We start from the raw sequence: 72,089 nt of genomic DNA on the forward strand, positions 1-72,089 counted from the left end.
TAGCTAGTGGGAAGCAGCTGCATGGCACAGAGAGATCAGCTCGGTGCTTTGTGACCACCTGGATGGGTGGGATAGGGAGGGAAATGCAAGAGGGAGGAGATATGGGAACATATGTATATGTATAACTGATTCACTTTGTTATAAAGCAGAAACTAGCACACCATTGTAAAGCAATTATACTCCAATAAAGATGTTAAGAAAAAAGAAATTAAATGTAAAGTTGTGAGAGGAAAAAAAAACAAAAATAATAAAAATAAAGTGACAGGGTAAACAAAACAAAACCAAAAAAAAAAAAAAGAATGGCAGAGAATGACCTGGCACCCAGTCACGGCCAAGTCATTGAACTAACCCAGGATCTGCAGGCTGACTTCCAGGATTCTCAGGTTATGCAAGATAATTCAATGACTGTACTGTTTAAGGAATCACACTTGGGGATTTTGGTACTGACCATCAAAGACTTACTGACCACCACTTTCCTCTACATTATCTTATTTGCTCATCAGTACACAGGTAGTTGCGACCATCGTATTAGGGAAGAGGAAGCAGGAGCTCAGGAAGTTGAAGAGGTTAGATGCCAGGACTAGTAAATAGTGGAACTGAAACCCCATTTATCATCTACCCCTCTCTGCCTGCTGGTGTAAATTCATTCAGCTTTCAGATCCCCGAACTTCAGGAGCGATGTTGCAAATCTTCAAAGCTAATGTGTAAAAGCCCAATTCAACAATTCCAAAATATATCTGTGAAAGGCATGTCCCAACAGTTGGCTCATTCGAAACATGCTGCTATTATTATAAAGCTCTCCTAAACTTCTGCAAAATAAAACAAGAAAAAAAAAAGTGGAGAGATAAAGTGAGCATGCCAGGAAGTAACTATAAACTTCTTTGGTTTGCAAGCCAGGAAATGTCAAGGAAACAAATGTAGCTATGATTTATACTCCATCTCCAGTTGTGCCATGGGATTCAAAAATTGGCATTTTTATTAAAGCATACACCTTAGAGCAGTCCTGATAAGTGAAAAGCTGCCACAGAGGCCAAAAAAAGCTACATTTGATTCTGGGTTTTATGGTAACTTAACCAATATATATAGTTGATGGTAGGGAAGGAAAGGGCTTGAATTTTACCCTGAGTCTCTGGGTTTTTCTTGTTTTCAAACTGATTGGTCTGGAGAATGGAAGACCAACAGCCAACAATAAATCACTCGTAAGCTGAAAATAGTTTCCTCTGAATACAACTAAATATTTCTTTAATTCTTGCATTAAAATTTTTGCTGTAGTATAGCAGCTATTTTATTTACTCTAAAATTTAAGCTTTTGTAATACTGTAACTATAGGTATAACTAATGGGGGGTTTGATTACTGAGGCAAGCTCTTTAAAGCACTTTAAAAGCATAATATCATATGCTTGTTTTGCATGTATATTTTGGGGTCATACTGAAGACACTATTGTTAATGACTCTTGCTCAAAAATCTTGCTTTTATTTTCTGAAAACCATTTCTTTATTTTGTACCATGGGAAGGGTCTTTAATAATGATGAGTTATCATGAATATCCCTTTTTTGTAGCTTCTATATCTACATTATCAGGCACATCAGGCAGTCCCAAAGAAGTTATTTCACAGTTCTGTTCCCAAGGGAACAAAGACAGTGGGTCCCATATTAACAGTGGCTTCTGTTGGCTTATTGTTTCCTTATTTTTTCTGACATTAAAGTTGTGTATGGTTGGTAAGGATTTCTATTCTCTGAAAACAAGCTTGTTGGTAAAAGGACAAGCTGCAGGCATCCTCACATACACAACTACTTCAGCACAGGCTGAAAGGATGCTTCACTGAGAACAAATTAGAACTGAAAAACATGTTCAAGTACAAAGGTTCTTTCTTTAAGAGATTTTCAGTTCATTATTTATTTGTCCTTCATACCGAAGAGTTTTCCTAAATTATCTTCACATCTACTTAAACCCAATTACCGACTCCCACTATGCACCTCCCATGAGTCCCCTCATCTCAGCCAGGGACTCTCAGGATCACTGGCCAGGCCATGCACATTTCCCATTCAGTGACATTTGTAAGAAGAATGGCTAGGAGCAGGAACAGACTGGTGCCCTGGGAAAGAGATGCCTTTTCAGAGGGACACTCAAACAGCCAGAAGCTGAACCCCAACTGCATTCATAGTGTGGCATCTCAGATGCTCCAAGTAGAGACTCCTCAACACCAAATTTGGTTAGCTAGTAGCACGAAGTGTTAAGATGTATCCTATGCTAATGGTATAGCCTGCAGAATGGTATAGCGAATTTCAAGTGGAAATCCCAGGATTTCAAATTTTCCCTTCCCCTTACTAATGAAGAGGAAAGAAGTGCGGGGTGGGGGGCGGGGGAGAGGGGTATGGAGAGAGAGAGAGAGAGAGAGAGAAACAGAGAGGGAGAGAGAGGGGGAACACTCTGCCCAGTAACTCATTGGAAGCAGGATGAAGCCTCCTATGATCTGCATAGTTCAGGACTTGAAAATCTCAGCAGTGGCTGCTTTTCCAGGACTCCCCTCCTTATTAATGGACACAATTTGCAAGTTCCTTCTAAAAGGTTTTACTGGGATTTCTGATTTACTCAATCAAAGCTCGCAGTTTATTTTTTATTAAGTAAAAGTGGCCCCCCATTTGAAAGAACAGCCACAGTTATAGCACTAACAGGTAGAAAATTTACTGGCCCTCCATAAATCAATTCAACATCCTTGTCTCTAAGGATTTGCCAAAAGGTAATGGGCTGCAATTATGAAAACATCACCAGGAGTTGCCAGCAGGGCTGCAGAGAGATTTCTAAAGTCTGCAGGCACTTTCAAGAGGAACATAGGAAATCATTTCATGAAGCAGCAATTTTGCCCCAAACCAAATTAGAAGAGATGTGATACTGGCTTAAATTAAAGTGACTAAGAAATAGGTATGGTGAACACAAAGGCATGGTACAGTCTTCTCCCATTCACCTTAAAGAATCTAAATTAACTCAAAAATGGATACACAGCTACAGTAATAAAGATCACAGCTGGGCACAGCTCAGGGGAAATGGTAGTAACAGCCCTGCCCATCCTCTCCTCTACCTTGAAACACTGTGGTGCTATTCATACTACAGTTGAGGATGCCCCTTTGGGGAGTATGCTTGCGACCTTGGGGTAGCTGCCTTTCCTAGGAAGAAGAGGATGGCTCATGCAAGGGAGGCCAGCACAAACAGGGGCACTCTGGCCAGTCTACCACCACTGTTCTATGGGGAGGTGCCCTGCTGGAGGTTTTGATCAGCATGATGGGTGAGAGAATTGAAGTCCCAAATGTGGCTCCTGCTTTGAAGACACATAGCAGCAAGCTTAACAGAAGTGTCAGAGAGTCTCATATGATGCTTCCAGCAAGGAAACTCAGCATCTGCTGGGTCCACAATGCCCAGGTGGCATCGCCTAGGTGGCGACGACCGAATCCAGAGTCTGTATTTTCTGGCCCAGACTGTTTTTTATTCCCCTCACCCTGCCAAGCTGATGTTGGCACCCCCTCAGGTCTGGGTTGCCCTGGGTGAGCGCTGAGCCCAAGCAACCCCAAGCACAGCACAACATCTCCAAGATGGAGCTGTTCTGAAACACTTTCCTGAGGGGCCGTAGGGTGGACAGGGCAGGTTGGATTGACCATGTCCCTTCAAGGGCCCCATCCAGGTTCTGACTGAGGTTTCCTGCCACCAGGAAACCGCCGGTCTGCTGGGGGCCCCACACATCTGCAGGTATATCAGCGTTGGGAACAGTAGCTGCTACCAGTGACAGAAGTCACCACACACTTCCCGCAAGAGCTTCTTCATTATCCCGGCACAGGTAGGAAGGCAGGCCCTTAATGCAGGCGGGAAGCCACCGGTCCGAGCGCACACACCCGTGGAGACTCGCCCCCAGATCTGTTATTTCAAAGCCCGCAGTCTTTCCTCTTCCTCCCCCTGCTCGTCCCCGAAACAGCCCTTCTAGGTTGTTTTTCACGTAGGCCGACCCTGAGGCTGGAGCAGGAACAGCAGGACCCCTCGGCCGCCAGCACCCGAGCCTCCCTCCCCACCCCACCCCACCCCCGACCCCGCGCAGGCTGCTCGGACGGACTCAGCCGCTCACGGGTGGCCGGCGGCCGCTCCGCACCGCGACGGCTCCCGGTGCACGGACAATCCCAGACCCATGCTCAGCGACTTACCTCGCGCAGCAGGTGCTCAAGTTGCGGCTCGGCCCAGGCGACCAGGGTGTCCAGCGACCCCGCGCGCCACAGCAGCTCCCGCTCTTCCTCGAGCGCCGCCACCCGGCCCTGCAGCGCGGCGGCCTGGACGCCCAGCAGCAGGCAGGCGACCGCTGAGCCGGCGGAGAGCGGCAAGCACAGCGCGCTCACCGCCCAGGCTGTGGCTGCTGTCGCGGGGAGCTGCGCACCGCCGCCGCCCGTCTGGCAGCCCTTCCGCGCGTCACCGCTAGCGCCCTGGCCTGGACTCAAGGTGAACTCATCGCGGGTGGACTCTCAGAGAGGACGGTGCACAGAGCCGGGGTCGCTGGCTGAGCGTGCTGGAGAGCCCGAGGAACGAGTTCGGCCCAGCGCGGGGCTTGGTCTCCAGGCAACAGCGGCCTGTGGCGCACGCCCCCTTCCCTGCCGCCAGCTCCTCCACAGCGGCCACTTTGGGCAGTTTCCTCTATGCAAATAGACCCTGCCAGAAGAGGGGCCGGGACCCACCCAGGGGAGGAGCGGCCAGGCCAGAACTGCGTGGCGAGGGGGCGGGGACGGAAACGGAGCTGGCTCCTCGGAGCCCCACAGCGCGTACCTGGCTGACCCCACGCGCAGCACGCACCTCCGCCCTCACCTGGACGCCGGGCTGCACCCACTCCCGCGCATGCACCTCTGCAACTCCGCAGCCCGAGTTCCAGCTGCGATTCCAAGTGGTCTGTGGTGCACCCAGAGACTCAGAGCGCCTTCTGCAGCCTACCCCTGGCTGCGGCATCATTCATTTGTTGGGAAAATTCCCCTCGACTTGTGAATTAACCTGACACTTTGAAGTGTCAGAAGTTTTGAGGTACGAAACTTCAAACCCTGTGGAAAACTTAGTGAATCCTTTCTAGATGGTGCCCTAGTGCCGCTTGGTGGTGGAAAGCGACCTCTTGTGCATTCATACTTACAGACGCAGTCAGGGTCGGGATTGAGCCTAGTGGAAGGATGCCTCTTAGAATATTTAATACTCTCACCATTTATTATGTGCCAGACATGCGGTGCTGGAAACAAATGGTAAGACCTTGTTCCTGACCTACAGAAGTCTTTCATTTGAGAAAATTTAGGCTTTAACAAATGCAAAAGATAGGGGAAAAGAACTCCAACTTTTGATGAGCTGATGGCTTAATTCTGTAGTGGAAACACCACTTGGCCAAAAATAATCATCTAGTATGCACCACATTTAACCTATACTGCGATTCTGATGCAAATGTACACCCCAGGGGTAAAGTAGGAAAGCCTGAATGAGAATCAAATGGCCGGAACTGTCTTTTTCAAGAAAGGGGGGCAAGGCTGGAAGCCAAGCACATTCTCTGCTGGCTCAGATTCCTACCAGGCATATTGTATCCTAAAATGGGTCCCACATAACTCTCCCACTAACTCCAGTAATAATCAAATAAAAACAACAGACTTGCTTGGACCTTTGTAATTTGGGCAAATCCACAGCCGTTTTTGAAAACAAGACCTGTTATATCTTCCCACTCTCTGGGTATCTTTGGATTTATTAGCGTCTTTGGATAGATTACTTATCTCTTAACGTGGTTGAGGACCTTCAGCTGACATATTCCTCCTTAACTCCTGAATTTGGAGGGGAAAGTTACCTCCAAGATTGGAATAAAACAAATGGTTGGCATCTCACCTCTGCAACTTTGTAGCTGTGACCTTAGGTAACTTGGGGTCACAGTTAAGTGGTTATACAGTGATAGGTCTTGCTAAGATCAAGCATATGCCCAATAAATTGTCTGAAAAGTACTTGCTCAGCAAACTGGATTGTCTTCTTTGAAAAGAGGCCAACAGCATGTTACAAGTGGGCACATCATTCTTGCTACAAACACATAGTTAAATTGCCCAACACCTGTAAAGTATTGTTCACCATATTCCAGAAGCTTCTGTGTATTAAACAAGCCAAGCTCCTTGGTCTCTTTGGCCTCTGCCCTTGCCTACAGCCTCACTATCTGGAATATCCTGCTCTCCGATCTTTGAGCAAGATCCTCCTTCAGGTCAAGGTCCTCAGGTCCTTAAACCTCACTATCTCCAAAAGACCTACCCAGACTGTCCAATCTAAGGAGGCTTCACTCGCAGTCCTCAGAAGGATTACTCAGGAAGATCATTTATCATTGTTTGAAGTTACCTTTTTATTAACAAGACAAAGTTATCCATTTGTCTTGTTCACCCCTGTTTTCTCAAAGAGCAGTACAGGATCTGGCAAATATTTGTCAAGTGAATTAAGGAAAGGCGAAAATAGGTTTACTGTCTACAGCTTAATTTAAAAGACAAGGCAGAAAATACTCTATTTTGTAAGCTGGGGTCCTGGAAGGAACAGATGGCATCCTCAGACTGAAGACAGTCTGATTGTAGAGACTGTCTACATGGTGGGGCAGATAAAGGGAAGTCAACAGGGGATGTTGAAGAAGCACTCTGGAGTATAAACAGTGGGAGGCCACTATCATCTCTAGCTACAGGGGGGAGAAGAACGAACTGTGTGGGAACCCTGTGAATGCTCGGAGCTCAACAAAGGTCAGCTCAACAGGAGCTGTGGCCTTTGGTCAAGGGATACCACCTCTGCAAAACCATGGCTTGGAAGGTAAGGAGCTGGGGTATAATCTCTCTCTCCTCTTACTCTCTGAACTGCTGGGCCTCCCACTGACCAAACCTACAGGGCAAGGGAGCCCAGATGATGCAATGCAAAGAGGTCAGCCTCATAAGGGCAGAGAGCTGAGTCAGAGTGGTGGAGAGCAGATCTGGGAGGTGGGCAGGAATCCACTGCATTCCCTAACATGCATACAGATTACCAAGGTCAATCTAGCTACTGCTGCCTCTGAAATGGCTAACCTGTCAGCGATAGGCACTAGTCCTCAGGGAGACCAACTGGCTACTTGGTGGCAAATCAACTACTTTGGACTCCCTCCATCCCAGAAGGGCCAGCACTTTGTCCCTCACAGGGGTGGATAGCTATACTAGGTATGGGCTTGTCTTCCCTGTTTGCAGAGCCTCAGGCAGCACCACTATCCATACAGATTCCCCATTCCACAGGTGTGGAGTCCTATATAACAGAGCATCTGACCAGCGAACCCACTTTACAGCAGAGGAAGAGGGGGAGTGAGCCCATGACCATGGAATCCACTGGTTGTATTACATCCTGCACCAGCCAGAAGCAGCCAGCCTCACAGAACACTGGAACTGCCTTTTGAAGGCACAGGTGAAGCACCAACTCAGAGTATTCAGAGACAATATGATAAAAGACTGCAGTGCCATCTTTCAGGATGTGGAATACGCATTAAATGAGGGACCTCGGGCTTCCCTCCTGGTGCAGTGGTTGAGAGTCTGCCTGCCGATGCAGGGGACATGGGTTCGTGCCCCGCTCTGGGAAGATCCCACATGCCGCAGAGTGGCTGGGCCCCTGAGCAACGGCTGCTGAGCCTGCACGTCCGGAGCCTGTGCTCCGCAATGGGAGAGGCCAAAGCAGTGAGAGGCCCACGTACCACAAAAAAAAGAAAAGAAAAAAAGAGGGACCTCTACATGACCCTTTTTTTCCAATAATGCATGGGTCCAGGAACCAACGGGTAGAAGCAAGAGTAGCTCCACTCACCATCACGTCCCGTGACTCACTGGGGGATTTTGTGCTTGCTGTCCTCACAAAGCTGGGCCCTGCAGGATTGGAGGTCCTACTTCTCAAGAGTGTTACACTTGCAAGGGCACACAGCAGGGATCCATTCAACTACAAGCTATGGCTGCCCCCCAGGGCACTTTGAACTCTGTGTCCAGGGACCTGAAGTCTAAGAGTCACCATTTTGACAGGAGTACCTGACCCTCAACAGTAGGGAGAGGAGGCTGCTTTTATACAGTGGGGACAGGGAGGAATATGCCAGGCACCTTCTGGCCCTCCTTTGCCCATCCTAACTGTAAATAGCAAGTGCAGAAACCCAGCCTGATGTTTCTCAAGGGCTCAGACTCTTCAGAATAAAAGGGCATTATAAAATATTTTATTCAAAAAGCATTACTTGGGTCAGATAGGGTTGATAACCACTGTATAAGATTATAAATAATGTTGATAATGAAGAGGTTCAGACATATTCAAAATGCTCTGTTTAAGAAGGCAGGAGTACTTAAAAATTTTTTTTAATTTCCAACAAAAATGGTTCAAATTAAGCTTTAAGTCTTAAAAGGATAAGTTTCAATTACATGAGGAAATTGTTACTTAGAAAAGGCAGTATGATATTGTGGAAAAAGCGTCAGGTATTGATGTATATTGCCTAGATTCCAGTTCTGGTTCCACTAATAGCTCACAGCTACTTACTATTTCAGACCCCCAGTTTTCTAGTTTGCAAAATGGATATACCAACAGGGACTAGACTTACTCTATCTGAAACTAGAAAACTAAACAAACTATATGAAACGGCAGTTTTCAAGATACTGGACATCAGGCAATGAGGGACAGTGACCCTTGGGAGATGGGGGAAAAATGAAGTGAGCCCAAGGATTGTCCCACCTTACTCTATGGAGAGATGTTTTCAGGCCACAGTGCAGGGAGGGGGACCCAGGCAGAGCCACCCTAAGGTGAAGGAGCTGCAAGTCCAAAGAAGCTGAGGCAGTTAGAATTTGCAGGGTAGAGGACTGGAGAGCAGAGCTGCACAGAGAAAGAGAAGTCTCCGCCTGAGGTCATCACATTTGTGAGGAAACTACTTGGGCCAGGACAGAACCACTCAAAAGGATGAGACTCTAATTAGAGAGGAAGCAATCCCCACAGCCCACAGGCCAGGGAGAGCTCTTCTTCCCACCAGCCAGCATGGAAGACCTTATAATTCAGAGGGCATTGGGTAGAGTACTCAAAAGATTTTGCATCAGTAGTGGGCATAAACTAGCCCTAGACTAAATGCTGCTCTCGTCCTGCCTAATAAAGCTTAAACCCCAAACCTGAAAAGATCAAAATGATTCAAGTAATTTAATCATGTTCCATAATAAAGCTCAAGTGAATATAAAAATACCCAATAACCTTAACAAGGTAAAACAAAAAGCCAAAATTACCAGGCACACAAAACAGCAAAAAATATGACCCATGATAGGAGAGACAGCAATCAATCAAAACCACCTCAGAAATGAAAGAGATGATAGCATTAGCAGATAAGGATATTAAAGGTTATACCTGTATTCTATATGTTCAAGGAACTAAGAGGAGAGACTGAACATGTTAAGTAGAGACACAAGATTTTTGTTAAAAGTCTAATCTAGAGGCTAAAATGACAAGGTTGAGATGAAAATTAAACTCTATGGGATTAAAGGTAGGTTAGACACGGTAGGAGGTTAACAAAGTTGCAGTAGATGGGACTTCCCTGGTGGCTCAGTGACTAAGAATCCACCTGCCAATGCAGGGGACACAGGTTCAAGCCCTAGTCCGGGAAGATCCCACATGCCATGGAGCAACTAAACCCGTGCATCACAACTCCTGAGCCTGTGCTCTAGAGCCCATGAGCCACAACTACTGAAGCCCGTGCACCTAGAGCCCATGCTCTGCAACAAGAGAAGCCACCGCAATGAGAAGCCCGCACACTGCAACGAAGAGTAACCCCCGCTCATGGCAAATGCAGAAAGCCCGTGCACAGCAATGGAGATCCAACACTGCCAAATAAATAAATATATATTTTTTAAAAAAGGAAAATATAGCAGTAGAAACTATCTAAAATGAAACCGAAGGAAAAAGCTTGAAAAAAAAAGAAACAAAAAGGACATGTATTATCTCTTTAAAAGATAATAGATGGTTTAAGGCAAAAATAACAATGTATTGCAGGGTTTTAACATATGGCTAAGTAAAATGTATGGCAAAATGGTATAAAGCCCAGGAGGGGAAAATGGTAGTTTACTGTTAAAAGATTCTTTTACTGTATGTGACATAGTATAATGTCAATTACAAGCATACTGTGATAAGGATGTATACTACAAACTCTAAAGCACATGCTAAACACACACACACGCACACACAAACACATACACACGGTTTAGCTAATAAACCAGCTAATAAAGTAGAATTATGAAAAATACTCAGTTCAAAATAAAGCAGAAGAAGGAAAATGGGAAGAAATGGGAAAAATAGAAAAATAGGAAGATGGTAATCTAAACCCCAAAATATCAAAAATCCCATTAAATATAAATGGTCTAAACACAACTAACAGGCAAAGATTGTGGCACATATATATAATGGAATATTACTTAGCCATAAAAAGAAATGAAATTGAGTTATTTGTAGTGAGGTGGACGGACCTACAGTCTGTCATACAGAGTGAAGTAAGTCAGAAGGAGAAAACAAATACCATATGCTAACACATATATATGGAATCTAAAAAAAAATAAAAAATGGTCATGAAGAACCTATGGGCAAGATGGGAATAAAGATGCAGACCTACTAGAGAATGGACTTGAGGATATGGGGAGGGGGAAGGGTAAGCTGGGACAGAGTGAGAGAGTGGCATGGACATATATACACTACAAAATGTAAAATAGATAGCTAGTGGGAAGCAGCCACATAGCACAGGGAGATCAGATCAGTGCTTTGTGAACACCTAGAGGGGTGGGATAAGGAGGATGGGAGGGAGGGAGACGCAAGAGGGAAGAGATATGGGGATGTATGTACATGTATAACTGATTCACTTTGTTATACAGCAGAAACTAACACACCATTGTAAAGCAATTATACTCCAATAAAGATGTTTTTAAAAAAAGATCGTCAGATTAGATAAAAATGCAAGACCCAAATATATACTTCCTACATAAAACACTTCATAGATAAATAAATAAATAAATGGATGGAAAATAGATGTACCATGGTAACATACAAATGGAAATAGTATCTATTTGTGCTCATTTCATATGGTTCCTACAGGACTAAAACCAAAAGGATAGGAAAATCATTTATAGACTATAGAATACTGTATAAATCAAGAATATAGGGTATAAATCAAGAAATGGTGAAAATAACAGCTACTTTATATAAATTACCTTATTTAATCCTCACAACCACTCTTGGGAAGTTAGGTATTAGTATTTCAACTCATAGATGAGACTACAGAGAATACCTAATTTGTCTACCTATACAGGGAATCCCAGGGTCTAAATTCAATCTGACTCTGCAGGCAAGCATTGTCACACAAGTCATATTGTTCTCACATGTGCAATTATTGTGAGGACACACAACATAACTTAAATGTTCCTAAAAATAATGGGAAAAAATATTAAAAAAATAATAGCAAGATCTTTAAAAATTAAACTCCTCTATTAATGACATGCTCTAATCATTTAGGCTGGTTATTATCAATCATTCTCAAAACTGTACCTACCCATGTTGCCTTTAGTTAAGAGTAAATCCAGCAGCGTTGAAAAGCACTGGGTTTTTTTTTAAAAAGGTATCTAAATTGGAAGGGAAGAGGGAAAACTGTCATTATATGCAGATGACAATGATACTCTATATAGAAAACCATAAAGACTCCACACAAATGCTATTAGAACTGATAAATGAATTCAGCAAGGTAGCAGGATATAAGATTAACATACAGAAACCTGTTGCACTTCTTTACAGTAATAATGACATATCAGAAAGAGTAAGTAAAAAAACAATTCATTTTATAATCACATCAAAAACAAAAAAACAAAAAACCTAGGAATAAACCTGACCAAGGAGGTGAAAAACGTATTTGCTGAGAACTGTGAAACATTGATAAAAGAAACTGAAGATGACTCAAAGAAATGGAAAGATATCCCATGTTCTCAAAGTGGAAGAATTAACATTGTTCAAATGTCCATACTACCCAAACCAATCTACAGATTTAATGTGAGCCCTATCAAATTACCCATGACAGTTTTCACAGAATTAGAATAAATAATCCTACAATTTATACAGAACCACAAAAGACCCAGATTTGCCAAAGCAATCCTGAGGGAAAAGAACAAAGCTGGAGGCATAACCCTCCCAGAATTCAGACAATACTACAAAAGCTACAGTAATCCAAACAGTGTGGTATGGGCACAAAAAACGACATGGATCGATGGAACAGAATACAGAGCCCAGAAATAAACGCACCCTCTTATGGTCAATTAATCTTCGACAAAGGAGGCAAGAATATACAATGGAGAAAAGGCAGTCTCTTCATCAAGTGGTGTTGGGAAAGCTGGACAGTCAGCTGCATGTAAATCAATGAAGTTAGAACACTCCCTCACACTATACAAAAAAATAAACTCAAAATAGCTTAAAGACTTAAATATAAGACATGACACCATAAAACTCCTACAAGAGAACATAGGCAAAACATTCTCTGACATAAATCATAGCAATGTTTTCTTAGGACAGCCTCCCAAGGCAAAAGAAATAAAAGCAAAAATAAACAAATGGGACCTAATCAAACTTATAAGCTTTTGCACAGCAAAGGAAACCATAAACAAAACAAAACTACAACCTATGGACTAGGAGAAAATATTTGCAAATGATGTGACCAACAAGGGCTTAATTTTCAAAATATACAAACAGCTCGTACAACTCAATAACAAAAAACCCAACTACCCAATCAAAAAATGGACCTACATAGACATTTCTCCAAAGAAGACATCCAGATGGCCAACAGACACACACAAAGATGCTCAGCATTGCTAATTATTAGAGAAACGCAAATCAAAACTACTGAGGTATCACCTCCACCAGTCAGAATTGCCATCATCAAAAAGTTTACAAAAAATAAATGCTGGAGAGGGTGTGGAGAAAAGGGAACCCTCCTACACTGTTGGTGGGAACATAATTTGGTGCAACCACAATGGAAATCAGCATGGAGGTTTCTCAAAAAACTAAACTAGAACTACCATATGATCCAGCAATCCCACTCCTGGGCATATACCCAGAAAAGATGAAAATGAATTCTAATTTGAAAGGATACATGCACCCCAATGTTCATAGCATCACTATTTACAATAGCCAAGACATGGAAGCAACCAAAGTGTCCATCGACAGATGAGTGGATACACACAGACACACACACACACACACACACACACACACACACACACACACACACACTAGAATATTACTCAGCCATGAAAAAGGAATGAAAAATGGCATTTGCAGCAACATGGATGGACCTAGAGGTTATCATACTCAGTGAATAAGTCAAAGAAAAATATCTTGATATCACTTATATGTGGAATCTAAAAAGATGATACAAATGAACTTATGTACAAAACAGAAATAGACTCACAGACATAGAAAATAAATGGTTACCAAAGGGGAAGTGGGGTAGGGATAAATTAGGAGTTTGGGATTCACAGATACACACTACTATATATAAAATAAATGACAAAGACCTACTGTATAGCACTGCGAACTATATTCAATATCTTGTAGTAACCTATAATGGAAAAGAATCTGAAAAGGAATATATATATATATATATACACACATATATATGTATATATATTACTGAATCACTTTGCTGTATACTTGAAACTAATACTTCAATAAAAATAAAATTCAAAGCTCATGATAAAAAAAAGGAGCACTGTTTTTTTTAAGTTAAAAAAACCTTAATTTTCATTTATATTTGTAATGGGAAACACTTTAAGTCACTGGGAGGAGGGGGTGCATGGGAACTCCTCCAAATCTACAATTAATCTTTAATCTCATTACATGTAACTGCTGTTGATAGTATCTAAAGAACTAGACCTATGAGGTGTCTGCTCCTTTGCGATATTTAGGATTTAGGATTAAATATCCCAAAGGGACAACAAATTGTCCCTTTACAATTAAATCTATGCTAAAGTCTTTTAATTATATATAACTTCTCCCCAGAATTGCAACGTTTAAAAACAAACTACAACCAGGAAAGGAGTGAATATAAGAAAATATATCTGAATAGTTGACCATTCTTGATTGGTTAAAAAAAGAAAAATTCTTTGAAAATTCTTTGAAAATTCTATTCCCCCTTCCAGTTTCAGTGAAATGTCACAATAAAAACTGCTATGATAGGGAGTCAAAACTAGAATTCTTGGGCTTCCCTGGTGGTGCAGTAATTGAGAGTCTGCCTGTCGATGCAGGGGACGCGGGTTTGTGCCCCAGTCCGGGAAGATGCCACATGCCGTGGAGCAGCTAGTCCCGTGAGCCATGGCCACTGAGCCTGTTCGTCTGGAGCCTGTGCTCTGCAACGGGAGAGGCCACAACAGTGAGAGGCCCGCATACCACAAAAAAAAAAAGAAAAAAAAAGTAGAATTCTTGATAGTTTTGTAATTCCTGGTGCCCTAAAGAGGAACAACCAACATTACTGGGAAAATTTAAAAAACATGAAGTCACATGGGTTAAAGCATTTATAGAAAGCAAAGTAACTGCTATTTACTAGGGGTTAAAGCATTTATAGAAAACAAAGTACATAACTGCTATTTACTAGTGGGTCTACTAAAAGCCAGTTAATCTGCTAGATTAAAAAAAAATAAATTTTTGGCTGTGTTGGGTCTTTGTTGCTGAGTGTGGGCTTTCTCTAGTTGTGGTGCACGGGCTTCTCACTGTTGTGGCTTCTCTTGTTGCAGAGCACGAGCTCTAGGTGCATGGGCTTCAGTATTTGCAGTGTGTGGGCTTAGTAGTTGTGGCGCACGGGCTTAGTTGCTCCGTGGCATGTGGGATTTTCCCAGACCAGGGATTGAAACTGTGTCCCCTGCATTGGCTATTAGATGACAGATATTATCCCTCAGTAATTCCAAGTAAGGAAGTACAGTTTTTAAGGTAACTTACTCCTCCAAACACAGAGAAGGCCTAGGACTAAAGTTGAAACCATGCTAGTAAGAAGTCTGAGCTCTTTTAATTCATTGAACTGCTACCCCAAAGAATTAACAGACAGGTAAGAAATGAACAAAAAGGGATGGGATGCTTATTTATATTTCAATTTCAATCTACAGGCTTGACTAGATCCAAATTCAATGTTTTTGTTTTAAAGGCAGTGATACCCCACAGGTGTTGTGTATTTCCTATTGCATCACCTCAGACGCATATCAACACATCTATCTGGTTGCCAACCTGAGGTTCAGCCTGATCCCTTCATTTTAAAGGTCTCCATCAGTTTTCCCCTCATGGTTTTAGCATCCACTGATGATTGGTGCCCAAATATAATATTTCATAAAGAGTAGCAACACAGTGTATTTCTAACATCCCTTCTGTATTTATCAGAAGGAATACTATTAAAAAAACTTCACTAACTACCAGTTTACCGGATAAGTGGGGACTAGAGGAAAGGACACCACTGCAATGAAATATTGAATATGGGAAATTCTCTAAAGACAAATGACCAAGTTTCAATTAGCAAAGAAATAAAAAGAGGAGAAAAAGGCACATAGTGATTAAGAGATCTGAGACAAATTAGCTATGTGTGGACCCTGACTCGGTACTGATTCAAACTAACTTAAAATAACTCTTTAGACAATCATGAAACTTTATAGACCCTACCAGATATGGAATTATTTTGTTAGGTGTGATACACGCATTAGAAACTCATGGTAAAAGATATACAGTACAGAAATATGGATGAAATGGTATCTGACATTTGTACTTAAATGCAACAGGAAAATAAGTTGGGGAACTGATGAAACAAAATTTGAAAAATGCTTTTGATTTTTTAAGCTGGGCTATATATATTTAGAGGTTCATTATTCAACTTTTGCATGTTATTTTAAAAAATCACTAACATAAAACTGTTCGCAAAGTCTAGACTGGCCAAGGAGTTGTAAAGCCAACCTGACTTAAAACTTTACCTTCCCTCTATGAAATATGGAAAAAAATAAAACCAATTAACCAACTAATTGGATCAACTCTTTTAAGAATTAAATTTGTTTCTACCTATTTATTTGCAAACGTGCAATCTACTAAGCCAACAATTACTGACGCTATTAATACTGTTAATGACTCATGAATTCTTCTGTTCTATTTGAAAAGGTTGCCTTTTTTTGTTGTTGGCTGCTTGGCATGTGGGATCTTAGTTTCCTGACCAGTGATTGAACCAGTGCCCCCTGTAGTGGAAGCAGAGCCCTAACCACTGGACCACTAGGGAATTCCCTGAAAATGCAGCTTGTTAAACGAAGTACTAGATGTTCAACTTTACAAATTTTTTAAAACTTATTTATTTTTGGCTGTGTTGGGTCTTCATTGCTGTGTGTGCTCTTTCTCTAGTTGCGGTGAGTGGGGGCTACTCTTCGTTGCGGTGCGCAGGCTTCTCATTGCGGTGGCTTCTCTTGAGGAGCACAGGTTCTAGGCATGCGGTCTTCAGTACTTGCAGCACATAGGCTCAGTAGTTGTGGCTCTCGGGCTCTAGAGCTCAGGCTCAGCAGTTGTGGCACTCCAACTTAGGTGCTTCGGCCATGTGGGATCTTCGCGGACTGGGGCTCAAACCTGCGCCATCTGCATTGGCAGGTGGATTCTTAACCACTGCACCACCCTGGAAGTCCCTGGATGTTTAAATTTAAAATACCTTACTTGCACCAAATTTTGTGGGAATCAGAAATTTCAAACTGGAAATGAGTTAAAAAGCCAGGCCACTAACTGACAAAGTGTTTCTTCATTCCAGGATGTCAAGGTAAGTTTAAATATAGGTTATCTGCCTATCTACTTAAAACAGAGTATATTTTCAAATTATCATACCATTTTAACCATTTTGATGGTTGAAGCTATGTATCAACTACTAAAGAAAAACGTGAGAAAAATGGAATCCAAGTAATTAAACTATTAGCCATTACATTCATTTCATCCCATTTCACAGAACCATGAACAAGAATCAAACTGAAGTTTTTAACTCAGTAAGGTGTATTATCACAAGAAGGCACAATGCTAGAATCTAGGATACATGAGTTTAAGTCACAATTCAGCCGCAATTATCAGGAGTCGTGGCTGAGTCATTTCTAATTTCTCTAGCATCAAGCCCTTCAAGATTATTCAGAGGAATAGTTTTCAGTTGTACAAACTACAAAACTCCACTGGGTATTTTTCTACTGTCAACTGCGTAAGTCAATTTTATTCGTCTACTCCAAAAATTTTGATGAATGCATGAATGAGAACACCTGAGCAAATAAGCAGTAGCAGAAAACACTGGAAATAACCTATTTAGCTGCACTTTTAAAACTAGGTTTGACGTCAATGGAATTTCTAGAAATAGTAAACTATGAGACATCAAATCATGAGGGAAAATACCCAGTTACAAATGATCCATATTTATACACTGGCCATTCTAAACCTTTCCTGTTAGTGCTGTAGCTCCCAACACTGTCAAATAAAAACCTGGTGCTTTCAGAAATTGAGTCCAGAAGTACAAGGAAAAAGGCAAATAAGAGTAGGAACCTGAGAGTTCACAAAAGATGGGAAGGAAGGTTAGCAGGAGACACTCATATGATACCAGAGGTACCATCCTCACCACTAAACTTTTCTTCTATCCTACCTAATTCACTGAAGTTTCACTTTAATTCCTAAACTTCCATGAATTGGGCCTGGGAACTAGCAAATGCCCTTAGTGAAGAATGTAAATACTTTTCAGCAGGGAAAGGGGTTAGCAATCATTAACTTCTTAGTAAGAAAGAGTGTGGATAGTTTTCTTTCCTCCTATATCCTGAGATCAGCTACTCCAAAGGAATGAGTTTCTGATGGGGGAGAAAGTAAACATTAATTTGGGAACCTGGAGCACTTGTAGGGAAAGGTCAGGAGGCTTCGGTAGTACAGTGGCACTAGCAGTATGGAAATGGAGAGGAAAATAAAGGATGGCTGACTTCTTAATCTCTATAACGAGATTGCTGTGTTAAGGAAAAACCTTTTCTTTACATCAAATGCTCCTTTAAAAAAAACCTTATAACATATAACATAGTTGAACTATATGTGGACTGCATCAGGGCCTAAGAATAATTTAGGCAGTGATTCTATGGCAAAACTTATTTCAGCTTTCTTAAATTCCTAGTCAACGTCAGGAACATAGCTTTACTATATGTAAAAATGCTACCAGCGGATCATGTAGAGAAACCCACTTGGTATCACCATTTGTCATACCAAAAAATTACATGCATCTTATGTTCAGAATGCAGATGAAACTCAAATTTTTGGTAATGCACTTCAGAAATGGGAATACTTTTAACAAAAAACTTTATCTGGATAAGCAATCATGAATTCTACAACAAAAAATATTTTTACCTGGCAGACTGCTCAATAGTTTTGGGTTTTTTTTTTTTACTAAATTAACATTTACCATGTAGCTTTGTTTGTTTGTTTGTTTTTTGTTTTTTGTGGTACACGGGCCTCTCACTGTTGTGGCCTCTCCCGTTGCGGAGCACAGGCTTCAGACGCGCAGGCTCAGAGGTCATGGCTCACAGGCCTAGCCGCTCCGCGGCATATGGGATCTTCCTGGACCGGCGCACGAACCCGTGTCCCCTGCATCGGCAGGCGGACTCTCAACCACTGTGCCACTAGGGAAGCCCCTACCACTTAGTTTTTCATGTGTAAATAGGTAAGCAGAAAAAAATACCTACAGACAAACAAAAAGTTCATTATGTTAACCAATCAGGGTCTGGAAACTTCTGCAGTTTTCTTCCCAAGTGTTCTCCGATCAAATCATCGTTTTTTTTGTTTTCCAGTAAACAGTAACATAAATACAAATTGTTTAATAATAACCATAAAGTCTCAAAGGCTGAGGTTTAAGTATTTATACTTCATATGGTAAGGAGACAGACACTGGACAATTTCTAGACTCCTGAAGATTTGGCATTAAAAACAAAAACCTCAGTCATCAGAATTCCTATTTCTACGTTTGTGACTAACTACATAAATAACCACTGGAAAACAGGACTTTCCAAGCTAACTTTCCAGTTAGACTTTAATCTTAAACGAAGTGTGTATGTGGTTTTATTAATCTATTACGATGCACAAGTTGGATGTCTTTCCATGAATGCTACTTACCACCACTGACATCAACCAATGAAACAGAACACAATACTTACAATTTATTGAAATTCCAACAGCAAACAGTTCCTATGGGTTTTGGTTTCTAATACCTGCCTACCTAAAGTTAATAATACTTATTACCTGTTCAACAATTACAGAAAAATCTTTTAAAGTTAAGGAAAGTTTGAGGTAAATAAAGAATATTCATTTAAGAATGAAGTAGTCAAGATTTCCTTTTACTCAAAAAAAACAAAAAACAAAACACAAAAATCACTTCCAAGAGTCAACCTCCATGTACAAAAAAGCAAGATCAATCACTAGACGCAAAGGATATTCCAAAGGTCTTTAAAAATGGTAATTAATCTCAAAAAAGGAAAATTAATTTTAGCTTTTATATTTCATTCATTATCAAGACCATATTTGCTTAACAAGATAATTATGCAATTGATACAAAACATACAGCATTTACACTTAACTGTACAAAATAATTTAAGGTTTATAAAAATATTAGAATGTTTAGAGTTGACTGACACAGTCTTAAATAATCTCTTCTAGAGAAGTATAGTAAAACCACTGATTTCCATTTTATTTCTTTTTTAATAAGTCAAAGAAAGGATGCTGCAATGCTTCATCCAAGGTAATTCTTTTCACTGGATCATATTCTAACATTCTTTGAATCAGGTCAAACAGTTTCTCATGTTCTTCATCATGACAGAGCATAAATTCCTGAGGGGAGAAATGACTTTGTTTAAGAAAGACAATAAAAAATAGTTAAAACAGGTTTTTTGGGGTTTTTTTGTTTTACCTTTAATGGTTTGCAGTGTCTCGTAACATATCTACCAGCAGAACTATGTTCCTCCCAATCTAGCTGATTATGATGAAAATACTTCTGTTTCCTATAGGAAAGAGAAGTCTGGATTAAATTTTAAGAAAAAAAGAAACCCCAAACCCACATTCTTACCCTGCCCCAAACAGGGGATTGGGGGAAAATATGGAACCATAGACATCTCTCTATATATACATAAACATACAATTTCTAAAAATCTCAGCAATAATTATATTGGATACCTTATATGGTATTTTTCCTAATCTTATACCCTCTGAAGTTTTAGTATCCCACCTAAGTTGTACCATATGTGAAACAATGCCAGCTTCAAAAACAGAGGTTTCTAGATCCATTCCTGTAAATTCTGATTTCACTAGATCTGGAATGGGGCTAGAAATCGTTAACAATTCCCTGGATGACTTCTGCGGTGAAGCTATGTTTTGAAACCACTTATAGTATTCTTGTCCAAAGACGTACATGTGGTTTGCAACAGTCTGGAATTCAAATTTAGATAGGACTCCAAAATCAAGCTCGTTTTACTACTCTATGTATTATTTTTAAATCAACCTAGGAAAACATTTATGCAAAGGTTAACCTGAGTATAAAAACACGACTTTATTTACTGGATCACAAAGTAAATATTGCATTACTTTTCAAAAACTTGACTTCATGAAAAATAATCCAAAATCTACAGTCTTTGGAATAAGCAATAACAACAAAGATGGGTTTTCTATAGTTTGAATATAGGCCACTGCATGTACACAATAAGGACTTTAATCTCAAAAAGCATACCTTGTTTTCTGAATCATGTGTGTTGGTATGGGTCCTAATATACGTTCCATCATTGCCAGGTGTTCTTTATCATCATTAGTCTAAAAAAATAGGAAAAAGAAACTTAGCACTTTCCATTTCCCTACATGCACATAAAAGGATAACACAAGAAAACAGTGTGTCCGGGACTTCCCTGGTGGTCCAGTGGTAGAGAATACACCTTCCAATGCGGGGGACGTGGGTTCGCTCCCTGGTCGGGGAACTAAGATCCCACACGCTGCGGGGCAACTAAGCCTGCCCACCACAAGAGAGCCCACGAGCCACAAACTACAGAGCCCACACACTCTGGAACCCACACACCACAAGTGGAGAGAGAAAACCCACGTACCGCAACAAGAGAGAAGCCCACGTGCTGGAATGAAGACCCAATGTAAACCCCCCAAAAAAGTAAATAAATAAATGATAAGAAAAAAAAAGAAAATAGTGTTTCCATAAAAGGACTAGATTAGACATCTATACAATTTATATTACACTCTACTTCAAAGATGGAATAAAACTGAATGAGCTACACTGATTGTCTGATTTCTGAAATGAATTGGTAAGGTTTGTATAGCTGATTGAGGAACAACTTTTTAAGTATATTTTACTTAAGTACAGTTGATTTACAATGTTCGAATAATTTGTTTAATGTAAAACAGAACAGTTTTTCCTTATTTGTATTACTTGCACTGTTTAACTGAGGGATGACTGGGAAGATTACCAAAAACCTGGCTACTCATTTTATCGGTTGCTTAACTAACCTCCATTACCCAATGGATAGCAACTTTGTAACACTAATCCTAGACAATAAAAATACAGTCCCAATAATTCTTACAACAACCTTGAGCTAGGAATGTGGGAACATAACTTTCAAAGAGGTTAAGATACTAGCTCAAGCTCATATAGCTCATCAATGAGTAAACCTGAGCTGTGAACCCAACTCAAAACTCATATTCTTAAATTACACAGTAACAGAGCTTTGGCTAAAGTAGAATAAATTGTTAAACTAAATGGTAGACTCCTAAGCGGAGGCTGGAAAGCTTCTTCTATAAAGGACCAGATAGTAAATATTTTAGGCTTGGATGGTCACAGATGGTCTCCACCACATATTCTTTTTCATTTTTTAAAGCAGGCATGAGATAGGATATAGTTTGCCAATCCTTGCTCTGAAGAGCAGAGTCTATGTGCAATGCTTTTTAAATCCATTAACTACTGTGCCTAGCACACTGCTTTCAAAATGTTCTTAAGTCATGACAGGAATAAATAATACAAGCTCCATTATCTTCAAAAAGTTCCTTAGTTGAAGACTATTTTGGAGGGTGGAATTAAAATATAAACCACATCTCACACCAAAGTTAATAATCGACGCTTAAGATCTCAGAATGATTTACAATCATAAAACCATCTGAAGGATTTTATATGTGTCAGAATGAAGAAAGCATGCACTGTGCTCAACTTTTTCCTTGACCCTATAGCTTACTACCACAAAACCAGACACCACCCCCGAGAAATGTCTGACAGCTATGTTCTAGATATCAAACTTGTCTACAAACTCAGAGTACTTTTAACAGATCTCTACGGAGTAGACAGAAGTTTGGTGAGGTGCCCCATAGCAGTGAACACATATATTCTGCAACAGCCACCTAAGTGACTTATAATTCATCACAGCTTCCTCCCTCCTCATCCTGCATTGCCATAACCTCAAAGCAACCTTGACAGTATTAGCCAGGAACTTCCTAACCACCCTCACCCCATCCAACAGCACACCTTGATCAAATCACAACCCTCTTAAAGTTCTCCAATGGTTACACCACTTGAAGCTTTCAAGACTTTTAGTTTTCCGACATAAGCAAAATTATGAGGAAAACAAGTAGAGACCTAAATAACATTTTCTCCTTTTTGTTCTGCCAAGTAAGCCAATAACTATTATCATTTCATAGAAAGAACATTTTAATACCAAAAAAAAAGAGGAGAGATAATTTCTAAATGAAAGCCAGAACGGCAACCCTACAAAATCATTTTCATTTTAGACCGGTCTACATTTGGAAACCACTGACTCCTAGGATAAAACAAATACCTTTCTATGGCAAACAAGTCCACTATGAATCAGTACTTGCCTACTGACACCATTTTCCTATTTATCCAAGACACTCCGGCAGCACTATTCATCCTTCCTCAACTAGAGTAGCTTCCTTTATGCCTCTTGCATTTATGAATACCATTTCTTCCTGATATGGCCATCACACACTCTAGTTTTCTGACAAACTCTTACTCTTCCTTATAGCTTGGATTAAACTCCCTATTCCTCAGTGATGCCTTCTCGAAGGAAACTTAACCGTTCACCTTTTCTGGGTTCCCTTCTACATTGTTCCATTATAGCAAGTATCACATTGTACTGTACGTTTTCCCATGTCTATCCTGTGTATGTCTTCCTTGAGGAGAGAGATGCTGTCTTTTCATTTTTATACACACAGTGCTTAGAAATGTGCCTAGGGTGTCATACATGCTTAATACAACTTACTGTTTCTGAATTCTTTTAATAAAAGTGCAACATAACCAGAGCTGAATTAAAACTGACCATAGTAACACTAATGTAAATTTATGAAGGAGCATCACAATAAAATGGATCATATGAAGTCAATATGAACCACGTGTTTAAAAGCTCCACATGCAGAATGAATTATGACCATTCACTGAGAGTATTTCATTCGACTATGGTTTTAGAGAAGGATGACTATTTTGCACATGGAAGTTTACATCTTAAGAATAATGACACTAGGGCAACTTTCCAATATGGAAACATAAACTTTAACATGCCTTTAACATTAAAGCTCATTATGAATCAGTAAGTAACATTTACTAAATACATACCTGAAAGACTGTGAAACCAAGGTAATATTCAATAAGAATGCAACCTATGCTCCAAACATCACATGGCTGAGACCAACCTAAAGCTATTTAAAAACAAAACCAAACATTTTATTATGCAACCATTTTTAATTGCCAATACACAATATCTTTTCCTATGTGGGTGCTCTCTTTATATAGCCCATTTAGGAGAATATGATAGTAAATTCAGGGTTTACATTTTTAGTTTTATACCAAACATTATTCAGTATGCTTTCAGAGTCCTCCATATCCTTGTATCAACTTACAGTATTTTAACCTGGGGGAGGAGGCATTTTATGGAAAGTAAGAGGGGTTAGCAAATATTCCATAGTCTCTGAATTGCTTGTGCAATGAGGAGCACTGTTATACCCACTTAACGGTTGTTCTATGAAATTTTACATTTTATTAGTGCAAACATAGGTCAATAATTATCCTCAGAGTGTAATTACTAACCCCTTATCAATTACCATCAGCTTGATATCTGAGTTTATTTCTTCCATTAAAAGAAATAGTAGTGTCACATAAATTATGTAAGAATTATAATGGATATTATAAGCAGTGTCACCCATAAGCAGAATTATACAGATATTTAAAGTTCACATAGAGAGGTATCTATATATGTACTTTCAGGTTGTCTATACATGATCATATATTTTCTCCTTCAGAATTCTCAATAGTAACATTATTCAGAAAAGAAAAAAACACCTAGCCTTAAGTCTCTATCTATTTAGAAAGGAAAAGAGTAAACCTAAACCATACAGATGTTTTAACCTTTTATAGATTAAGTTTTTAATAAAAAAATAATGTACAAATAAAACCTACTTTAAAAGACATTTCACTTACTTTCAGTAACATTACTGAATTTAAAGACAAAGGAAGAAACAATATATTCAAGGAACTTGACTATGATTTAGCCATTTTTGTTAACCCTCATGGTACTTATCACTTGAACAAAAGGATAATGGAGCATGGTTTCTACTTACAGTAACACATACAAAATCTGCAAATGATAGAGCTTGGATCTAAGATGAAAGTTTTCTTTTCCAGCCACTCCTGTCTCCCAGTCCAGCTTTCTCCCAAGTGACTGTAAACTACCTCATTCTCTTATGGCTCAGCTCTCATACTCTTTGGAATTTCACATCATTCACTTTTACCAACTTCTGTTTACTACCAACACCCAAGACATGAGACCAACTGCCCTCCTCAGTGGTGGCACCTGACAACATCTTCCTCTTCAACCTAATTCTGCCTTCATCCTCAGGAGTAACACTTCACAAACACACAAAGAACCCTTCTAATCTTCCCATCTGTTCATTTCTTTTCCTAAACACCAATAACCCCAATTTCAGATTTATATCAACTATCCCCAGCCTGGCCACACATGGGACTGTATTATTACTAGGAATCACTGTATCTTACACAATCTAGGAGGAGGCCATTAACTAACTGTAAGATACACCACTGTTTTATGAACCAATAACCAAGAAAAAATGCCGTTTTGTCTTATGTTTCCTCACATGTTAAAATGTGGAGAAAAATCTTCTTCTTAAAATTGATAAAACACAGCAAGTTATCTCTTTTTAAGCTCTGAAAATACCTATCTGTCCACAATCTCCTCCCACACTCTTTTCTTTTACCTTCATTGCAGGCTTCAGTCCTCAACCATGAATACACTTTCTAAACTACTGCAACACAGCAGCTTCTTTCAGACCATACTAAGCAGAAATCCTAGTAACATCAATCTCAAAGATGAGCTCCAAACCTGTGCTATCCTATGTGGTAGCCACTAGCCACATGTGGTTATTTAAATCGAAAAGTTTAATTAATTTAAAATTCAGTTCCTCAGTCACACTGGCTATACTGAAAGTACACAGTAGTCTACGTGTGGCTACTAATGGCTACCATGTTGGATAGTGCAGATATACAACATTTCTATCATCATGGAAAGTTCTACTAGCCAGCACTACAAACTATTCTTAATTTCCTGTCCCTTTTACTAATTCTTTACTCTAGGTAAACATCATTAGTTTGCTCTCACACTCATATTCTCAACTACCAAGTCCTCTTAGACAAAAGGTAAAAAGTGGAAAAGACTGATTCCACAAAGATGTTTTACTATCAACCTCGGTTGAAACTTACTTTTGGCAAAGTAATATGCTTATACCATTTAACTATCTCCCAATATCACCTGATCTGAATTTTTCCCACTGTCTCCAAGCCCCCAAATCCATCCCTGACTTCCTTGCTCTATCAACATGACTCGGTCTCGAACTTTTAAATTTTGAGGCATAAGATGTGCTCTCCCTCACTGAGTTCCCTTTTATTAATATTGAAAAACCCTGCACCTTAACTAATTTTCCTTTCCATGCTTTCCCATGTCAAAGATGATCAAAGAAGCTCTCCTCTTAGACTAGCCCCTCTTTCTTCTCCTCTTAACCTCCATCCACCCTACATCTAGACGTCTGCCAGCCAAATCTTTAGCATTTTCCCCAGCACCATGCTTTGTGATGAGACGAAAAGAGGTGCCCACATCGCTTCAAAATCACACTGCTGTCATGGACTTAGCCAATACAGCTTGTTCTCTTATGATCTTGTAAGACTGACTTGTTCAAAAAGAACCACCACCTGGAATATCTTTACAGATGATATCACATTTTTCCCACTCAGGAAAAATATTTATAGCAATGTCCAGACAGCTTTTATGAAAACAGAAAACATTTTCTGTACACTGCTAAGAAAATTACAGCTATCTCCCAACTACCTGCCCCCCAATAAAAGCTATAGAGAACAAAATATCTCTTTTTCAATTAAAATATCAGGAAGTCTGGTATCTACTAACCCAAAATGACCTCTGGAGCTCTGTAATGCCGTGTAGATACCAAAGTGCTATGATGTTCATCATCGTACGTTGCACTTCCTAAGTCAATAATTTTGATATCTGTGTTTTGCAGTGTGCGTTCATCACGTTTCTAGAGATACAGTTAAGTAAACACAAAGATCAATAAAGATATGAAATATTTTATAGCACTATCCAAAAGGCTTGCACATGAATTCTCTATTTGATTTTCAAAATAACCCCATGAGAAAGGCAAAGGATTACCCTTTTTGGGTTAAACGTCAGGATATAATAAGCCTCAAAGGTAAAATTCCTCATCCAAGGATCACCAAGTTAAATTAATTTTAAAGACAACTACCAAAATTAAAACAAGTGTAACTTACCATTTTTGAATTATACTTGACTACATAGTCAGACTCCACAAATAAAATATTTTCAGGCTTCAGATCTGTATGGGTTAATTTATTATGATGCAAAACTACAAAAGAACAAAAAGACATTATTAGTTTCACTTACAAATTTAATCTGTACCGGGGGAAAGGAGAATTAGTAGTAGAGGTAGGGATCAAAAGTGGTTTCATCTTTACTTGCAACGTGCATTTTTAGTGACAATGGTTTGATATGTTGCTTGTCCAATAAAACCTTTAATTTACTGGTATTTAAAAATTTAACAAGTATACTTACAATTTATTGACTGACAGATCTGATATGCCATTTGCCTGATATGGTCAATTTGAAATGGCAGAAAGCTATTTTCTTTAATGAAATCATAGGTACTAAGTCCCAGGAGTTCGAACACAATACAAATATGACCATGATGATCAAACCATTCTAGCATCTGGACACATCGGCTGAAACAGATCAGAATACAAATAATTCAGTTCACAGAATTCTGATTATTTCATGTAACATAATGGATCACAGTTCCAAGTTTATTACTTACAAGACATTATTGGGATCAGTACTATTTAAATGTTCCAATACTTCGATTTCTGAATGAGCTGCTTCACGATATTGTCCCACATTTTTTATGATTTTCATTGCTACATGTATGCCACCCCTTAAAAACAAAATGAAAATGGTAAATGTACAGAAGCGCGTTGAAGACATGTATCCTCTAGAGCAGCTGTCACCAACCTTTTTGGCACCAGGGACCGGTTACATGGAAGACAATTTTTCCATGGTTGAGGGGAGGGTGTGATGGTCCAGGTGGCAATGCAAGCTATGGTGAGCAGCAGATGAAGTTTCACTCACTCGCCCACTGCTCACCTCCTGCTGTTAGGCCCAGTTCCTACCAGTCCACGGCCCAGGGGTTGGGGACACCTGCTCTAAAGCATCACCTTGTTAAGTACCAATCACTCTATGCTATTTTCCTAAAATAATCTTTCAGGGTATATTATAGCAGATCTATAAACATTTTTTTCAAAACATTTTGACAAAATATACATTATACAGAGTGATGATTTCTCTTAATACTTATGAACGTTAATGTTTGTTTCCAAAAGTTAAAATTTACCTAGATTTTATAAGTAGTTTTTTTTAAAAAAAAGGATAAAAATATAAACCTTGAACATACTACTGCTGAAAACATTCACTCATTCGCCAGGCTAGACCGAATGTGCCAGATGTTGCATTGGAATCACTGTTAAAAAGAGCTTGTTCCATGTACCTCACAGACTAATGGAAAAGACAGACACTTGAACAACTTACCATAAGGTTAGAAGTGCCTGGTATAAGGAATAGAGAGAAGAAAGATCCTAACCATCAGAGTTAGGGGAGCTCAGACTTCTTCAGAGAAGAAAGACAACTATCAGTTTGTTAGATAATTCTGGCAAAGGAGACACCAGCAATAAGTCATCAAGCCAAAAAAATGTTTAGTGCATTCACGGATGCGAATAGGTATAAATAGCAACAATGTAGGGTAGCGTGTTTTAGACCGGGGCATCTGTAGTACTTCCTAAAAAGTACAGAGGGAATTCCCTGGTGGTCTAGTGGCTTAAGACATGAGCTTTCACTGCCGTGGGCCCAGGTTCAATCCCTGGTCGAGGAGCTGAGATCCCGCAAGCCATGTGGCGCGGCCAAAAAAAAAAAGCCGTAAATGATTTTGAGGAAAAGGATTTCCAAATCTTCAGCTTCCTTCGGTCCTCTTTTCTAAACCTGATCTTCTTGAATACAAGCCAGCAGTCAACCCTGCATTTTTCACTATGGCCTTCCCACTTTACAAAAGAGAACCCCATGCACGTGAAATTAATATGGCAAGGTTTGTGCACCAGGCTGTTTATAAAAAAGAAAGAAAAAATTCTTTGAGGCAAAAATTTTTCTAGTGGCTGGATAGCAAACCTATTCCAAACTCATTTCTTTTGACAAGGTCCCAATGAAGTTGTGGGCTGATATATAATCATCAAAATAAATTTTTAATGATTTATCTATCTCCCTATGATGTATAGCATATATCTCAAGACTTAAAAGAATTACTATAAAACTGCTGTGACAAAACTTCTTCTAGTCTCATCTATTTCATCATATGGACAAGTTTTCTAACTGCTAATAAGCTATAAAAATGAACAGTGCTAATAGCTATAAAAATGAAAAATGGATAATGGTGTTAGCTAATGCTACTATAGTAATCATATTGCAGTATATAAATGTTCAAACCAACATTATACACCTTAAACTTATAAGCTTTCATATTACTTGTCAATTAAAAAAAAGAAAAATGGAAACTTAATGTTAAAACAGTAAGATTTATCTATGGACACAGGAACTCATTTTTCAAAGGCCCCAACCATCTCAATAAAAGATATATTTTCAATTACATTGTATATTTTAGGTCTAATAAGTATCAAAATTTGTAACAGATATTTACTTGATCAATTGAATACTATTCATTGGAATATCTCAAATACTCAAGTCTTGGAACTTCAAGAAATTTTTAAAAGACCTAAATGGGACAACTAGTGAAATGTGAACCAGGTTGTAGATAAGCTGGCAAAACTTGAAAATACATATAACATGTAAATATAGAGAATGATTAAACACTGTAAAATGTTAACATTTGTGGAATCTGGGTGAAGAAGAGATGGGAATTCTTAGCAACTTTCCTAAGTCAAAGTACTTCAAAATATCTTAAAATTTTACTTTATGTTCACATTTTTGTCATAGAGAGGAAAGGGTGATAATAAAAGACACTTAGGATAATATTCTTTATGAAAAGAGAAGTAAAATTTAAGTTCAAGATAAAGCATTTCTAAGTATTCAAGAAAAGTTTGTTCATGGATGACAGGAGGTATCAAGCTACTGTATTTAGAGTCCCCCAAACATATTTAGAAAGAGAGATATGTTTTTTTTAAAAAAAATCTCCATTTACAATAAGCTGGAAATTACACCCTCAACTATTTTATGATGAAAAGTTGAGATGTCAATTTAGAAATGTGCAGTTTCCACTAAACTGTTGTAAGACGTTCACTTACAAAAAAATTTGCAACCGCAGAATAGAGATCCTAGAGGAAAACATGAAAATGAAGCAGAGAGGGTCAAATAACAAAAAGTTTAGTATAACTCGTTAAAGAATCTGGACTTTATTCTGTAGGCTTCAAGTAATATAATTTATTTATAGTTTGAGAAGCCAACCCTAACGTGCAAATATTATCCTTTGGAAATAAAAGTTTTTGAACCAAGAAGATTAGACATGCTAATTTATTGTCTCTGCAATTCAAAAGTAGGGTAAAGCACTCCAAATCTCTTATAGAAAGCTAAGGACCTAAGTTCTGGGAAAGTCTTCACTTGAACACAGACATTAATTTCAATGAACTCCATCTGATAAAAATTTTCAACATTCTTGGTCAAAATCCATACTTATGGTAAATAAATCATACACAGTCCAAGAACTTTTGAATACTTATACCTCCCAGGAAAACACATAGCTACCACTTAAATTCCATTTCATCTAAATTATGGATCCTTCTCCACCAAAAATATCAGAATGTTCAAAAAAGAAAAACAACAAACTTACATGCCATGATCAATGCACTCTACAACTCTGCCAAAGGTCCCTTCTCCCAAAGTGTTCACGATTTCATCTAAAGTGAGGGGGGAGAAAGAAGTGTAAGTACATGAGTACAAATTATCAGTTATTCAAATAATGAATGCTTAAGTGTGGAATTTTTTCAAATGCTCTCTATTAAAGCATAATTAAGGTTCCAGCACTCAAATTATTTTATTTTCAGCTGCTACAAAAATAATTTAGATAGAGCTATCTTTCTTGCTCTAATCTCAAATTCCACTGATTATTTTGGAACTTTAGAGTAGAAATATTTAAACTCTATAGAAAAGAAGAAATACAAAAGAACAACAAACAAACCCACAAAAAAAAACAAAAAAACAATGAAGAGTTCTTTAGCCCCCCGCTGACAAACTATTCTTAAAAAGATTATTCTGTCTGCAAAGTTTAAAAAGTGTTGAAAAATATTCTATACATCTTGCTTTTAGAACGTCTCCACTTTGACAGATAAGGTAACCCTCTTCATCATCTTCTATACTCCTGGATCTTTTCCTTTGGTGGCTCTTCTGGAACGGCAAGTGGGCAGCACCAAGATCGTCCTGCCAATCAATATAGCAGAGTGAATTCAGGGCAGAATACGCAATTCATTCAGCGGGGAGATATTCAGGCCTTCAGATAAGAACCAGGCCACGAACAGTTGGCAGGAGCAATTTCAAATTCAGTCCCCAGAAATTCACAGGACACAGTTTATGTTACAGAAGAAAAACATGGCAAGATTTTCAGATAAGTTACTTAAAGTGGCAATAGAAAAAACAACACAATTGTCTCTAAAATACTGACTTAATTGAAGTCTGAAATTTAAAGAATGCAATGTCATGATCTATTAATCTCGTTATAAAATAGCCTATGCTGTGAGTTGAAATGTCTAGTTTGGCAGGAAAATGTTTTAAAATGTCAAGATTAGTACAAATTGATACTTAGCAATATTTTTAAACATACTTATTTAAATAAAAGGGGAAAATAAAGGCTAATGTCAATGTTTGATCTAATCAATGATAGTTCTAGTGAAGAAAACTTGGGGAGGAAAATAATAATTCATAGTTTACTGCAAACAAGTGAAGATTCATGAGTGTAAAAAAAAAGGGCAGGCTTTCTGGACAATAATTTCCCCTTCAGCACCCACTTTCAGAACTCCAATGGAACTAATTGCAGATTGTGCTATACACAGGGTAAGTATCCACCAGTGCAACTTTCGACATTTGTCTCCAAGTACTGGAAAAGGGGTTTCTTTTAAAGTAAAAAATGTTTAAGATGAAAGAAAAGATGGGTGCTTCATCTTTTCATATGATTATGTTATAAAAGATAAAAATATTTTTAACATTAAAATCAAGAACCTCATGATCTGGTCTGCAGAAAATGAGTAAATGTGGGCAAATGAGGACTTACTAATAAATGCAGATAAGTTGTAAGAATTTGGAAGTTTCCTTTAAGGATTCAAGTAATATAAACACAATTATATTCATATAGTATTATAAACTTTTTCAAACTTATTGGCTCAGTAAGAGCTTTTACACACAAATAAGTATCCACCCAAAATAAAAACAAAATCAATCATACCGAAAGTGACTGATTACTTGAACAGTGTCCATTACACTTCCTTTTAGGACTGCTTCTCCAGCTTCGGACTGAAGATTTACTGCAGTGAATTCGATAACTGCTTTCAACATCTGTGTGATAACGTCTAGGAACATATCCTTTGCAGTAGTCATTTCTGTATTCATCAATGTTAGGAACATATCCTTTGCAGTAGTCATTTCTGTATTCATCAATGTTAGGAACGTATCCTTTGCAGTAGTCATTTCTGTATTCATCAATGTTAGGAACGTATCTTTTGCAGCAGTCATTTCTGTATTCATCAATGTTAGGAACGTATCTTTTGCAGCAGTCACTTCTGTATTCATCAATGTTAGGAACGTATCTTTTGCAGCAGTCACTTCTGTATTCATCAATGTTAGGAACGTATCTTTTGCAGCAGTCACTTCTGTATTCATCAATGTTAGGAACGTATCTTTCGCAGCAGTCACTTCTGTATTCATCAATGTTAGGAACGTATCTTTCGCAGCAGTCACTTCTGTATTCATCAATGTTAGGAACGTATCTTTCGCAGCAGTCACTTCTGTATTCATCAATGTTAGGAACGTATCTTTCGCAGCAGTCACTTCTGTATTCATCAATGTTAGGAACGTATCTTTCCCAGCAGTCACTTCTGTATTCATCAATGTTAGGAACGTATCTTTCCCAGCAGTCACTTCTGTATTCATCAATGTTAGGAACGTATCTTTCCCAGCAGTCACTTCTGTATTCATCAATGTTAGGAACGTATCTTTCGCAGCAGTCACTTCTGTATTCATCAATGTTAGGAACGTATCTTTCGCAGCAGTCACTTCTGTATTCATCAATGTTAGGAACGTATCTTTCACAGCAGTCACTTCTGTATTCATCAATGTTAGGAACGTATCTTTTACAGCAGTCACTTCTGTATTCATCAATGTTAGGAACGTATCTTTTGCAGCAGTCACTTCTGTATTCATCAATGTTAGGAACGTATCTTTTGCAGCAGTCACTTCTGTATTCATCAATGTTAGGAACGTATCTTTTGCAGCAGTCACTTCTGTATTCATCAATGTTAGGAACGTATCTTTTGCAGCAGTCACTTCTGTATTCATCAATGTTAGGAACGTATCTTTTGCAGCAGTCACTTCTGTATTCATCAATGTTAGGAACGTATCTTTTGCAGCAGTCACTTCTGTATTCATCAATGTTAGGAACGTATCTTTTGCAGCAGTCACTTCTGTATTCATCAATGTTAGGAACGTATCTTTTGCAGCAGTCACTTCTGTATTCATCAATGTTAGGAACGTATCTTTTGCAGCAGTCACTTCTGTATTCATCAATGTTAGGAACGTATCTTTTGCAGCAGTCACTTCTGTATTCATCAATGTTAGGAACGTATCTTTTGCAGCAGTCACTTCTGTATTCATCAATGTTAGGAACGTATCTTTTGCAGCAGTCACTTCTGTATTCATCAATGTTAGGAACGTATCTTTTGCAGCAGTCACTTCTGTATTCATCAATGTTAGGAACGTATCTTTTGCAGCAGTCACTTCTGTATTCATCAATGTTAGGAACGTATCTTTTGCAGCAGTCATTTCTGTATTCATCAATGTTAGGAACGTATCTTTTGCAGCAGTCATTTCTGTATTCATCAATGTTAGGAACGTATCTTTTGCAGCAGTCATTTCTGTATTCATCAATGTTAGGAACGTATCTTTTGCAGCAGTCATTTCTGTATTCATCAATGTTAGGAACGTATCTTTTGCAGCAGTCATTTCTGTATTCATCAATGTTTGGAACGTATCTTTTGCAGCAGTCATTTCTGTATTCATCAATGTTAGGAACGTATCTTTTGCAGCAGTCATTTCTGTATTCATCAATGTTTGGAACGTATCTTTTGCAGCAGTCATTTCTGTATTCATCAATGTTAGGAACGTATCTTTTGCAGCAGTCATTTCTGTATTCATCAATGTTAGGAACGTATCTTTTGCAGCAGTCATTTCTGTATTCATCAATGTTAGGAACGTATCTTTTGCAGCAGTCATTTCTGTATTCATCAATGTTAGGAACGTATCTTTTGCAGCAGTCATTTCTGTATTCATCAATGTTAGGAACGTATCTTTTGCAGCAGTCATTTCTGTATTCATCAATGTTAGGAACGTATCTTTTGCAGCAGTCATTTCTGTATTCATCAATGTTAGGAACGTATCGTTTGCAGTAGTCATTTCTGTATTCATCAATGTTAGGAACGTATCTTTTGCAGCAGTCATTTCTGTATTCATCAATGTTAGGAACGTATCTTTTGCAGCAGTCATTTCTGTATTCATCAATGTTAGGAACGTATCGTTTGCAGCAGTCATTTCTGTATTCATCAATCTTAGGAACGTATCTTTTGCAGCAGTCATTTCTGTATTCATCAATGTTAGGAACGTATCTTTTGTAGCAGTCATTTCTGTATTCATCAATGTTAGGAACGTATCTTTTGCAGCAGTCATTTCTGTATTCATCAATGTTAGGAACGTATCTTTTGCAGCAGTCATTTCTGTATTCAACAATGTTAGGAACGTATCTTTTGCAGTAGTCATTTCTGTATTCATCAATGTTAGGAACGTATCTTTTGCAGTAGTCATTTCTGTATTCATCAATGTTAGGAACATATCTTTTGCAGTAGTCATTTCTGTATTCATCACTGTATCTCTGGTCCAGATAATATCTCTCAATCAAGAACTTTGCTTCTAAATAATGACTGCAAACACATTAAAGGATTTAAAATTACTCTCTTCATTCTAGAATGCTTTAACGTTTAACCACATTTTAACGTGGTTAAAATAAAACATTCTCTCAAGAATTCCTGGTTTCAACAGCTAACTCAATAAAAGAAAAAAATACAAATTGATGAATTAGAATTTATACTTAACTCACAAAACTTAAATAATTTTACTTTAACCAACAAGCAAATGGGTACATATATCTCTATTAATATATACTGCTATGAAGGAACAAACCTTGGGTCAAATCATTCAACATATTCAGTGTTTACTTGATTAAGTGTCCCTTTACCTTCTGGTGAAAGTTAAGACCAAAAATTCACAAAACTGCTCTTCTGAAATTCATCAATCTTATGATATATGCATCTGTAACTAAGCTCTCTTCCTTTTTGCAGAGCCACACACAACATGAGGCAGGCAAAACAGGATTCCTTTCCTTCTTAATGTAAGTTAGGTATCTCTGGCACACAGAGTTCTTTCACAAAAGGTGTATTAGAGCTAAAAGGAATCTTAAATATATTTCAGGCCTTTCATTTTACAGATGACTACACTGAGATCCCTAGAAGGAAAACGATTTGCCATGGTTTTAGAGCACATTCTAAATCCTATTGTATGTGCCAATATTATCATACACACCACCTATTCCATCTCCTTTCCTCTATTTCGAGCTTCCTGTATCTTTCTGAGAAATAGGCAACACAGTTTTTGAAGGCTGCTTCATGTGCCAAAAATATCCAAAATATATGCCCCTCAAATGAGAAAAGGTTCTTGTCATTGCTTGCTTAGGATTTCCCAACCCCCTACTTCCCTTTGCATTTTGAATTTCCTGTCACTCCTGCTTGTGAAATAAACAAGAATTCAGGGAAAACAGCATCATCTGGTGCCATAGTGCTTACCTTCTTTTTTTATTTTTTTTATTTTTTTTGCGGTACGCAGGCCTCTCACAGTTGTGGCCTCTCCCGTTGTGGAGCACAGGCTCTGGATGCGCAGGCCCAGCATCCATGGCTCATGGGCCTAGCCGCTCCGTGGCATGTGGGATCCTCCCGGACCGGGACACGAACCTGTGTCCCCTGCATCAGCAGGCGGACTGTCAACCACTGCACCACCAGGTAAGCCCCATAGTGCTCAACTGCTGAATCTACAGATCCCTTTGAAAATCTAATTGAGAGGTATGGACCCTCTCCCCTAAGAAATGCACAAATGCGTAAACAATACTTGGCAAGGTATTTCAGAGATCATGGACCTCAGGAAGTCAATGGATTCCAGTTAAGCAGCCTTGATTTGATGGAAAGAAAAAGACAGAGTCAACTGACCCAGTTTCCTGTACCCCTCTCTACCTGGGATGAGTATCCTTTCCAACAGTGTGAAGCTTCAAGAGGGATGCACGTGGAGCACTGAGGGAGAGAGGGGACACCTGCCCAGTCAGACACATCAGCTAAAATAATCCTGACAAGTAATGGAGTGACAGATGTTAACTAGACTGCCCTCACTAACCTCGTTCTTTTTCCCAGAATATGTTGTCATTCTTTTTTCTCAGGAGGCTGGTTTATGCAAAAATAAAGGAGAAGCATCTCTAAAACTGCTACTCAACAGGGCTGGCATCAAATCCAGGCTGGGGAGATGCAGAAACCCCCTTTCCCCAGTGTCAGCCTTAAGTTCTAGCCATTGGAGAAACAACTCAGGATATTAGGGTCTAAATCTGGGTCTAAGTCAGGGATCTGATCAGTTGCTTGGAACCGTTAAGGGAGAGATCTACAATACGTCAAACTAGAAATTACCATACTCTAAAGGGCATCTGTTTAATTCTGTAAGGCATCCTTCCCATAAAAGTCTAAAATGTATCGGAAAACTCTAACACTAATAATCCTTAGCTGGACTAGTGCATGAAATTAGAGCTGCTGATAATCCATAAATAATCTATAGAATAACAAACATGGAGTGAAGTAATACTATGAGGATAAACTAAAAAGATGAGGACCTCTTCAGCCTACAACAACCGAGCCTTAGAGATTATATAAACAAAGTCTACAGAATTATAAAGGCTATATGGACAGAGTGAATAGGATGAACAGACTGATTGAATTTCTAAAAATAGTCACTGAATGTCCAGTGAATATTTCACTGTAGTTCTTTAAAACAGCCAAGACTAATGAGGCTATGGGCATTCGTTTCTATTTCCACACAGGTCCTGTGGAAGATAAAAAATATATGAGGCAAAATCCCTGCCAACAAATAACTGTTCAATTTGAGATTACTCACACAAAAATAAAACAAAACTCAACCATGCAGGAAATGCCGAAAGCCTGGATATGAGTGCTTAGGAGAAAAAACTCATAATGCTTAAAATGGTCAGGGAAGATTTCGTGAAAAAGAAGGGAAGAGTTGCATCTTATAGGGACATCAGGATTTGGATAAAGTAGGAAGTAGAAGTGGTGCCAGGAAAGAAAAATGGCATATGACCATCTTACATTTATAGAGTACTTTTAGCCAGAATGGTTTAGAGATGAGTTTGTCTACATGTTACTTAGGAAATAGTAAGTAGACAATTTCAGCAAGAGCAATTTTCACATAGGGGAACATAGGCAAATAAATAAGCTGGGAACAGATCATCCAAAATCTTGCATGCCAGGCTAAAGGGCTTAAAACAGTGTTTCTCAAAGGGTGGTCTGTTTATTAACAATATCGAAATACTGAATTTTTAAAAATGAAGATCCCTGGACCCCAGGTCAGACTCACTGAATAATCTGGTAATATGCATTTTAAACATACCTCCAAAGTGATTCTATTCACACTAAAGTTTGAGAATCACTGGTTTAAGGCTTGATACTCTATGTTACAACAAGACATTTAAGGATATAAAATGTGTTCACAGTGTTCACAGCCACATCAGTCTTCCTGTGTAGAATTAATTGATTAAGCTTGTAGGAAGGGAGCAATTCACAGGCTACTTACAAATCAGAAAGAAAAGACACTCTGAAATATATAGGAAAAAAGGTAAGATAATTGATATACAATAAAAGCGCTGATAAATCATAAGAAAAATATGCTTTAATAGAAAAAATAGGCTAAGAATACAAAAATAATGTTCACAATCAACTAGACTTCAATTAAAAAAATATTCAAGTGTTCAATAAGCACATGACAGAGGACAAATTCAGCAGAAATTTAAACATTCAAATGAAAAGAAAACACTATTCTTGGCATTTCAAAATACACAAGACTAGTGACAGCATGTCGTAGGGAGTGTAACTTGGTACAAACTTTCTAGAAAAATATGTGGAAAAATATGTGAATATGTAGCAAGAGCCTTATAAGAGTTCACACCCTTTCACTTGAAACTGTCCCTTCTTAGAACCTATTTTCAGGAAATATTCAGAGGCAAAGATTTGTATACAAAGATATTTTTCAGAAGAAATAACTTTACATCCAAATGAGGGACTAGCATCCTACCAAGAGTACCTTCTTTATATGCTTCTGTATTTTTCATTTTTTTTCCAATAATTTTACAAAAGAAAAACTCTTATGAAGATTTGAATCTTGAAAAAGACTATTAGATTACTCCAGATTACGGAGAGCAATTACCACCAGACATCTCTGGTGCCAATATCAAAGAAGAAACTATTGGCCTAGTGGTTATTGCACTGACTCAGTATCATCTTGATGTGGTTAATTGTGAATATGAATAACTGTTCATCATTCATATCACTTCCTTTCGACACATACAATGCATAATAAATCCATGAATGGTTAGTACTATGTGTTAAGGCTTACAGAGTATTTTGTAGTTATCATAATATAGGGTACAGATATTCTTGTATAATACATTAATTAGCTCAGGTCATTGAAATCCTGGCATAGATTCTCCCTCTTCCCTCCATATGATAGTGTGTGAAGAATGATTAGTCTGCACTGATTAACAACAAGCTCACTGTTCTACAGAACAAGTCTGTTTTGGCATGGAGAAGGAAAAAAATTGCATACTGTTTTTTAAATAACGCCAGTTGGCTAATTTAGAAAGCAATCTGGCAAACAGTCCCAGTGGAACATCTGCACAAAACAAGGAGAAAACATGGAACCAACAAAAACAAATGAGAAAGGGAAATTAACGGAGGACAGAATGAAAGAAACTCTATTCACCTAGGCTTTGTTTAATCATTTAGGAACTTGAAAAATTCCTTCAATTCTATATAAACGTAGTACCTCCAAATTTTACACTGGTAAGAATACAACAGAACAGGACACATGCCATTGGAAATTTTTAATGAGGTCCTTCTTACAACAGCCAAGCTTCTAAAAATCCCAAACATATCCACTGGCCTTATCTACAAATATAACCTGTAGAATACAGTATAAGCAACTAATCCCCAACACACTTTAACATTCTCACACACCACATGCTATTTTTCCATCTGGATGAACTCCTCCCGACCCTTCATTAGCTCTCATTTGTGGAACCCTAAATAAGTGCCCCAATGTACAGCTCTCCCTACTACATACAAGTTAAAGGCACTCACTGGTCCTTTAATCACTTACTTAACTTTCGTGTGTCTCATTTCCCACAACTATATTACTGGCAGCTGGGACTCCAGCAACTGTTTCCTACAGCTCCCAAATGTACACAGATATGTGAGAGTAGGAACTCTGTTCTATTCACAGCAGTGTCTAGCATATAAGAGGCACTCAGTAAATATTTTCTGAATGAGTATTTGTTGACTGATTTATAAAACAATCTGACAGATGAAAGCTATATAAGCTAATGACAAGTCATTACAACTATTAGTGTTAAAATGGTACTAGTTCAAGCGTAATTTACCAATAAGATTCTTTAAGCTGGTGATGTGGTTTACAATGTCTGTTCTCTTGTGTACTACTGTGGGATCTCCTTTTCCGTTTGTGACTTCCACAGTAGCTTTCATGTCCCCAGCTTTCTCTGTTATCCCAGTCAGGGCAGTGAGTTCTTCTGGAATGCCTCATCTGTTAATGGAAATGAAAAGTGAGTTGTGGAATTTACAGACGGTTATATTTAGTAAATAAAATATTTCACATTAATATTAATTAAATAGAAAAAACCCAGCACATGGGGTCATACAGGTTCTAAAATCTGCATAGGTAATGGTTCCCAAGGCATGGAGGCACTATCCCACTGGTATGTCAGATGATTCTAAGTGGCATACACACCTAGTACTAAATGATAACACTGTGAGACCTTAATGCATTTTCTTTTCATTCTTCTGGATAAATTCTCAGCTTGGTGCATATCTTCAACTAACACTGGCTAACTGCCATTTTTAAAAAAAGAGTCAGGATTCAGGCTTACAGCCTTCAGTAGACAATAATATCTAGCTAGAAATTAATAACTTTTTTGGTTTTATTTTTATCATTACCTTCTTTCTATGGTAAATTATTACTAATCTCTTAAGTTATTGATATAGTCAAATTATTAAGTTATTGATGTTAACTTTAAATGTGAACTAATTTAAAACAAATATCACAAGTGTCATGCAGCTTTGTTGAAATACTGTGATACAAATAACTGAATTCAGAGAAACACTTAGGGATAGAATATAGGAGATGACTGTTTATTTTCAGATCATCCTGCAACCATTCTTAAAATTAAACATATTTGTTGTAGATCTGGGGTGACTAAAGAAATGAACCTATAAGGATGAATATGGTCACACTGAAATCAGATAATTGTGACAATTCCTTGGCTCCAACTACATCCTCACAGGTTCCATTCAGGATCAGGATCTGTGTTCTAACAATGTCATCCCATTCTGCCTCTTCAAATCTTAATTCTTTCACAAAGCAGTCAAGTTTTTAACAGTGATGTCCAAACTGTTGAAGAGGGTGAGGTTCACAACTCAGCAAGGAGCTGAAAACAGGTAAAATGGAGCAAAACCAACTTAGTTAACCTCCTTCAGTTAGCCCAAATGACTCAGTAACAAGCAAACAAATTCAAGTAAAAAATTTAAAAGATTTCAAATGAATTAAAAGACTTTAAAATGAGGCATCTCCTGGGAGGTATTCCCTAAGAAAATGTAGGTATCATGCCATCAGGGACCGAAGCCACCAAATATTTAGATCTTTTAACTCACTTCTCTTGTTGATTCTTAGGTCCAACAAAAATCCTAAAACTCGAGTCAGGGTTCTCACTGGAAATTGATAAGTGAGCATTCTGATTTACATAGTCATTTGAATATGGGAAACTGAAATAAATGACATTACAAATTAACCTGAGCCAAAAGACCATCAGAAAAGCCATCAAAAAATTATATTTCTAGTGGAATTCTTCTAACCCTTCAATTACCCAAATTATATTTTAACCACATAGGAACTCTTTAAAAATGTTTAGTTAAGCATTCTTAAATCATAGCAAGCAAAATTACAACATCTGATGACTGAGGTTTATTACTATGATTATTATAATGCATTTCTTGCAAAACACGTGTGTCTGCTTCAGTTTTGTTTTTTTCCTTCTACTATCAGTAGGCCATAACTAGCTCACCAAGGCAGAATTCTTAAATAACCACAGTTATCAATATGCAAGTATTAAAATAAGCATCTTGGGAGAGCCAAAGGTTTTTATTTCTCTAGCCAAGTTCATTACTTTAAATTTAATTCAGCTGTTAGGAAGCTGTCCCCCCCCACCACCACTACTGTTCAGAGATATTTTCTCAGGGGGCCAAGAGAAGAATCCCAGATCCAGGTTATACAGATTAGGTTCCTTCGCATACAAAAAAAAGAAAAACTATCTAGAATTATCACACTATTTCTTAGTAACAAAGAATCCTACATGTTAGAATCATTGGACGTCCTTCAATAAAAACATCAGATACAATAAACATCAGATGTTTATATCCATCTTAGAAACCTGATTCTCTACTGCCCTTTAACACCCTATATTACCCAACAATTTGACGTTATCTATATAAAAATATCTATATAGGTTAAAGTTATAATTAGATGGCTCCAAGAGTACTGTATGTAATGGATAACAAGAAGCCTGTGGGTGTATGTATGGAGCACAATCATACAAAGATACCTATAAAATAAGACCAGGTGGTTGACGTGGTCAGTTTGGAGCGCTGTTTCCTAAGAATAGTATAAGCATTTCATGGTTACTTAAGTAATCAAGGACAGGGTGATCCAAAAGTATCAGAAATGCACATCTGATGCAACAATACTATGCTCCACTTTAGGAAAAAAACAGTTTGCACAAAGGATGAGCCTCTCCGTATTGACCTCTCACAAGCACGAGCTAAATTCCACCACCTGGACTTGCAAACTAGCAGTTCCTCAGACGCCCAGTCCCCACCCCCTGCCTCTCCGCCAGGGCACCTGGCCAGGGCCTTTGGCGCACTCAGAGGCAGAAGTCTGACCTCGGAAAATCCCAGAATGCTACAAACGACCGAGGCCAGGGACCCAGAGTAAGCCTTGATCTAGGACAACACTTGCCCCAGGAGGCTCTTGCAGGGTCTCACTCTGATCGGCGGGACGGGTCATGGGCCTAAGGAGCCGTGATATGAGTGGCCTGGCCTCTCTGAGATGAGTCAACGGCAGAGCCGAGGCCTTTCCGCCCTTGGATTTTAAATCTACCATGACACCGGGGCAACTTTAGGTTTCAAATGCCACGAGCAGAGCTGTGCCCCGAAGAAACCCCGGTCACCGAGGCCCCGAATCCCGTCGTTTTTCTGACACCTGGCTTTCGATACCTAAAAGACTGGGAAACCGCCCAGCCCAGAACACCCTATCCGAAACCTTACCTCCTCAAAAGCAAAAGGCCCTTTGGTAAACTGTCACCAAACCGCCGTCTTCTCTCCCTGTCGCTGCAACAAACACCCTACAAAATGGCGGCAAAACCATCTCCCCAAAACCCCACCGTCGGCCTCTAGCGCCACTTATATAGGACGAAGGCGCCTATGTAACAGAGCTCCCGCGCTCACGCCCCTCCCCTAAGGGGCGGGGTCAAGCGTGACGTCAGGGCCGCACCCGGCCCTCCACCGCGCTGCTGCGTGGGCAGAGCAGTCCCGGCCCCGAGATGTGCTGTGGCTGAGGCGACTCCTTAGATTGTTTTCGTTGCAGGAGAACCTGGGTGAAGTCAGGAGGAGACGACTTAAGCCTGTGGCAGGTGTCTGCTGCTACTCGAGGAGTTACTCTGAATGCAGCACCTCTCAGCAGAGCCAACCTTAGCTCCGTTCCCTGCTCTCCCGCCCCAGTGGGCCGCAGCACGGCTGAACTGTCAGGCAGAGCCACCGTGCAATAGACAAACCCCTAACCGGCTCGGTGCTAGGCCCAGGCTGGTGCTGGGGTTAGCTCAGTGAACGCGATTGTGTAGTCCAGCCCGCTTGGAACGTCCTGTCTAAAAATGGATTCTGATAAATAAGATGTCTTAGGAAACAAGCTCAGAGGTGCTTATCTTTTTAAGGCCTGTGTTCCTGATAAAAACAAAAAAATAAGTTTCAGTTGAGACTCCTTACAAAATTTTTCCTGTTGTGGTCCCTGCCTCCTGGGCAGATTCGGTAGCTGGAAGTTTCCCTAACAAACTTTTCCCCATTATTTATTCCTGTGAGTCAGTTTTATTTAACCAATGCAGAGTAATGTCTGAGAGCTAGTGAGCTCCGTTAAGGGGCTTGCTTACCTCAAATAAGGTATTTCACAGTTCTAAGGATCCCCAGACAGTTTCCCTTTGTGAGCGTGTAGAGTGAGAAGAGAGAAGAGGGCCAAAATCTGAGCCCTGGGGAGCACTTAAGGGACAGAGGAAAAGAGCCTGAGAAGGAATGATCAGAAGGAGAGGAGAACCAAGAGTTTGGTGTCAGAGTAAGCGAGAGAAGGGTTTAAATGAGGGAAAGGCTGACAGTGACAAATGCTGGGAAGGAGTCAGGTAGGGTTGGTCCTGAAAAGTGTCAAGGGGATTTTGTGTTCTGACAAACATTCAATGGATAAAAGAGAAAGTCAGAAATCAGATTTGGGAGGGCACGGTTGGACTCTTGCAGGCATAAATCCAATAGCATGTGGGTTTGTACCTTGTACCTTGTCAGGTGAAAGGAGGGCCCTGTCATTTCATGATCTAATATTGTAGAAAACTTGTGCCACCTACTTTGGATAAATTGAATTGTTATGGAGATTGTACCCCATGTTAAGAAGTGAAGAAGTGAAGTTGAAAAGATAATTGGAAAATTGGAAGTGAAAATCCTTTATGCTGTAAATGAAACAGACGTTATTCTCCTCACCTGGAATAGCCACCATTTATGCATCTACAATTGTAAATCTTACCCATCCTTTGAGGTCTGTCTCTAAGATGCTATCTCTGACTACATGAGTTCCCACCCATGTCCCTGCTCTTGACTACTCTGGTTAGAGATGAAGTCCTTAATCAGTTGGCCAAGGCACACTGGTGTGCCTGGAACCACCAAAATATGATGACCAATTTTGCCCATAGTGTGAAATGTATTGGTTCTACAATTGATTACACCTACTATTTCAGGGACATCTATCAGTTGGAATGTTTATCTGAGTAGACTGGGCCATCTTGCGAGGTAAAGTGGGACTCAGCTTGAGGCATATAGAGGCATAAATTAAGCTGGCAGCAAAGAAAAGTTCCCCTTTTTTCCTGGCACATGAAGGATCTTTGTCTTGTGAGGCTAAAAGAGAATGTGGTCAGGACAGTGCACAGTTTTGCTCAAACAACAATATAAAGTTAAAAGACAGCCAAGTGGAAAGGCCCCCTACAGAGGGATTTATAGACATCACAAAACAACGTTACCCAGTAGTGGAGTCTGCTTTGTAGTTGCTGCTATCTTATTTTAGTGTCATTTTGAATATTCAAGTTTGTCTGCCACTTAAATATTAAGGTCTAATATTTGAAAGTGTGTCATGATCAGGAGGAGGTCGACATGTATGGTGCTCCTATTTACTCTCTGTGGCTTATGTGCTTTGACTGGAGACAAGGACCTGATTTATACTCTCTTTGGTATCTCAGTGGTACAACCCAGTACATATTTGTAGGTTGTTTATGGAAGCTGCTTTTGGTTGTTTTGCTCAGTTGGGTTAAGTTGGATTAAATCAAAGGTTGAAATTTACTCCCAGAATCCCTGGGCCAGTTGGCTTAATAATCTTACCTGGCACCTTAACCCTTTCTATTAAGTCAGTTACCTGGAAAATGAATACCTTGTATCAGAGGATTTAATAAAAAGTCTGTCTAATTTCTCAGAATCTACTACTAACACCCTAAAAACTGTCTAATCTGGTAACTTTGTCTTAACACAAGAACAAGTATGTCTAAGAAATCCTTAAGCTAAACCATATATAAAGAAAATCTTAGCTTTGAAGAGCAACCAGAGGAATATTCTTATCATATATTCTAGCACAGACATTCTACAAGTTTAACTTCAGATATAGGAAACAGTCACCTCTGAAAGCAGAGTTCCAGAGTAAAAGTCTAAATTGTTGTGTAAATTACGTTTAACAAAAGACTGTCAGCTATATGGAGAAATCTTTACAAAGGTATAAACCTTTATGGGTTTATAATTTCTAAGTTGCTATTACTGATAATTACCAATCTGTATTTAATTAGATTTTTTGTGTTTTTAGCTATCAATTAAATACTCATGATGTGCTAACTACTTTGTATACATGATCTCATTTAATAATCTAAACAACACTGTAAAGTGATCATTGGTTACTTGCTTGCAGTCAAGTTATCAAGCACCAGAACCGAGATTCAATCTCAGGACTTACTTGCTCCAAAGCTCTTGTGTTTAACCCGTTCTACTGGCTGCTTCAACTCATACAGCAAAGTACAAAGCAACTTACTTTACTTAGTCATTAGGGAAACCAGGCTGAGTTCATCTTTCAGCAAGATCAAAGGAGTTCGTCTTAAAAAAAGCACTTTTCAAGGTGATATATCATCAAGGGCTCCTCATGATGAAACAATGACTCAGTTTATCTCCAGCACACCAAGGTCATCAAAGGTCCCAGGGTGCCTTATTCACTGTTCAACGGCAAGTCACAAAGGGTCTCCCATGCATCCCATGCTGCCTAAGATGGATAACATCCCAGGTTTCTCCAATATTTCCTGAGACTGGTTGTGAGGAGAGTCACACAGCACACCATGAAGCAGGATCTAATCATCAAACAGTGCCAGAAACATTCCCTGATACACAGTGCACTTTGCAGTGTATCAAAGGTGGGGAATGGAGGGGTGCCAGGAGTGATTTAATTCAGAGGTTCTTTTGGGAATAGGATAAGCTGATCTTTCCAATCTCCTTGTCAATTTTCACTACCTCTAATGAAAGGGCTTTGGAACTAGGTTAATAAATTAGTTTCTCAACACCTGCTACCAATAGTCTCAACTACCAGCCATCCAGTGAAACCACTGAAGGGAAAATATATTTGCCTAAGTAAATTCCTAAGTTCTAAATTTCCTATGAATATTGTAGAATCCTACATAAGCATATGAAAACATGTAATATATATTTGTCTCCAAATCTTCTGGGGTTACCTTTTATTTTAATGTATAAATATCAAGCTCCTATTTCATGTAATTGTAGGAAGTACAGTATCCTTCAGAGTATTCTGATGATTTCTATAGAGGTGTTAACTTCTCTGGTGGCTTCCTGTCACCTCTCACTCTAAATTCCCATTCCTGGCTCTACCCCTCAGTTCCCTTATACCATCTCATCTGCAGTTGCTGTCCTTGCTTCATAACATTTTGTACCAAGTATTGACACAGTCTTCTCCTTGATTCTCCAAAGACTAGGTACCTTTTATGAGGAATAGGCTTAAAATTTTGAGAATACCAGAGGGTGGGAACAGCACAGAAACAAAAATAACTGAAATTTTGTATCAGAATTCACAATTCTGAAGGTCCCAATCATTTCTTATCACAGATAATTTCTTACTGGCTTTCATCTCCTTAGGACTCAACTAGGGGAATGGATATAAGTAAAATGGATATATACTACACATTAGTTAAAAGCAATGAACAATTTTGCTAAATTTATGCTAAATTGACATATAGCAATATAAATAGACCTAAAAAGTTAATGCTGAATGAAGAAGAAAATGTGATTTATAAAACAATATCATTTAGGCAGATATTTTAAAACTGCAACTACACCACATGTTTTCGAGGATACGTATATATTTAAATAAATGTTAGAGAGTGGATTGGAAAGACAATATATTAAATACACTAGAGACGTGCTTCTCAGAGTTCTGAACTTTAGCCTAGGAGACCATTTAGGCTATGCACTCAGTTTACTTTGTAGCTTTGTTGCCCTGGGTCTAATTTTCAACACAGTCTTCCCTGTGGCTACAGGAGACAGCTGAGTCAATAGTGTGCCTTAAGTTGACAGCTGGCTGACCTGATCTTCTCAGTTTCCGTTTTCAGAGCTTTTAAAACAACTGACCAAAGGCAGACAACTCAATAACTCTTACAACTGCAATTGTCCCCATACTATTCAAGTGCCTCCAGCTATTGCATAAGCTGATGTTTCACCTCCATCTGAACCTCATCCCAGTTCACCACCAGTGAGGGTTTTTTCCTGGACCCAAAGGGCTATGTTCTTTATTCTGTTTCACCACCTTCTCTCTCTTAGAAGCAACAATAAGGGACATCCTTGCCTTATTCCTGTTTGTAAAGGGAATGCTTCTAAAGTTTTAGTTAAGTTTCATGTTGTAACTTTTCTTCTAAATGTATTGTGGAAATAGGTCATACAAATTAATACTTATATATAACCAATCCTCATTATTGATGGATTCAGCTACTCATTAAAATTTATTTGTAACCCCCCAAATCAATACTCATAGTGCCTTCATGCTTATTCATGGGCATGAGCACAGCAGCAAAAAATTTCTCAATGTGTACATTCCCAGCTGAAGTCAAGCAAGGCAATGCTCTGCCTTCTTTTCCAGTTCTCATACTGAAAAGAAGTGTCTTTTTCACAGTCTATTTAATAGTACATTTTTGTGCCTTTTATTGGTGACTTCCCTGTTTTAAATGGCCCCTAAGTGAGGTGCTGAAGTGCTATGTAGTGTTTCTAAAAGCAAGAAAGTTATCATGCACCTTATGGAGAAAATATGAATGTTAGATAAGCTTCATTCAGACATGAGTAATAGTGCTTTTGGTCATGAGGTGAATGTTAATGAATCAACAAGGTTTATTAGATAAGGTTTGTTTGTTTGTTTGTTTGTGTTTGCGGTACGCTGGCCTCTCACTGTTGTGGCTGCTCCCGTTGCAGAGCACAGGCTCCGGACGCGCAGACACAGCGGCCACGGCTCACGGGCCCAGCCGCTCCACAGCATGTGTGATCCTCCTGGACCGGGGCATGAACCCGTGTCCCCAGCATCGGCAGGCGGACTCTCAACCACTACGCCACCAGGGAAGCCCTAGATGAGGTATTTGTAAACAGAAAACCACATTTCAAAAATTATGGGCTGATTGGCTGATGAAAGTATTGTGAACCAGAGGCTCACAGAAACCCAACCTTATTTCTCCTAGGAGTGATGAGTAACTAGTCACCAATTCAGTGTTTTCAGCAACATTATAAAACCTAATTCCTGCAAATAACGAGAATCAACTACATATATTAAAATAAAAGAAAGATTACATGGGACATACTTCTACTACAAAATAATTTATTGTTTATCTGAAACAAACTCTACATATCTAAATTACATCTCTTTAATTATGTTTCCCTGATGGTTTGGATCTCAACAGTTCCTGGTTTTGTAGAATTTGCTTAGACATTTAATGCAGTTATAATCTGTGTTCCATTTAAATTGTACATAACCTTTCATTTTTTTAAAGTTTTTTTAATGTGGACTATTTTTAAAGTCTTTATTGAATTTGTTACAATACTGCTTCTGTTTTTGTTTTTTTTTTTGGCTGCAAGGCATGTGGGATCATAGCTCCCCGACCAAGGATTGAACTTGCAACCCCTGAATAGCAAGGGGAAGTCTTAACCACTGGACGGCCAGGGAAGTCCCTTATTTCATTCTTTTGTCCACTACTATTCTTTAGTGAAAAAAGACTCTCATAATCAGCATTATGACCCACTATACTGAACATGTGTTGGCATAAAATTGATAACTGAGAATTGACCTTCCAATTTGATTTGTTGAAGTGCATAATACTATCTATAAATTCTTCAGTATTACTTAGCATCTCTTCATCAAACTCTAGGTAAAAAAAATAAAGTTTTTCAAGTAATAAAATCCATTTCAAAAGATAGTCATGGCAATTTCATAAAAAATACCTACATCAAATGAGAAATACTTTTCCATTTTTATGAGGTCCCTCTTAAAAAGTGTCTTGACACTTAACTCTCTAACACCATACACAAAAGTAAGCTCAAAATGGATTAAAGTTCTAAATGTAAGGCCAGAAACTATCAAACTCGTAGAGGAAAACATAGGCAGAACACTCTAAGACATAAATCACAGCAAGATCCTTTTTGAACCACCTCCTAGAGAAATGGAAATAAAAACAAAAATAAACAAATGGGACCTAATGGAACTTCAAAGCTTTTGCAGAGCAAAGGAAACCATAAACAAGACCAAAAGACAACCCTCAGAATGGGAGAAAATATTTGCAAATGAAGCACCTGACAAAGGATTAATCTCCAAAATTTATAAGCAGCTCATGCAGCTCAATAACAAAAAAACAAACAACCCATTCCAAAAATGGGCAGAAGACTTCAATAGGCATTTCTCCAAAGAAGATATACAGACTGCCAACAAACACATGAAAGAATGCTCTACATCATTAATCATTAGAGAAATGCAAGTCAAAAGTACAATGAGATATCATCTCACACCAGTCAGAATGGCCATCATCAAAACATCTAGAAACAATAAATGCTGGAGAGGGTGTGGAGAAGAGGGAACACTCTTGCACTGCTGGTGGGAATGTGAATTGGTAAAGCCACTATGGAGAACAGTATGGAGGTTCCTTAAAAAACTACAAGTAGAACTACCATATGACCCAGCAATCCCACTACTGGGCATATACCCTGAGAAAACCATAATTCAAAAAGAGTCATGCACCAAAATGTTCATTGCAGCTCTATTTACAGTAGCCCAGAGATGGAAACAACCTAAGGCTCCATCATCCAATGAATGGATAAAGAAGATGTGGTACATATATACAATGGAATATTACTCAGCCATAAAAAGAAATGAAATTAAGCTATTTGTAATGAGGTGGATAGACCTAGAGTCTGTCATACAGAGTGAAGTAAGTCATAAAGAGAAAGACAAATACCGTATGCTAACACATATATATGGAATATAAGAAAAAAAAATGTCATGAAGAACCTAGGGGTAAGACAGGAATAAAGACACAGACCTACTTGAGAACTGACTTGAGGATATGGGGAGGGGGAAGTGTAAGCTGGGACAAAGCAAGAGAGTGGCATGGACATATATACACTACCAAACGTAAGGTAGATAGCTAGTGGGAAGCAGCCACATAGCACAGGGAGATCAGCTCCGTGCCTTGTGACCACCTGGAGGGGTGGGATAGGGAGGTTGGGAGGGAGGGAGATGCAAGAGGGAAGGGATATGGGAACATATGTATATGTATAACTGATTCACTTTGTTATAAAGCAGAATCTAATGCACCATTGTGAAGCAATTATACTCCAATAAACTTGTAATAAAGTTGTAAAAAAAAAAGAATTCCTGATTGGAACGTATGACTAATTTGTTTATTGATAATTTTCACTTGAGGTAATCAGTTAGATATCCTATCTTCACTAGGTGACTAGACTCTGTAGGAAACTTCTGCCTGACCTCTCCTGAAACCAAGTTTCTACAAGCACATGTACATCAGCACAAATAACAGCAGTTTCATTCAGAGATGATGAATCATGTCTTCAGGCAAATAAGGACATTGGGAATCTTGTTCCTAGATGTTTCTTTGAATTATCTTGCTCCTGTTGTCTTATATTATTTGCCTTTATTAAAAGCGTTATATGATTATGTTCAAAAAATTAGAAATAAATATATTTTAAAAATAATAAAATTAAAAGATAAAAAAAATTAAAATGTAAAAATTTCCCTGGTGCCTCCGCTATTATTGTCCTTGCCCCCACAGAGAGCTACAGTCAACCCCTGACTCCCCAGGAGGCCCTGAAAGACCTCTAGGTAGGTCTCTGGACCTGCTTTGTCGGCCCCACCTCTGCGTGTGTTCCTCTCACCAGCTTCTGCTCCTGAAGCTGGCCTGGAGCATGTGTGCTAGTGTAAGCCATCTGGGGTGCAGTCTCCCATGGGCATGGCCACAGGGGACGGCACAACCCACTGGGACCTGCATGGCCAAAGGAGGCTTTGGAGGGGGATGGCTCACAGCCCACTGGGGCCTGCATGGCCAAAGGAGGCTTTGTCGGGGGCAGCACGCAGGTCACCAGGACCTGTGCTGCCTGGCGGAGGCTTTGACTGAGGTGGGGGTGGGGTGTTCCTGTTATTTGTTTTGGATATATCTCATATCTTTTTTTGTGCCTCTGTCCTCTTTTACTTTCTTCTTTTGTGTTAAACAGATATTTTCAAGTGAGGAATAAAATATGCATTTTAAGTTAAAAAACAATTTCAGATTAATGTTAACTTAATTCCAATATTACACAGAAACTGTTCAAATATGTTTCTCTTCCTACTCCCCCCTTTGTGCTATTTTCATGTAAAGTATATCTTTAACATTATGAGCCCAACAATGTTTTATAATCGTTTCAGGATACGTGCTGCTGAAGTGAGCACTATAATTATTGTTTTATGCAGTTGTTTTTAAAATTATTTGAGGAGAAAAGGGTATGCATCATATCAATAGAATAAAGGATAAAAACCACTTAATCATTTCAGTAGACACAGGCATTTGACAAAATTCAATGTGATAAAAGCACTCAAGAATCTATGAATACAGCTTCCATTGTGGTGCAGTGGTTAAAAATCTGCCTGCCAATGCAGGAGATATGGGTTCCAGTCCTGGTCCAGGAAGATCCCACATGCTGTGGAGCAACTAAGCTCATGCACCATAACTATTGAGCCTGCGTTCTAGAGCCCGTGAGCCACAACTACTGAAGGTCATGTGCCTAGAGCCCATGCTCCACAACAAGAGAAGACACCGCAATGAGAAGCCTGCACACCACAGCGAAGAGTAGCCCCTACTCGCCACAACTAGAGAAAGCCCATGAGCAGCAATGAAGAACAAATGCAGCCATAAATAACTAACTAACTAAATAAATAAATAAATAAATAGAAGGAAACTACGAATACAGGGAAACATCCTCAGCCTGATAAAGAGCACCTATGAAAATTCATGGTTAACATGATCCTGAATGGTAAATGACTGGATGATTTCTACCTAATGTCAGGAACAAGACAAGGATGTCTGTGCACATCATTTTCCTTCAGCATTGTACTGAATGTTCTAGTCAGGGCAATTTAGACAGGGAAAAGTTATAAAAGGCATCTGTATTGAATAAGAAGAAGTAGAACTATATCCATTCACAGATGACATGAAATTATGTACAGAAAATCTCAAGGAATCCAATAAAGCATTATTAAAACTAATAAATGAGTCCAGCAAGGTCATAGGATACAAGATCAATAAATAAAAATCAATTGTATTTCTATGCACCTTAAATGAATAATCTAACAATGAAAATAAGAAAACAATTCAATTTATGATAACACTGAAAGGAATCAAATTCTTAGGTGCAAATTGCACAGTTTTTGTGGAAGACTTGTATACTGAAAATAACAAAATATCATTGAAAGAAATTAGAGGGTCTAAATAAATGGAAAAATACCCCATGTTCATCAGAAGATGAACAGTATTGTTAAGATGACAGTACTCCCCAAATTAATCTAATGATGCAATGGAATCCGCATCAAAATCCCAGCTGGCTTCTTTGTAGAAACTGACAGGCTGATCCTATAATTCATGTAGAATTGCAAGGGACCTTGAATAGCCAAAACAAGCCTGAAAAAAAAGTTGGAGGATCCATATTTCTCCATATAAAACTTACTACAAAGCAATGGTAATGAAGATGGGGGAAGGGTAAAGGCATACAGGTAGATATCTAAAACAGTAGAATAGAACTGAGCATTCAGAAACTCATAGGTCCATACTCAACTGATTTTTGACAAGGGCATCAAGGCCATTCAATAGAGAAAGAGTAATTATTTCAATAAGTGATGTTGGAACAACTAGATTACCACATGTAAAAGAATAAAATTGGACCTTTACCTCATAACTTATACAAAAATTAACACAAAATGTATCAAAGACCTAAATGCTAAGAGCTAAATCTATAACACTCTTAAAAGAAAACATGGGGGTATATCTTCAGGATCTCAGATTTGGCAATATATCCTTAGACATGATATCAAAAGAATAAGCAATAAAAGAAAATAAATTGGGCTTCATCAAACCTAAAAGCATTTGTGCTTCAAAGGACACTATCAAGAAAGTGAAAAGGCAATCTCAGAATGGAAGAAGATATTGGTAGATCATATATCTGATAAGGGCATTGTATATAGAATATGTAAAGAACTCTTACAACTCAATAATAAAAAGGCAAATAACCCAATTAAAAAATGGGTGAAGGATCTGAATAGACATTTTTTCCAAGGAAGATATACAAATGACTGAGAAGCACATCAAAAGATACTCCACACACTTTCAAGATTCTCTCTTTGTCCTTTGGCAGTCTGACAGTGATGTGTCAAAGTGTTGTAACATTGATTATATCCTCTTTGAATTTCATTGACTCTTGGGTGTGTAGATTAATGTTTTTCATCAGATTGAGAAATTTCAACCACTATTTCTTCAAATATTTTTTCTGCCCTTTTTTCTCTTGCTTCTCCTCTGGGACTTTCATTACACGTTGGTTGATATGCTGAATGGTATCCTACAAGTCTCTGAGACTCCATTCATTATTTTTTTTTCATCCCTTAACTTTCTGTTCTTTAGACTGAATAATCTACATTGATCTACACCAAATTCAGCTGATCCTTTCTTCTGCAGCCTCAATTGTGCTGTTGAGCCCCTCTAGTAAAATTTTCATTTCAGTTATTTTACTTCTCAACTCCAGAATTTCTATTTGGTCGTGTGTGTGTGTGTGAATTTTTTGTCAAGCTTTCATTTAACTCTTTAAATATGGTTTCACTTAAACATATTTCTAATACTTATTTGATGTCTCTATGAATTGTACCCAATATCTGGGCTTCCTTAGGGACAGTTTCTATTGACTGCCTTTTTATCCTGTGTATAGCCACACTTTCCAGTTTATCTGCACGTCTTATTTTTGTTGTTGACAACTGGACATTTTAGATAATATATTGTTCTGATACCACCTCCTGGGGTTGTTGTCATTTCTGGCTTCCTAGGGATTACCTTGGGTCAGCATAGCTTAGTAGTCAGTCAGATTGAATGCTGCTGAAACCACACTCCTTCTTGAATGTGACTTGAACTCAACCAAAACTCAGATAGGGACTTGAACCCATGAGGAGAGGACTCAAACCCACTGTCTTTTAATTGAAACTGCTCACCTGGTGTCAGGACTTATTGAAGCTCAGGTTCTTTTTTCTCAATGCAGAAAGAATTCAGTGTGAGGCAAAATGTTTGGCAAAGAGTGAGCTTATTAGCATAGGATGCTTGACAAATGGGCAGGCAAGGGAGCACAGCAGCCCCAAGAACAAAGCAGGCTATGTTTTTATAATCAAAGAAAAAGTGGGGAGGGGAGACGACCACCTTCTTCCTCATTTTGTGGTAGCTATCAAGGCTTACATCATTAGTTCCTCCTTTGGCCCTATATGGTCTAAATGGGACTGTCATGGTACTAGTTAAACATATGTATATTAGCAGAGGGGTGGTGACATATACTAAAATATGGTACTTCATATCAGGTTTCAGTATAATGTCCCCTTTCACCTAGTTTTTTTTCCCCTTTCACCTATATTCCTGCCTTGGCCACATGCAGAAATGCTACTCTTCAAGAACCATTAACTCCCTGAATTCATGTAACAAGATTCAGAACCCATATCTACTGTCTTGCTTTTTAATTATCAGGACTTGTGGCTTGAATGTGCCTGGTGCTTGAATGTGCCTGGTCTTCCTTCAAGGAGTGTAGATTGTTGCTAGGTTACTGGATTCTTTTCTTGCATGGTCATTAGCTTACAACAGTCTTGCAGACTCCCTTAAAATTCTCTCTCTGTCTTCAATCCTCCAGTGGGATATTCAAATTAACCATTTAATTACCCTACTCTATCACTTTGAGTTGGTTAGGCTTCCATTCAGTGCAAAGGTGATCTATGTATGGGTTAGGAAATGCATTCAAAATTCAGGGAGTTAACAAGTCTGCCTGGGCTTTCACTTCTTGCTTGCACAGGGTCTAAATGTCAGTCAGATATGAACAGTAGACTGGGGTCCTCTCTGGTGTTTCCTGTGTGTAAATGTAGGGCCTACCCATGTGCACAGCGTTCCAAATCAGCAGGAAAAAGTCAGAGTTTTCATATCCTTATTTCAACTGTCTTATTCCCTCCATTTTAAAGGTTTGGCTGGTCTCTTGCTTGCCTCAATTGTTATTACAGCCTTAGGCAGCTTCCATGTTGGCCTTTGACTGTTTGCTACCAAGCACTATTGTTTTGAACAGAGCTGTGGACATGGAGATTTTCCTTGGAACTCCAAATCATATCAATCCCTTCTGGCACCAGCAAGGCCTATAATACCATGTTGCTGAGTCGGGGAAAGTGAGGATGGAACAAGTTCCAAGTTAAAATGTCACAGAACCTATTGTTCTTACCGAGGCTCAGTAGTTTTTCTTGAATAAATGTTTCTCAACTTGTATACCTTTAGTTAATTTCCAGAGTTCTGAAATGGTTGTTTCTAGTAATTCATCAGTTTTTTTTAATAACAAATTTAATCAGTTATACATATACATATGTTTCCATATCCCCTCCCTTTTGCATCTCCCTCCCACCCTCCCTATCCCACCCCTCCAGGCGGTCACAAAGCACCGAGCTGATCTCCCTGTGCTATGCGGCTGCTTCCCACTAGCTATCTACCTTACGTTTGGTAGTGTATATATGTCCATGCCGCGCTTTCACTTTGTCACAGCTTACCCTTCCCCCTCCCCATATCCTCAAGTCCATTCTCTAGTATGTCTGTGTCTTTATTCCTGTCTTACCCCTATGTTCTTCATGACATTTTTTTTCTTAAATTCCATATATATGTGTTTGCATACAGTATTTGTCTTTCTCTTTCTGACTTACTTCACTCTGTATGACAGACTCTAGGTCTATCCACCTCATTACAAATAGCTCAATTTCATTTCTTTATATGGCTGAGTAATATTCCATTGTATATATGTGCCACATCTTCTTTATCCATTCATCCGATGATGGACACTTAGGTTGTTTCCATCTCCGGGCTATTGTAAATAGGGCTGCTATGAACATTTTGGTACATGTCTCTTTTTGAATTATGGTCTTCTCAGGGTATATGCCCAGTAGTGGGATTGCTGGGTCATATGGTAGTTCTATTTGTAGTTTTTTAAGGAACCTCCATACCGTTCTCCATAGCGGCTGTACCAATTCACATTCCCACCAGCAGTGCAAGAGTGTTCCCTTTTTTCCACACCCTCTCCAGCATTTATTGTTTCTAGATTTTTTGATGATGGCCATTCGGACTGTTGTGAGATGATATCTCATTGTAGATTTGATTTGCATTTCTCTAATGAGTAAAGATGTTGAGCATCCTTTCATGTGCTTGTTGGCAACCTGTATATCTTCTGTGGAGAAATGTCTATTTAGGTCTTCTGTCCATTTTTGGATTGGGTTGTTTGTTTTTTTGTTATTGAGCTGCATGAGCTGCTTATAAATTTTGGAGATTAATCCTTTGTCAGGTGCTTCATTTGTAAATATTTTCTCCCATTCTGAGGGTTGTCTTTTGGCCTTGTTTATGGTTTCCTTTGCTGTGCAAAAGCTTTTAAATTTCATTAGGTCCCATGTGTTTATTTTTGTCTTTATTTCCATTTCTCTAGGAGGTGGGTCAAAAAGGATCTTGCTGTGATTTATGTCATAGAGTGTTCTGCCTATGCTTTCCTCTAAGAGTTTGATAGTGTCTGGCCTTACATTTAGGTCTTTAATCCATTTTGAGCTTATTTTTGTGTATGGTGTTAGGGAGTGATCTAATCTCATACTTTTACATATCCCTGTCCAGCTTTCCCAGCACCACTTATTGAAGAGACTGTCCTTTCTCCACTGTACATTCCTGCCTCCTTTATCAAAGATAAGGTGACCATATGTGCGTGGGTTTATCTCTGGGCTTTCTATCCTGTTCCCTTGATCTATCTTTCTGTTTTTGTGCCAGTACCACACTGTCTTGATTACTGTAGCTTTGTAGTATAGTCTGAAGTCAGGGAGCCTGATTCCTCCAGCTCCATTTTTCGTTCTCAAGATTGCTTTGGCTATTCGGGGTCTTTTGTGTTTCCATACAATTTGTGAATTTTTTTGTTCTAGTTCTGTGAAAAATGCCAGTGGTAGTTTGATAGGCATTGCATTGAAACTGTAGATTGCTTTGGGTAGTAGAGTCATTTTCACAATGTTGATTCTTCCAATCCAAGAACATGGTACCTCTCTCCATCTATTTGTGTCATCTTTAATTTCTTTCATCAGTGTCTTATAATTTTCTGCATACAGGTCTTTTGTCTCCTTAGGTAGGCTTATTCCTAGATATTTTATTCTTTTTGTTGCAATGGTAAATGGGACTGTTTCCTTGATTTCACTTTCAGATTTTTCATCATTAGTATATAGGAATGCCAGAGATTTCTGTGCATTAATTTTGTATCCTGCAACTTTACCAAATTCATTGATTAACTGTCAAAAATTAAACACAAAGAAATCATATTAAAAGCAGCAAGGCAAAAACAACAAATAACACACAAGGGAATCCCCATCAGGATAACAGCTGATCTCTCAGCAGAAACTCTACATGCCAGAAGGGAGTGGCAGGACATAATTCAAGTGAAGAAGGAGAAAAACCTGCAACCAAGATTACTCTACCCAGCAAGGATCTCATTCAGATTTGATGGAGAAATTAAAATGTTTACAGACAAGCAAAAGCTGAGAGAGTTCAGCACCACCAAACCAGCTTTACAACAAATGCTAAAGGAACTTCTCTAGGCAAGAAACACAACAGAAGGAAAAGACCTACAATAACGAACCCAAAACAACTAAGAAGGGCCTCCCTGGTGGCGCAGTGGTTGAGAGTCCGCCTGCCGATGCAGGGGATACGGGTTCGTGCCCCGGTCTGGGAGGATCCCATATGCCGCGGAGCGGCTGGGCCCGTGAGCCATGGCCGCTGGGCCTGCGCATCCGGAGCCTGTGCTCCGCAACGGGAGAGGCCACAACAGTGAGAGGCCCGCATACCGCAAAAAGAAAAAAAAAAAAAAAAAAAAAAAAACAACTAAGAAAATGGGAACAGGAACATACATATCGATAATTACCTTAAATGTAAATGGACTAAATGCTCCCACCAAAAGATACAGATTGGCTGAATGGATACAAAAACAAGACCCATATATATGCTGTCTACAAGAGACCCACGTCAGACCTAGAGACACATACAGACTGAAAGTAAGGGGATGGAAAAAGATATTCCATGCAAATGGAAACCAAAAGAAAGCTGGAGTAGCAATTCTCATATCAGACAAAATAGACTTTAAAATAAAGACTACTAGAAGAGACAAAGAAGGACACTACATAATGATCAAGGGATCCATCCAAGAAGAAGATATAACAATTGTAAATATTTATGCACCCAACATAGGAGCACCTCAATACATAAGGCAAATACTAACAGCCATAAAAGGAGAAATCGACAGTAACACACTCATAGTAGGGGACTTTAACACCCCACTTTCACCAATGGACAGATCATCCAAAATGAAACTAAATAAAAAAAAACACAAGCTTTAAATGATACATTAAACAAGATGGACTTAATTGATATTTATAGGACATTCCATCCAAAAACAACAGAATACACATTTTTCTCAAGTGCTCATGGAACATTCTCCAGGATAGATCATATCTTGGGTCACAAATCAAGCCTTGGTAAATTGAAGAAAATTGAAATTGTATCAAGTATCTTTTCCGACCACTATGCTATGAGACTAGATATCAATTACAGGAAAAGAGCTGTAAAAAATACAGACACATGGAGGCTAAACAATACACTACTTAATAACGAAGTGATCACTGAAGAAATCAAAGAGGAAATTAAAAAATACCTAGAAACAAATGACAATGGAGACACGACGACCCAAAACCTATGGGATGCAGCAAAAGCAGTTCTAAGAGGGAAGTTTATAGCAATACAATCCCACCTTAAGAAACAGGAAACATCTCGAATAAACAACCTAACCTTGCACCTAAAGCAATTAGAGAAAGAAGAACAAAAACATCCCAAAGTTAGCAGAAGGAAAGAAATCATAAAAATCAGATCAGAAATAAATGAAAAAGAAATGAAGGAAACGATAGCAAAGATCAGTAAAACTAAAAGCTGGTTCTTTGAGAAGATAAACAAAATTGATAAACAATTAGCCAGACTCATCAAAAAAAAAGGGAGAAGACTCAAATCAATAGAATTAGAAATGAAAAAGGAGAAGTAACAACTGACACTGCAGAAATACAAAAGATCATGAGAGATTACTCTAAGCAACTCTATGCCAATAAAATGGACAACCTGGAAGAAATGGACAAATTCTTAGAAATGCACAACCTGCCAAGACTGAATCAGGAAGAAATAGAAAATATGAACAGACCTATCACAAGCACTGAAATTGAAGCTGTGATAAAAAATCTTCCAACAAACAAAAGCCCAGGACCAGATGGCTTCACAGGCGAATTCTATCAAGCATTTAGAGAAGAGCTAACACCTATCCTTCTGAAACTCTTCCTAAATATAGCAGAGGGAGGAACACTCACAAACTCATTCTACGAGGCCACCATCACCTTGATACCAAAACCAGGCAAGGATGTCACAAAGAAAGAAAACTACAGGCCAATATCACTGATGAACATAGATGCAAAAATCCTCAACAAAATACTAGCAAACAGAATCCAACAGCACATTAAAAGGATCATACACCATGATCAAGTGGGGTTTATTCCAGGAATGCAAGGATTCTTCAATATATGCAAATCAATCAATGTCATACACCATATTAACAAATTGAAGGAGAAAAACCATATGATCATCTCAGTAGATGCAGAGAAAGCTTTCGACAAAATTCAACACCCATTTATGATAAAAACCCTGCAGAAAGTAGGCATAGAGGGAACTTTCCTCAACATAATAAAGGCCATATATGACAAACCCACAGCCAGCATCGTCCTCAATGGTGAAAAACTGAAACCATTTCCACTAAGATCAGGAACAAGACAAGGTTGCCCACTCTCACCACTCTTGACCTATAACATCATGTAAGTTTACGTTGTACAATGTGATGATTGCTACAAGTATATATTGTGAAATGATTGCCACAATAAGGTTAGTTAACACATTCATCACCTCATATAGTTACCATTATTTTTTGTGCAGTGAGAACATCTAAGATCTCCTCTCTTTGCAACTTTCATGTATACAATATGGTATTGTTAACTACAGTCACCATGCTGTACATTAGGTCCATAGAACTTATGTACCTTATAACTAGAAGCTTGTACCATTTGACAAACATCTCCCCATTTCCCCTACTTCCCAGCCCCTGGCAACCACCAAGCTACCTTTTCTTTTCTGTGAATTTGGCTTTTGTACAGTCCATATAAGTGAGATCATATAGTGTTTGTTTTTCTCTGTCTGACTTATTTTACTTAGTTAATGCCCTCAAGATTCATCCATGTTGCAAATGGCAGGATTTTCTCCTTTATTACAGCCGAATAATATTCCACTGTACATATATCAAATTTTCCTTATTCATTTAAATTTTGAAGGACACTTAGGTTGCTTCTATGTCTTGGCTATTTTGAATAATGCTGCAATGAACATGGAGGTGCAGATATCTCTTTGAGACAGTGAATTCATTTTCTCCAGATGTATACAGAGAAGTTGGATTTCTGCATTATAGGGTAATTCTGTTTTTAATTTTTTGAGGAACATCCATAGTGTTTTCCATAGTGGCTGCACCAACTTACATTCCCACCAACAGGGCACAAGGATTCCCTTTTCTCTATATCCTTGCCAACACTTATCTCTCTCACTCTCTCTTTTTTTGATAACAACCATTCTAACAAGTGTAAGGTGATATCTCATTGTAGTTTTGATTTGCACTTCCATGATTAGTGATGTTGAGTACCTTTTCGTGTACCTGTTGACCATGTATATCTTCTTTGGAAAAAAATATCTTTTCAGGCCCTTTTCCAATTTTTAAAGTGGATTATTTGTTTGTTTGTTTGTTTTTTTTGCTGTTGCATTGTATGACTTCTTATGCATTTTGGACATTAACCCCTCATCAGATATATGGCTTCAAACATTTTCTACCATTCAGTAGGTTGTCTTTTTATTTTGTTAATTTTTGTGTGTCTGGTGCAGAAGCTTTTTAGCTTGATATAGTCTTATGGGTTTATTTTTGCTTCTGTTGCTTGGTGCTTTGGTGTCCAATACAAAAACTCATTGCCAAGCCATGCCAGGAAGCTTTTTCCTATAATTTCGTTTAGAAGTCCTATGATTTCAGATCTTACACTTAAGTCTTATTTCATTCTGTGTTAACTTTTGTGAGAAGTGTAAGAGGGGGGTCCGATTTTATTCTTTTGCATGTGAATATCCAGTTTTCACAACACCCTATTTTGATGAGACTATCCTTGCCCCATGAGTGTTCTTGGCTCTCTTGTCAAATATTAGTTGATCATATACATGTGGGTTTATTTCTGGGCTCTTGTTTCTGTTCCCATGAGTCTCTGTGTCTGTTTTTATGCCAGTACCATACTGTCATTATTACTATAGCTTTATTAGTATAGTTTGAAATCAGGAAGTGTGATGTCTCCAGCTTTGTTCTTCTTTCTCAGGATTTCTTTCGCTATTTGGGGTCTTTTGTGGTTCCCTATGAATTTTAGGATTGTTTTTATCTATTTCTGTGAAAAATGCTATTGAAATTTTGATAGAAATTGCATCAAATCTATATGGCTTTAGGTAGTATGGACATTTTAACAATATTAATTCTTCTGATCCATGAGCATGGGATATTCTTACATTTATTTGTGTTCTCTTCAATTTCTTTCATCACTGTCTTATAGTTTTCAGTGTAGAGATCTTTCACCTCCTTGGTTAAACTTATTTCTAAGTATTTATTTATTTATTTATTTATTTATTTATTTATTTTGGCTGGGCCTCGTGGCTTGTGGGATCTTAGCTCCCAAACCAGGGATTGAACTCGCACCCTCGGCAGTGAAAGCACAGAGTACTAACCACTGGACCACCAGGGAATTCCCAATATTTTATTGTTTTTGATGCTATTGTAAATGGGAGTGTTTTATTTGATTATTTTTAGCTAGTTTATTGCTAGTGTATAGAAATGCAACTGAGTTTTGTATGTTGACTTGGTTCTATAAATATTATTAATAAAATACATTACATTTTTTAAAATACTGTCTTTGCAATCTGATATATATTTTACACTTACAGCTCATCTTAATTTGGATTAGTCACAATTTAAGTGTCTAATAGCATATTGGCTAGGGGCTACTATACTGAGCATGCAGCTCTAACATTTGTTACAGTAGAGAAAAGCAATTGATTTTTAATATCAATCTTATGTCTGGTCACTTTGTTAAACTCTCTTGTTATGTCTAATTTTCTGTCTTTGGATTCTTTTAGATTTTCTATATATAAGACCATATCATCTGCAAATAATAATGGACTTGGTTCACCTGTTCCAACCATTACACCACTTATTTTTCTTCTGTTCCTGTGATGTATAAGACAGTTATAAATAGAAGCAGTACTAGTGGGCAACACTGTCCTGTCTTATCTTATAGGAAATATTTCTAAGATTTTGCCATTAGGATAGATATGTATAACAGGTTTTTGGTAGCAACTTTTCACTAGATTAAGGTGGTTGCCTTCTATTTCTAATTTGCTTAATTTACAGACACACACACACATTCTTGGTAGGCATTTAATTTGCTCTTTATGATTCTTTTGACATGGTCATATGCTTTTTATAGTAATATAAAAATTATATTTAGATATTCTCTAACTTAAGCTACCTTTGCATTTCTTTTTTTTTTTTTTTTTTTTTTTTTTTTTTTTTTTTGCATTACGCGGGCCTCTCACTGTTGTGGCCTCTCCCGTTGCGGAGCACAGGCTCCGGACACTCAGGCTCAACGGCCATGGCTCACGGGCCCAGCCGCTCCGCGGCATGTGGGATCTTCCCAGACCGGGGCACGAACCCGTGTCCCCTGCATCGCCAGGCGGACTCTCAACCACTGCGCCACCAGGGAAGCCCAACCTTTGCATTTCTGATAAAACTTTCATATCTATACATTTTGGTCATTGTTGTTGTTTGCAAACTTTTTTTTTAAAAGGATTTTTGTATCTGTGTCCATGAAATATATTGGGGCTCTCTCTACTCTCCTTTAATTCATTATCCACACAGAAGTTCTAGTAATCTTTGAAAAATATTAAACTGATTACTCTATATAAGGCTATCAATAATTTCAAATTTTAATTAAAAACAAATCCAAATTCATTACTATGACCTATAAGGCTTTACAAAATCTGGCTGCATCTTATGCTATTCTCCATTGCCTTAAGCTTTTTTCAACACTACTCAATATTTTTCTGGAGATCCTAGCACATCAAAGCAAGAAAAATAGACCACCCAGTCTTTTGCAAGGAGCCCGCGAGGGGGGTTGGCGCGCGCTAAACGGGAGAAGCACTGGTTTGAGAAAAGCATGGGTCGCAAGTACACATTGGGACCCTGCCATTAATGGAGGGGAAAAGCGGGGAGACGCCAGCAGATTCCATCCTGTAAGCTGGTAGGAAGCCTGAAGGCTTGATGGGATTCCAGTGTGATAGGAGGCAAGGACATGCTTCAGGACCCCGGAGGAAGATGGCGGAAGAGTAAGACGCGGAGATCACCTTCCTCCCCACAGATACATCAGAAATTCATCTACACGTGGAACAACTCCTACAGAACACCTACTGAACGCTGACAGAAGACCTCAGACCCCCCAAAAGGCAAGAAGCTCCCCACATACCTGGGTAGGGCAAAAGAAAAAAAGAATAAACAGAGACAATAGGATAGGGACGGGACCTGCACCAGTGGGAGGGAGCCGTGAAGGGGGGAAGGTTTCTACACACTACAAGCCCCTTCGCGGGCGGAGACTGCAGGTGGCGGAGGGGGAAAGCTTCGGAGTAGCGGAGGAGAGCACAGCAACAGGGGTGCGGAGGGCAAAGCGGAGAGATTCTGGCACAGAGGACCGGTGCCCTCAGGCACACACCAGCCCGAGAGGCTTGTCTGCTCGGCCGCCGTGGCGGGCGGGGCTGGGAGCTGAGGCTCGGGTATTGGCTTTCAGTCAGAGCGCAGGGAGAGGACTGGGGCTGGCGGCAGGAAGAGAGCCTGAAGGGGTTAGTGCACCACGGCTAGCCCGGAGGGAGTCCGGGGAAAGGGTCTGGAGCTGCTGAAGAGGCAAGAGACTTTTTTCCCTTTTGTTTCCTGGTGCGCGAGGAGAGGGCATTAAGAGGGCTGCTTGGGGAAGCGCCGGTGACAGGCACGAGCCGCGGGTAAGGCACGGACCTCGGAGACGGGCGTGGGCCGCCGCCGCCGCCGCCCGCCCGCCGTGGCCCGCCGCCGCCGCCGCCGCCGCCGCGGCCCGCCGCCGCCGCTGCCGCCGCCGCCGCGGGGCCTGTGTGCGAGCGCGGGTCACTGTCCGCCCCGCCTTCCGGGGGGCCTGTGCACCCCGCCACTGCTGGGGTCCCCGAGACCCGGGGACGGCTTTCCCGGGAAAGCTCACGGAGCGCCACGGGCTGCTGCAACGTCACGCCGGCCTCTGCCGCCGCAGGCCCGCCCCACACTGCGCGCCCCTCCCTCCCCTCTGCCTGAGTGAGCCAGAGCCCCCGAATCAGCGGCTCCTTTAAACCCGTCCTGTCTGAGCGAAGAACGGACGCCCTCCGGCGACCTACGCGCAGAGGCGGGGCCAGGTCCAAGGCTGAGACCCGGGAGCTGTGAGAGCAGAGGCAGGGAGATCTCTCTGTGCAGCCTCGGAGGCAGCGGATTAAAGCTCCACGGTCCATTTGATGTGCCCTGCGTCTGTGGAGTGCATGAATGGACAGCGAATCATCCCAAATTGAGGAAGTGGACTTTGAGGACAAGATTTAAGACTTTCCCCCCTTTTCCTCTTTTTACAACGAATTATTCCAAATTAAGGAGGTGGACTTAGAGAGCAAGATTTCAGACTTCTCGCCCTTTTCCTCTTTTTACAACGAATTATCCCAAATTGAGGAGGTGGACTTGGAGAGCAAGATTTTTGATTTTTCCCCCTGCTCTCTTTTTGTGAATGTGTATGTGTAATCTTCTGTGTAAGATTCTCTCTGTATAGCTTTGCTTCCACCATATGTCTCAGGGTTCTATCGGTCCGTTTTTTTTTTTTTTCAATAATTACTTTCTAATTTTAATAACGCTACTATATTTCATACTTTATTCTATTTTACTTTACCTGCTCTTTCTTTTTTTCCTACTCTCCCTTCCTCCCTCCCTCCCTCCGCTCCTCCTTTCCTTCTTTCTTTTTCTTTCCTCCCTCCCACCCTTCTTCTTTCCACTTTCTTTTTCTTTCCTTCCTCCCTCCCTCCTGTCTTTCTTCCTTTCCTTTCTCCCTCCCTCCCTCCTTTCTTTCCTTCTTTCTTTCCATCCTTCCTCCCTCCCTCCCTCCCTCCTTTCTTTCTTCCTTCCTTCCTTCCTTCCTTTCTTCCCTTCTTCCTTTCTTTCCCTCTCTCTTTCTTTCTTCTACTAATTCTTTCTTTCTACTTTTTCTCCCTGTTACTCTGAGCCGGGTGGATGAAAGGCTCTTGGTGCTGCAGCCAGGAGCCAGTGCTGTGCCTCTGAAGTGGGAGAGCCAACTTCAGGACACGGGTCCACAACAGACCTCCCAGCTCCACATAATATCAAGCAGCAAAAATCTCCCAGAGATCTCCATCCCAACACCAGCACCCAGCTTCAGTCAACGACCAGCAAGCTACAGTGCTGGTTACCCTATGCCAAGCAACTAGCAAGGCAGGAACACAACCCCACCCATTAGCAGAGAGGCTACCTAAAAACATAATAAGGCCATAGGCACCCCAAAACACACCACCAGACGTGGACCTGTCCACCAGAAAGACAAGATCGAGCCTCAACCACCAGAGCACAGGAATTAGTCCCCCCCACCAGGAAGCCTACACAACCTACTGAAACAACCTTAGCCACTGGGGTCAGACACCAAAAACAACGGGAACTACGAATCTGCAGCCGGCAAAAAGGAGACCCCAAACACAGTAACATAAGCAAAATGAGAAGGCAGAAAAACACACAGCAGGTGAAGGAGCAAGATAAACACCTACCAGACCTAACAAATGAAGAGGTAATAGGCAGTCTACCTGAAAAAGAATTCAGAATAATGATAGTAAAGCTGATCCAAGATTCTATTTCCATGATCCATAATCTTGGAAATAGAATAGACAACATGCAAGAAACAGTTAACAAGGACCTAGAAGAACTAAAGATGAATCAAGCATCGATTAAAAACACAATAAATGAAATGAAAAATACTCTAGATGGGATCAATAGCAGAATAACTGAGGCAGAAGAACGGATAAGTGAGGTGGAAGATAAAATAGTGGAAATAACTGATGCAGAGCAAAATAAAGAAAAAAGAATGAAAAGAACAGAGGAGAGTCTCAGAGATCTCTGGGACAACATTAAACGCACCAACATTCGAATTATAGGGGTTCCAGAAGAAGAAGAGAAAAAGAAAGGGACTGAGAAAATATTTGAAGAGATTATAGTTGAAAACTTCCCTAATTTGGGAAAGGAAATAGTTAATCAAGTCCAGGAGGCACAGAGAGTCCCATACAGAATAAATCCAAGGAGAAATACACCAAGACACATATTAATCAAACTGTCAAAAATTAAACACAAAGAAATCATATTAAAAGCAGCAAGGCAAAAACAACAAATAACACACAAGGGAATCCCCATAAGGTTAACAGCTGATCTCTCAGCAGAAACCCTACAAGCCAGAAGGGAGTGGCAGGACATAATTAAAGTGATGAAGGAGAGAAACCTGCAACCTAGATTACTCTACCCAGCAAGGATCTCATTCAGATTTGATGGAGAAATTAAAACCTTTACAGACAAGCAAAAGCTGAGAGAGTTCAGCACCACCAAACCAGCTTTACAACAAATGCTAAAGGAACTTCTCTAGGCAAGAAACACAACAGAAGGAATATACCTACAATAACGAACCCAAAGCAATTAAGGAAATGGGAATAGGAACATACATATCAATAATTACCTTAAATGTAAATGGACTAAATGCTCCCACCAAAAGACACAGAGTGGCTGAATGGATACAAAAACAAGACCCATATATATGCTGTCTACAAGAGACCCACTTCAGACCTAGAGACACATACAGATTGAAAGTAAAGGGATGGAAAAAGATATTCCATGAAAATGGAAATCAAAAGAAAGCTGGAGTAGCAATTCTTATATCAGACAAAATAGACTTTAAAATAAAGACTATTAGAAGAGACAAGGAAGGACACTACATAACGATAAAGGGATCGATCCAAGAAGAAGATATAACAATTGTAAATATTTATGCACCCAACATAGGAGCACCTCAATACATAAGGCAAATACTAACAGCCATAAAAGGGGAAATCGACAGTAACACACTCATAGTAGGGGACTTTAACACCCCACTTTCACCAATGGACAGATCATCCAAAATGAAAATAAATAAGGAAACACAAGCTTTAAATGATACATTAAACGAGATGGACTTAGTTGATATTTATAGGACATTCCATCCAAAAACAACAGAATACACATTTTTCTCAAGTGCTCATGGAACATTCTCCAGGATAGATCATATCTTGGGTCACAAATCAAGCCTCGGTAATTTTAAGAAAATTGAAATTGTATCAAGTATCTTCTCCGACCACAATGCTATGAGACTAGACATCAATTACAGGAAAAGATGTGTAAAAAATACAAACACATGGAGGCTAAACAATACACTACTCAATAACGAAGTGATCACTGAAGAAATCAAAGAGGAAATTAAAAAATACCTAGAAACAAATGACAATGGAGACACGACGACCCAAAACCTATGGGACGCAGCAAAAGCAGTTCTAAGGGGGAAGTTTATAGCAATACAATCCCACCTTAAGAAACAGGAAGCATTTCGAGTAAACAACCTGACCCTGCACCTAAAGCAATTAGAGAAAGAAGAACAAAAATACCCCAAAGCTAGCAGAAGGAAAGAAATCATAAAGATCAGATCAGAAATAAATGAAAAAGAAATGAAGGAAACGATAGCAAAGATCAACCAAACTAAAAGCTGGTTCTTTGAGAAGATAAACAAAATTGACAAACCATTAGCCAGACTCATCAAGAAAAAAAGGCAGAAGACTCAAATCAATAGAATTAGAAATGAAAAAGGAGAAGTAACAACTGACACTGCAGAAATACAAAAGATTATGAGAGATTACTATAAACAACTCTATTCCAATAAAATGGACAACCTGGAAGAAATGGACACATTCTTAGAAATGCACAACCTGCCAAGACTGACTCAGGAAGAAATAGAAAATATGAATAGACCAATCACAAGCACTGAAATTGAAACTGTGATTAAAAATCTTCCATCAAACAAAAGCCCAGGACCAGATGGCTTCACAGGTGAATTCTATCAAACATTTAGAGAAGAGCTAACACCTATCCTTCTCAAACTCTTCCAAAATATAGCAGAGGGAGGAACACTCCCAAACTCATTCTACGAGGCCGACATCACCTTGATACCAAAACCAGGCAAGGATGTCACAAAGAAAGAAAACTACAGGCCAATATCACTGATGAACATAGATGCAAAAATCCTCAACAAAATACTAGCAAACAGAATCCAACAGCACATTAAAAGGATCATACACCATGATCAAGTGGGGTTTATCCCAGGAATGCAAGGATTCTTCAATATACGCAAATCAATCAATGTAATACACCATATTAACAAGTTGAAGGAGAAAAACCATATGATCATCTCAATAGATGCAGAGAAAGCTTTCGACAAAATTCAACACCCATTTATGATAAAAACCCTGCAGAAAGTAGGTATAGAGGGATCTTTCCTCAACATAATAAAGGCCATATATGACAAACCCACAGCCAACATTGTCCTCAATGGTGAAAAACTGAAACCATTTCCACTAAGATCAGGAACAAGACAAGGCTGCCCACTCTCACCACTCTTATTCAACATAGTTTTGGAAGTTTTAGCCACAGCAATCAGAGAAGAAAAGGAAATAAAAGGAATCCAAATTGGAAAAGAAGAAGTAAAGCTGTCACTGTTTGCAGATGACATGATACTATACATAGAGAATCCTAAAGATGCTACCGAAAAACTACTAGAGCTAATCAATGAATTTGGTAAAGTAGCAGGATATAAAATTAATGTACAGAAATCTCTGGCATTCCTATACACTAATGATGAAAAATCTGAAAATGAAATCAAGAAAACACTCCCATTTACCATCGCAACAAAAAGAATAAAATATCTAGGAATAAACCTACCTAAGGAGACAAAAGACCTGTATGCAGAAAACTATAAGACACTGATGAAAGAAATTAAAGATGATACAAATAGATGGAGAGATATACCATGCTCCTGGATTGGAAGAATCAATATTGTGAAAATGACTCTACTACCGAAAGCAATCTACAGATTCAATGCAATCCCTATCAAACTACCAATGGCATTTTTCACAGAACTAGAACAAAAAATTTCAAAATTTGTTTGGAAAAACAAAAGGCCCCGAATAGCTAAAGCAATCTTGAGAACGAAAAACGGAGCTGGAGGAATCAGGCTCCCTGACTTCAGACTATACTACAAAGCTACAGTAATTAAGACAGTCTGGTACTGGCATAAAAACAGAAAGATAGATCAGTGGATCAGGATAGAAAGCCCAGAGATAAACCCACGCACATATGGCCAACTTATCTTTGATAAAGGAGGCAGGAATGTACAGTGGAGAAAGGACAGCCTCTTCAATAAGTGGTGCTGGGAAAACTGGACAGGGACATGTAAAAGTTTGAGATTAGATCATTCCCTAGCACCATACACAAAAATAAGCTCAAAATGGATTAAAGACTTAAATGTAAGGCCAGAAACTATCAAACTCTTAGAGGAAAACATAGGTAGAACACTCTATGACATAAATCACAGCAAGATCCTTTTGGACCCACCTCCTAGAGAAATGGAAATAAAAACAAAGATAAACAAATGGGACCTAATGAAACTTCAAAGCTTTTGCACAGCAAAGGAAACCATAAAGAAGACCAAAAGACAACCCTCAGAATGGGAGAAAATATTTGCAAATGAAGCAACTGACAAAGGATTAATCTCCAAAATTTATAAACAGCTCATGCAGCTCAATAGCAAAAAAACAGACAACCCAATCCAAAAATGGGCAGAAGACTTAAATAGGCATTTCTCCAAAGAAGATATACAGACTGCCAACAAACACATGAAAGAATGCTCAACATCATTAATCATTAGAGAAATGCAAATCAAAACTACAATGAGATATCATCTCACACCAGTCAGAATGGCCATCATCAAGGAATCTAGAAACAATAAATGCTGGAGAGGGTGTGGAGAAAAGGGAACACTCTTGCACTGCTGGTGGGAATGTGAATTGGTACAGCCGCTATGGAGAACGGTATGGAGGTTCCTTAAAAAACTACAAATAGAACTACCATATGACCCAGCAATCCCACTACTGGGCATATACCCTGAGAAAACCATAATTCAAAAAGAGACATGTACCAAAATGTTCATTGCAGCTCTATTCACAATAGCCCGGAGCTGGAAACAACCTAAGTGTCCATCATCGGATGAATGGATAAAGAAGATGTGGCACATATATACAATGGAATATTACTCAGCCATAAAAAGAAACGAAACTGAGCTATTTGTAATGAGGTGGATAGACCTAGAGTCTGTCATACAGAGTGAAGTTAGTCAGAAAGAGAAAGACAAATACCGTATGCTAACACATATATACGGAATTTAAAAAAAAATGTCATGAAGAACCTAGGGGCAAAACGGGAATGAAGACGCAGACCTACTTGAGAATGGACTTGAGGATATGGGGAGGGGGAAGGGTGGGCTGTGACAAGGCGAAAGAGAGGCATGGACGTGTATACACTACCAAACGTAAGGTAGATAGATAGTGGGAAGCAGCCGCAGAGCACAGGGAGATCAGCTCGGTGCTTTGTGACCGCCTGGAGGGGTGGGATGGGGAGGGTGGGAGGGAGGGAGATGCATGAGGGAAGGGATGTGGGAACAGATGTATATGTATGACTGATTCACTTTGTTATAAAGCAGAAACTAATTAAAAAAATAAATAAATAAACTTAAAAAAAAAATGGATAACCAGTGGACCTACTATATAGCACAGGGGACTCTGCTCAATGTTATGTGGCAGCCTGGATGGGAGGGGAGTTTGGGGGAGAATGGGTACATGCATATGTATAGCCGAGTCCCTTTGCTGTGCATCTGAAACTATCACAACATTGTTAATCGGCTATACTCCAATATAAAATAAAAAGTAAAAAAAAAAAAAAAAAAAAAAGCAAGAAAAATAAATAAATGAATTTCAAAGGAAGAAACAAACTATCATAATTGTGGATGTTAGTGTATATATGTAGAAAATGCAATATAACCTATAAATTATGAATAAGTCTGATGGATGTAAAATCATGCAAAAAATCAAATATTTCTATATGCAAGTAACAAATTGTTGGAAAGTTAAATTTGAAGGATGCCATTTTCATTAACATAAAAAATCAGGTAGCTGAGGGACTTCCTGGTGTTCCAGTGGGTAAGACCCCATGCTCCCAATGCAGGGGGCC

At 39.1% G+C, this 72,089-nt stretch overlaps 1 pseudogene across 1 annotated transcript; it reads right to left on the reverse strand.

Moving 5' to 3' along the window:
- Window positions 1–19,740: 19,740 nt before the first annotated feature.
- LOC308609840 (dual specificity protein kinase CLK4-like) lies at window positions 19,741–55,803 on the reverse strand (annotated as a pseudogene). Its single transcript has 15 exons — window positions 55,760–55,803; window positions 39,722–39,882; window positions 36,246–36,354; window positions 34,831–34,886; window positions 32,144–32,325; window positions 31,002–31,092; window positions 30,539–30,605; window positions 27,470–27,586; window positions 27,211–27,377; window positions 26,910–27,004; window positions 26,530–26,659; window positions 23,673–23,755; window positions 20,784–20,863; window positions 19,971–20,061; window positions 19,741–19,891 (listed from the first exon to the last, which is right to left on the reverse strand). The product of its transcript is annotated as a dual specificity protein kinase CLK4-like (transcript).
- Between the last annotated feature and the right edge of the window lie 16,286 nt (window positions 55,804–72,089).

The sequence above is a fragment of the Mesoplodon bidens genome, assembly GCF_964165515.1.
Source record: "Mesoplodon bidens genome assembly, contig: HAP1_SCAFFOLD_559, whole genome shotgun sequence".
NCBI lineage: Eukaryota > Metazoa > Chordata > Mammalia > Artiodactyla > Ziphiidae > Mesoplodon > Mesoplodon bidens.